At 41.2% G+C, this 53,371-nt stretch overlaps 2 protein-coding genes across 7 annotated transcripts; one reads left to right on the top strand and one right to left on the bottom strand.

Annotated features, from left to right (window-relative positions):
- Nucleotides 1–5,057: 5,057 nt before the first annotated feature.
- Nucleotides 5,058–31,414, bottom strand: CEP63 (centrosomal protein 63). Of its 6 annotated transcripts, none has more exons than XM_083616280.1 (15): nucleotides 31,271–31,414; nucleotides 28,811–28,867; nucleotides 26,666–26,835; nucleotides 24,877–24,972; nucleotides 21,458–21,583; nucleotides 18,168–18,281; nucleotides 15,754–15,987; nucleotides 15,352–15,497; nucleotides 13,355–13,474; nucleotides 12,776–12,890; nucleotides 11,720–11,917; nucleotides 10,082–10,147; nucleotides 7,903–8,108; nucleotides 7,362–7,644; nucleotides 5,058–5,556 (listed from the first exon to the last, which is right to left on the bottom strand). In XM_083616280.1, exons 3-15 carry the CDS (start codon nucleotides 26,714–26,716, stop codon nucleotides 5,398–5,400), a joined length of 1,914 nt encoding a protein of 637 aa, XP_083472406.1. In that variant the 5' UTR covers nucleotides 26,717–26,835; nucleotides 28,811–28,867; nucleotides 31,271–31,414; the 3' UTR covers nucleotides 5,058–5,397. The 6 variants fall into 6 exon arrangements, with proteins under 6 accessions (XP_083472406.1, XP_083472402.1, XP_083472404.1 ...); XM_083616276.1 differs by having other exon boundaries at nucleotides 26,658–26,835; nucleotides 31,271–31,408; XM_083616278.1 differs by having other exon boundaries at nucleotides 26,658–26,832; nucleotides 31,271–31,408.
- A 394-nt stretch (nucleotides 31,415–31,808) lies between these two features.
- ANAPC13 (anaphase promoting complex subunit 13) lies at nucleotides 31,809–34,526 on the top strand. The gene is made up of 2 exons (XM_083616326.1): nucleotides 31,809–31,943; nucleotides 33,779–34,526. The coding sequence occupies exons 1-2, from the start codon at nucleotides 31,845–31,847 to the stop codon at nucleotides 33,902–33,904; spliced, it is 225 nt and encodes a 74-aa protein (XP_083472452.1). The 5' UTR covers nucleotides 31,809–31,844; the 3' UTR covers nucleotides 33,905–34,526.
- The last annotated feature ends 18,845 nt before the right edge of the window (nucleotides 34,527–53,371 follow it).

Here is a 53,371-nt window from a genome sequence, read left to right as displayed (position 1 = left end):
CAAACATGGATAGTTTAGTATAACAGCAAAGATCTGTGGTTTAAGTCAGAAAATGAATTTATTTTAACACAAGTTATAATCTGTCTAATCTTCTATAAGATCAATAGACTGCAATTTGCTTTTTAAAAAATCCTTGTCTCTAATCAAAATTCAGGGAGCTGACTGGATAGCCCTGGAGGTTTTTCAGTGCTGTGACATTAATTTTTTATTACAAATTTCATATATTCATTGAACCATGTGGATTCCTTGCCTAGACCAAAAAATATCAGCAATTCGTTTTTTCCATGTGCCTTTAAAAGTTTTGTTTTACCAGTTTTTGTAGGAATATATATACTTGAAGCAAGCCCCTGTGTCAAATGAGTTATTCTTCCTGCTGTGACTTGGTTCGCACCAATAGACAACAGTTTAAGGACTAATATAGATGGTCAAGTGGCATGTGTCCCAATTGCATCTTCCCCACAGCAGCTTGAATGAAGGTGCTAATATTACCCAATCCGTTATTCAGCTTTGGGGAAGCAGAAGGGAAGATAGCTATGCTCCTGTTCAAACAATTACCAACCCACCACACTTTAAATTGTAGTACCCACTAGAAGAAGCCAGGGAAAGAATGTGGATGCAATAGTTAATGACACTCTGAAGAATGATGAAGCACAAGGTGGTGCAAGCGTGACAGACCACATACATAATTAAAAGAACATCGCAAGATGAGCTTTGTAGGGTCTCTAAAGGAGGGGAGCACTCATTTAGCAAAAAAATAATAATCATAAAGTAAAAGGGAAAGTTAAAAAACATTAGAGGAACATTTTGGCACTCTCATGACTCATAACTTTCCAATAGGCTCCTGTGTCATTTTTGTAATATTGTACAATCACATTACATGCAGCCATTGTGTTAGCAATATTATTTTAGAGGATCCAAAGAATTAAAGTTCCTTTAGAGGTGAGTTGGAGCGTGATTGTGCCAGCCATACAGATAACATCTGCCAACTGATGAGTGACAATTGCTGCTACCCCTGTCTGTTGCTACCCCAAAATTATAATATGGCCTGGGTAAGCAAGTTCAAGAAGGGTTCCTTTTGTCAGTCTTGAACCTACTGCCGTATTCAGCTTCATCCAGAGATCCTAAAAACGGAGGAAGAAAAGTCTCTTAACCCAGATGTCTGGAAGGCACCATGTTGGCTACCCCCAAAATGCATATAGTAACTGGGATTCTGTGCTGTAAATCAGGAAGCAGTTGATCGAAATCTTGCATCTGCCATAGTCTGATTAGGTGACTTTAACAAACCCTTCTCTTTTTCTATATTTGGAAACAATACCAGCCTACCCAACATAGCTAGGAGGATTACAAAGACTTTGAACACTCTTATCATTGTTTTATTCTACACTTTCACATCACTAATGGATCATTAGAAATTTCTCGGAAAAGAGAAAGCCCTGCATTGCTTTCTGAAGGCTTACGCTGCAGGGCTCAGTTAAGCCTCCTAGGGAAAACAATTTCACAGGACTCCGATACTAAAAGGCCCTGCTCTGGGCTATAAACTAGATCTTACAGAGCACAAAAAATGGTATTTGGTGCAGGGCTGCCTCTAAGGAAGTTAAAGGACAAGCAAGCTCAGCTGCTGGATGCAATCTTCTATATCTGATGTGAAGGCAGATAATACTGAACACCAGCCAAAGCATAATCCTTAAACTTTCTCTGAACTCTTTTACTGAGGATTACCAATTAAACCTACTAATATAATACACATTGATTCTCAGGTTTTTTTTAAAAAAATATGTAAAGTAGAAGGCGAACATCTGGCTCAGCCTTGCAAGCAAAAAGGAAACTCTTTGGTGTTATTAAAAGGCTCAGTTCAAAGAAAAAACTCCCCTCCAGCTTCATTAATTATAAAACTGTTAAGGCCAACTGATTATTCCAAAGGGATGTTCAACATTCTCAAGGCATAGATGAATGCATGGAAACCCTGCAGCCACAGATAAAAGTGCCTCAGAAGTCTGCACTAGCTTTGTCATCACCCTCCAGGATAAACAACCTTCCTCCACCTCCAAAACATGCATATTTACAGTCTCAACACATATTAAGCCCACTCAAGAGTTTTTGATGATGTAGCCCACAAACTACACATAACTCCTAATATAATTTTTTCTTTGCCCTTAACTCATCAGTCCTTTGTAGCATTTTCTGTACTCTATATGCACGGGGAAGCAACAAGCAGGAATACCAACCTCCTTGTGCAATTTGCTCGTCTCAGATTGCTGTCCATTTTGGGACTAACAGTTTGCCCTGCCAAAGTACAGCACTGTCTCAGGTTCTTGGCACCTCTGTTATTACAACTCTCTTTCCAAGAATGAACCAGTGTTTCCCCTGAATTAAAAAAACACAGTAACCAACTCTGTTACATGAAGCAACACGAGTGAAGTGGCACAGAACATTTTTGTACCTCTTTCGGATCAGATAGGCCTCCAGAAAAATTTTTTTGATACACCCAAATTAGTTTTTGATTTAAAGCAATTTGTGTTGAATCAGAATGGAGGTGGGAAGGGTGAGCCACCAAAGATATTCCTCACCAAATACACTACTTTTGCTCTATACAACATAGAGATGCCCCCCAGTTTTTTAGAAGGGACTGAGCAATGTTAAGATGTTAGATATATTTACAAGAGAATGTTAAGGTGCTCTCGTCTTTGCCCAATTATGAATGTCACAAAGGGAATTATACTGAACTCGATGGTGGCATGCACAACATCCTTGAAGATTTAGCAAGGTAGGAAAAAATATGGCTGCAACAAGGCATATTTTATATCCCAAGGTACACTATGCATTTCAAATTTTTAAGAAGCATCTTCTTTTCTTTCCACTGATAATGTTCTCTAAGGAATGTTTGCCTCCACAGCACTGCACAATCTGGAGCACCTATTACTACACTTTATTTTCTACCCTCTGCATTACTGGAGGTCAACTTAAAGATCATCATACAGTAGGAAATGAATAGCCTTTGGGGAAACATCAACACTGGTTTGACGCCAACTCTGTCAAACATGATACAATAGCCTTATGCACTGCAGAACCTGCAAGCCAGAGTCAGAGTTCTCCCTAGTTCAGAGAGCAAAGTGTCAAACAGGAGACATAGAAAGCCACAGTTGCTGAACTCACCTGACCAACACTCACAGTGGGAAAATTTTGATCTTCAAGTCACAGAGTTTGAAGAATTTTTGTTATTCAGTAGCAGTCCATTTTAAAAGCTGTCATATTTTTTACTAAGTGATTATTTTTGTACTCTTAAGTTTCACAAAAACAAATCACAACATCTCTGAAAATGCATCTGGAATGGATTCATAACTATTCACGTTTTCAGGGATCCAAAACTTAAGTTTGCTGGCCACTCCCACAGAAGTCACCTCTATGTGCAGGGAAAGTCAATCCCAATGCACATGTCAGGTTCCTCGTGTATGGCAGAAGTTCCTTGCTCAATATGAAGGGCAAAATTACAAGGTCTCCCTGTCTGACTTCTGTCTTCCAAGGAGTAAATCTGTAGCATGTGCTTCTTGCCTCGAGCAGCTATTTCCTGTACTTTCAGTCCCTCTACTCAAAATGTTAACACCAGGGCTCTTACACAAGAAATGATAGAGTATACTCACTTTGCGGGGGCAGCCACCCAACCACTTTTTAACAAAAAAAAAATGCTGTGTGTGCTTTGACAAGAACTGTTAACCATTCCTACAAAACAACATAAATTTTAAAAAAATGTCTGTCTTCATGCCACATTTGATTTCATATTGTCTATCAGTGTCAAGCTGCTGTGAGAGGTGTTGACGAAGAATGACATGAAGCCATAAAAATCAAACACAGCAAGCAAAACACAGGAGTTAGCACACTGGAAAGAGGTTGGTGATGCACAGAGACTATTACATTTAAGATGGAGGCAAACATCAAAAAGATGCTCTTGCAGAGCAGGAATTCTCCTGAATCAAGATCTAGAAGGTTGTTAATTATGGCCAGCCTTCTAGCAGCAGTAACATCCTTAGCTTGGCAACAAACCTTTCTACATCTAGAAATACAGATGTCCTCCACTTTCTCAAGATAACATATTCTCAAGATCATCCATTCAGCAAAGGATAATTAGCATTAATACCATCATGTATATGGGAGCAAATTCAAGTTAAAACCTCTAAAAATATATGTTATTGAAAAGGGGAGGTATTGGTCATATAAAGGGGCTTCTCTGACATATAGAAGAAACAATAAATGAAAGGTATAGACTACCTTGAACAGATGAACAGAAGCCTTTGAAAAGGAAAAGTAAGAGATTTAGAATTTAAATGAACACATGGATTATTCTCTAAGGATTCAGGGGTCAAGGCTGAATATCTCCACCATTTTCATATTTCACTGAAAATATTTTAAATCTAGTAATTCATTTTTGTAATTCAGATTGGATTACCAAGGGCCAATAAAGCAGAAAGGATTAACTGGGGTGGGAATGGAAGCCTAATGCTTGGGATCTTGGTTTCTGCTCAAGGACACATTTTTAAAGATACACATTTCTTGTTTAAGCTAAAACAACTTTTTAATAGCTGTCTGGCAGATTGACCAGCCTTCTAAATTTGCTCTTATGGCTGTGAGCAGCTGCTTAGTACTTCATAAGGCAGCTGTTGTTTAAGTAAAATGGATTTCTTGTATAGGTGTTTATTACTTACATTGAACTTCACCTTCTGTACCAACTTATCTTCCACCAAAACACCCTCTCTTTTCATGGAGTATCTATTTCACTGCATTTCATCTTCAACTATGAAAGAAAAATAGTAATAAAACAGACCCCCAATGGAACCACTACCACATCATTATGTAGTGTTTGGAATGCAAGTGATAGCAACACAAAGTACAGGAAACTCCAACTCTACAGGAAAACTAAAAAGGAAGCAAAATCGCAACTCCTTTTCTTGGTTTCTCAAACTGTTTGAATAATATATTTCATGGAATAAACATCAAGCAAAATTGGAAGCAAAAAGTAACCTAATTCCCAAAATGTTCAGCAACATGGGTTGTAACGATATAAAAAGAAGATGGGTTAGCTGTCATTTTATTTATTCACATGGATATATACATATAAAATAGATTTATTTTCTTTTACAAAAAAAAGCAGTACATCATTCCCTCCTGAAAGTCACTGCACACTCTTGCACAGCAGGACTAAATAAGCCATCTAGAAAGTAGTGCAATTACTGCCCCCAGACAAAATGCTTTTCTCCAGACAAACTTCATTTCCTTGGTTTTACCACCACTAAAACCAGGAAAAAGAAGAGAAGCCCCTTTCTAACTGCTGAAGGCTCCCTTGGTCCCCTTCTTGATGCATATTATATTAAGCCAGCTTTCCAATCCTTGGTTCTTGAAGCAATGTCACTTTTGGTGTTTGAACTGCTGTATTGTCATTTCACTCTCCTTTTTCAACTCCTCAATATGTGCATCTAAGCGTTCTAAGATATGTTGAGATCTTTCTTCTTCCTCCTCCAAGAACTTGACAGCAATCGCACCAATGTTTGTTGTAGGCAACGGGCTCTAAAAATAAAACATATATGTTGAACAAGACTCAACCAGAAGATTATTTCTGGCCTATTGCTACATTTTACTATTTAACTGCATCAATGGATAGAAATCCCCTAAGCAAAGCATCATCTCAGCACTGTTGGTATATAATTAACCTTGAAAAATGCAAAAATGTTGGATTATATAGTATTTGGCTTACACCATCATCCAAACATGTTAACTTGGAGATTAAATCTCAATTATTTCAATATAGTTTGCTTTTAAGCACACACACACACACCCCTAAGCTTTCATCTATTGAGCTTAGATTGGGTGTGATGAAGTTGTGCATTAGAAATCATGACTGAAAACTCTAGTATTATTTCCCTTTAAAACACTGAAGTTAATTGAAATATTTTTAGGATTTCAAGTCACGGAAATGGGGCTGACTTCTGATTAAAAAAGGTTAGGATTGAACTGTAAGCCTTTCATGCTCCCCTCAAGATTCTCAATATACCTCAGCAAGTTATGGTCAAGGAGTCACATCTTTCAAAAATAAAATTATAGGGTGGAATTCAATGTCACACACTTCCAATCGTTCTGTCTGCACAAGTATTTCAGCTTGTCAGACAGAATGAACCCCACCTCTCCTCCCTCCGCATGTTCTGGGGTTTCTCCCATGTGCCCTCAAGGCAATTTTGGGGTCATTGCGGGTGGGGAAGCCTTGTTACACAAACAGAAGTCCTTAGTTGAGTTAAACACTAGATGCACAACCAATAGAAACTGTATAAGTGTAAGAGGACATATGCTGCCTTTTCTGGAGCTACTGTACTAAAGACCTACATTGAACATGAGTGTATCAATAGCTCATATTATAGGAACAACTTAATATCAATGTTTCAGTTTTCTTAATACTAGACGTTGCAGGCACCAAATCCTATTCCACCCACTTCAGTGTGTCCACTTCCACATGGTTCTCCATTGCAAGAGCTACCATTATAATGTCTAAGGCCACAATCACACCACACATTCAAGACATTATAAACAGACATGACGTCCCCCATAATTCTGGGAGATGTAGTTTGTTAAGGGTAGTGAGAGTTGTTAGGAAACCTCTAGTCCCTTCACGGACCTACAATTTCCACAGTTCCCTGTGAAAGGGGGTTGATTGTTAAACCACTCTGAAAACCTGTAAAGGAACCATAGCTCCCAGAATTCTTTAGGGGAAGCTGTGACTGTGGATTTGCAGTACTTTGAATGTATTGGTGTGAATGTTGTTTACAGCTTTCCTAGGAGAGAGGTAGGCATGATAAAGATCTGCTTATCCATAGAAGGGATTGCAGCATGCCAGCAACGAACTCACTGCTAGCGCAGCGTTGGCCAATCTCACCATGCCATGTGTGTGCATGCAAACCACTAGTAAAGAAAGCACAGGGAATTGGGAAGAAATGATAGAGAAGTAGGACCTACGAACAAGCCCTCCCTGTTCACCCATGTTTTCATCCAATCTTAAGCCCAGGCTTTGATGAGCAGCAAGTCAACTGAAGAGGGGCAGTGGAATCCACTTTGGTCTGCATGGAGACAAGGAACAATTCAGTTGAACTTGGGACACCCCTTTCTATGCCTCTTGTCAACAAGCTGCTGCCACCTGGTGTCCTACTACAGAATCCTTGCAATCTTCATTTGAACAGAGGTTTTATGGCATTTGGAAGACTTTTTCAAATAAGATTTGTCTAGTCTGAGTAACGCACACATCAAACATTTGTGGTAGTGGTTTTACATTAGGCATCTAATGGATTCTGCATATAACTTGGTGTGACACTTTGTTTCATGCTTACCAAAGATAGAAGTTCTTTCTCATTCTTGCCTAACATATAAGTAAATTCACTGTTTCCATGTGGCAAGGAATCTGATTTCAGAAGGGGATCACAGGACAAGGATTCAACAGAGTTGCTCCTGCTAATCTGGGGTGACAGTCCATCAGCTGTACTAAAAACTCTTCTGGTTGACAAATGCTGCACCTTTTGAATTTCTTCTTCATAGTGCTGAACAGTCTTGTCATATTTATCCTGAAGTATTCTCATTTCTTCTTCATGCTTACACTGCAGCTCTTGCAGTCTCCTGAACATGGATTATTAAAAAAAAAAAATTCACTCAATACAGACCAGCTCTTCTCAGCTGCAAATATTATGCAAGAACGTTTAGGAACAAACTGTTTTCAGTTCCAGGGGGGAAACACATGCAGTGCACAGAGACTTCAAGGTGTAACAGCAGAATGACTCTTCAGAACTCCATAGTCGTCAAGCTATACTAGGATTTCAGCCATTGTAAACAATTCATCAGAACAAGAGAAAAACCTGTTGAACACATAGATCTTACCTGCTTTCCACATTCTTTATCTCACTCATCTGCTGCTGCATCTGCTGCATGATATTCTCATATCTGCCCTGAGACCTGCGGGACGAGGATTCCAGGCTGGCTTTAGTTTCTGCTAGTTCTTTCAATAATCGTTGGTTTTCAGACTCCACCTTATTTAGGGCTTTGGTATAACTTTCCTGGAATTCTGCCAGGGGGGCACTTTTTCCCTTAAGGTGACAGAAATGCTTTAGTCAGCGCTGCTGTGTTTGTTCACCAGCCCAGCTTTCCCTAGAAAGTTTGATTTTGTATTGCAAATTTAAGAAGTAAATTTTCCAAGTCTTCTACTAGGAAAAAATCCCTTCAGAGCATAAATCAATCACCAGCTGTCTGAATGAGTCTACATCTAGAAAGACCGAACTAATCAAACCTACATAGGTACAAGCTTCCCTCATTCATCTCAATTGGGTGTGAACTTCAAGACCAATTTGTGATCACTTAAACGTCAGTCACATTAAATGTGTTCCAGCTGCATAGCTCGCCACTAACACCAAAGCCAATGGGACTGCCTGCTTGTACCTGGATATACAAAAAAATCTCCTGACACTCCATTCATTTGAAACCGCTGTGTGATTAGTGTATTTGCCAACTGCAGAGAAAAGCTTAAATAACCAGCTGGGACTGACCCCTCTAGAGTCACGAGTCCAAGATCCATTACCAAGAAATTCAACCACGCATGCACACACAGATCAGAGCGTAACTGATGTCAGCTGAGAAACACTGAGCAAACACATCCATTTTAAAAATATCAAGTTTTTAGCTCAGTAATTTCCCTTAGTAAGATTATTTAACTCAGTCAACCTCTACCCAGTCTCCTTCACTTCCCTATTCTAATCAGCTTGCAAGAGCTGCAACATATCTGCAAATGCTGAGATGTCCTTCAAGATTTTCAAGTGAAATTTCCTTCTGTATTTTCAAGTGGAGACGCAGAACATTATCAAACCTGTACCATTTGTTTCTCGTCACATCAAAACATTGAAACACATTTTATAACGTGATCTAGATTAATTTAATTTCAAAATATGAATACATTTGTAAACTGAAGAACAAAATCAAACTCAGAACCCCCCCCCCCATGGAGGTTGTAGGGACATAACTCCCACCCCTCTATGTGGAGGGCTATTGGACTCATAAGCTGCTGCCCTGTTCACCCTATCTGTTCTAAAAATGAACACATGAACAAGGAGATTTTCCAGTCTAGGGAGATCCCATGTTCAAACTAACACAGGATCAATTTGGTTCACTTCTCCCCATAATGACAAAAGTGGGAAAAGAGATGGAAGGAAGCCCAAGGCTCACACGTTGCCTCACAAGGTACAGAAGAGACTGTGTGTGTGTGTGTGTGTGTGTGTGTGTGCGCGCGTGCAATGTCTGAACAGCCAAATTATCTCACTTGATTATAAACACAAACCAAATTGTATTCTTCTTAATACCTACTAAAATTAAATGCCCTAGACAAATCTTCACTAGTATTCAATTTTCAATGTTTTGTTCTCAAATGCTTGTTTTCTCCAGAGAGCTTAAATTATGGGCTGGGGTGGGGAGGGGCACAAGAAGACACCACCCTCTGATATACCCACTTTAATTACCAATATGAGACAATTCTGTCTGCTGCAGCCATGTGCAGAAAACAAGCTCCACCAGTTCAGCAACATTCATCAGGGGAAATCATGTGCAACAGTGTTCTTATTACTGAGAAGAGACAGCACAATTTTTCTGTGACAATGTGGATGGGCTTCAAATTACTATAACTATGTGTAGGGGTTCAATCAAAACATTGTGTGAGCAGGCTTTGAATGCCAACTTTTATTGCAATGTTTCATTTTATACTCTCCTTCACTAACATTGCACTGACACCTAGTGGGCCCAGAAAATAAAATATACATAGTTCAATCTGTCCATCTTTCTATCCTAACACTTAGGATGTTTAGTCAGAAGTAAGTCTCACCAATTTCACTTAAACCCCACTGTGACTTAACCTGCAAGCTTCAGTATAAAAATATCAAATCACCTTTCGAAGCTTTGTATAAATATATGAAAGATGCACTTGCCTGCGCAACACACACAAAAGCCAAGTGTTTTCTAGAGAGACTACAAGTGCACAACACTTCAAATAGCACATCCCATCACACCAGACACTTACCTTCTGAAGAATTTCTGAGAGCTGGTGATTGTCTTGCTTAAGAGATTCCAACTGCGACAAAACAGCCTGAAGTGACAGGGTGGGGGATGGGGAGAAATTACCGTTTTTTCCTGTTAATATATTTCACATGGAGGAACCATATAGCCCATAAACTTGTGCAAATCTGAGAATTGCAACCTTAATCTTAGCAAGTTTCTAGCCCTCATAGCTAACTCTGAAAATGTGGTGCCAATACAGCTAAAGGGTCTGGAACATACATGCAACCAAAAAAGTGTCATCCCACAACAGATGGTTTCCTCTAATGCAGGGCTCACCAACCAGGCACCCATGAGTGGCATCAATCCTACAAAAGCCTTCTTCATCAGTAATCCACAGGCAGGGCCCCAAGACTCTGATATTTCGTTTTTTAAAAATAAGTTTCTAGCCATCCTAGGAAGTTATAAAGCAAAATGTACAGGCAGCTTATTATGCAATTTCTATGAAATTTGCCAGCCTGGCTACTCCCAGCTGGTAGTGGTTTTTGCCAATGAATACATGAGAGCTGCAGTTCATAAATGAGTTGTTTGGACACCAGGCAACAGATATCCCTGGGGTCCCAAAGAGCAGCTGTTTCCTCCTCTCCTTTAGTGGCCTCTCTGCTTCTGTGATATTTCTGAGACCTCACACTTTCCATAGTTCGCCTTTTCTTTTTCCCTAGTAACCAAGTGTGGCGTTTGCCCATTCTTTGGGGATACATTTGTATTGGGGGAGAGAAAAGGTTAATAGGTTTACCAGTAAGAAAGCCTGGGAGCGGAGCCTACCTGATTTTGAGGCTCAGCCCAGAGGTTTTGAGTTAGTTCGGTTGGTTCTTTTTGGGGGGGAGATAGAGGAGTCAGAGTGAGTTAGAGACAGGGACATGATTGTGAGGGAATAGACTGACAGCTTTTCAAAAATATTTTAAAACTTGTTTGTGTTTGAAATAAACTTTAATCTTCATTGTTAACTCTACCTGACTGAGACTCAATACTTCACCGGGCAACCCTGGTTTTTTCCCACAAAATTGGTGGCAGCAGAAGAATAAAGTAGTGGTTTACAGGTCAATAGTCCGTGAAACGACCGGGGGCTCTGTACGAACGCCACACCAAGCTACATCTTTCCTGCAGTGGGTTCATCTGGGATTAAGTATGCCCTAGAAATTATTTTTTCTAATATTAAATAATCTCTACTCCTCTGCCAAATGCAAATGTGAAAACTGTATGAAAGAGGCTTAGGCATGCCTCCTACCTGCAGAGAAGCTAAAAACCAGTGACTCGTTAAGAATTCACTGTATAGTCAACTTATTGTACAATGGTATACAATGGGGCACTTTAGGCTATGGGTTGGGGTTGGCATTGGGGAAAACCAGAATATTTGTGCCTTTAACAACTGTGCGGAAAAGGCTTAGCCTTTTCCAGTATGGAAATACAATTATAGAAAAAGCTTCACCGTGACTGCACAAATTTTGTGTTATGCCACCTCTCCCATGGCAGGCATGTTGTGACTGGTGCCCACAGCACTCTTTCAAAATGCAAGATGTGCCCACTGCTCCATAAAGGTTGGCAACCCGCATGCGCTAATTGCTATACATCAAAACATTTTGAGGGATAACAGCCTATTTACCCTGTGCTCCACTGCCTTCCTTTCTGCTTTTTCGATCTCCATTTTCAGTTGCTGCTCCAAGTTTAAAGTACAACTATTTGATGAGGCAATTGTGATGTCGCGCTGGTGAAGCTCCCGTGTTAGCTGAGCAACCTCCTGCTTCATTCCTTCTAACTCACTGTTGTGACTATGTTCTTTGTGCAATAGCTGCTCCTTCAGCTAGACAGAAACATATATGAAATTTGCAGTTAACATTTCACTGATTATCAGAAATCTCAGCATACGAAGCTCTCTGGAAGCACAATGTCCTCCACTTGCTCAATACTTAATCTTAGTGAGCAGCACTGTTTCATAATTCATTCAGTACTAATGCACAGTGTAATAGTTCTGCCTGTATACAGTGATCTTCTGCATTCTTAGGGCAGTTGTATTTCATTGAATCGGGGGATTGATGATAAACTAGCAAATTACCCACAAGTGGACTGGCAAACTGAATTATTCACATTATAACAATGCCCCCTGACTGTTCCTGAGCTTCTACTGCACACAAAAGTGCAAATAAGACAAATATTTTTAAAAATATTACCAAAATGCAGAGGTCAGAAGAGTAAAGGACCCACTTTTTGTCATAAAAAAGGTGATAGGTGCCAATAGTCAAATTGTAAGCACCCTTTCAAAAACTAATGCTGAACACAACTGAACACTAAAAAAAATTTGCTTTCCATTCTATATGAAATACTCACTGACCTAGCCATTGAACCAGGCTGAGCTATTAAACAAAATTGAGGTGAGGACTGAAGATACAGAAACTGAAGAAGCTGATTGTTGCATAGTTTGTTCCAATCTATGGCCTAAAAAATCCCTAAAATGAACATCAAGCCACATCAGAGAAAATTCTTAACTTAATACACAGATGACATCTAATACATAAACAAAACTCAGAAGCAACCATTAAAAACAAGGGTGCTTACTAGGTATAATGGGGTTTTCAGTAACAACATCGATTCCTACAGTGCCCAAACCTATTTTAAAATGATATATCACTGCCTATCTTTTATTTGCACAAAAGGCCCTCACCTTTTTTATCTCAGCCTTGGCCTGGCAGAGGTGCTCTTCTGTCAGCTGAAGCTCCTGGCATTTCTCAGTTAGCAATTCACTCGGCAGGGCATGGTTTGCTTTTGCAGAACCCAGGCTACATTCCAAAATGGTACAAGCACAACAAAACACAAAAGACTTTGTAAACTATTGTAGCAAGTCGCTACAGAGAGGAAAGTAGCAGCCATTTTGCAATTATCTGAGCCCCCGCAAAAAAATCTGATGCACAAATCCCATTGAGCAACATCCAAGTTACAGAAACTTTTCCTTGGTAGCTTGTTGCTCACTCAACAATCCAACAGTTGATGAGAAGTTGTAATTTTAGTCACCTAGCAAGCATATATGATTCTTAGAACTTGTATGAGATAAAAATGTCTTAAATTATAGTCAGGCATCTCCAAGTAAGGATGTCCTATTCGTATAACCCTAAATAAATTACTAAAAAGTTTAGACATTTCTAAGCCACCATTAGAGCCCTCTGCTACAGTAAAGACACAGAACTTATCTTCTAAATTCAAACTCATTTGTAAAGGTGGAGAAATTTCTGCAATGATCATCTACCTGCCCTCAAGATGAATAATTTCAGGATGATCTAGCTGCAAGTGTATGTTGTCCAACTCTGTTCTGCTACAATAGATTCCATTGGTTCCTTCACTGCTCTGCAGGCACTCCTCCAGTGACCTGTACCAGAAGACATGTGAGTTCCTGAAGACCGTAGCCTTCTGACATCCAAATTAAATCAGACACACCAGTTCTATTAGATGTGCAAACAGACCCACAACACAGTTGAATATTGCGATGCTTGTTTCTGAAGTGCTAAATGTATGATTAAAATAGAAAGTAGTACCTCAACTCTGCATTAACAGCACTTAACAGTCAATGAAATATTCGTGGAAGAAATAATCATGTTCGCCATCAGCGTTGCAAATGAAAAAGGGAACAGCACAGCCCTTGCATGTTACTCACCTTAAGCTCTGGCCAGGCAGAGCTATGGCCCAGTTCACATGTAATGCTAAGCCAAACCAAACTAGAAGGGAGATTGTGGCAATATTGCTTCCCCACTGGCACTGCTACTGCTGTGATATAGGCCATGGTTTGGCTTAGTGTGTCATCCGAATCAAGGTTCATGGTTTGTCTCCTCAAAACAAACCACAAGCTTGTAATTCAAGAACAAACCTTGGTTAAAGCTTGTGGTTTGTCTGAAGGAGGCAAACCAAGAACCTGGGTTGGACAATACACTAATCCAAATCATGGTTCACCTTGCATGAGGACTCAAGAACAAATGAAGCAGCCACACTCTTTTCCGGGAGACCACACATTTGTTTGCAGCAATGGTTTGGCTTAGTGTTACAAGAAAAGCAGGTCAATTAGTTACTACTGCCTTTTTAAAGCTTGGAGCAGTAATTTAGGGACTCTCAGTAGGTCGTAACTATCAGTCACAAGGATCTTACAGTTTAAAATGGTGTTCCAGGTGTTAATCGGTAAGAAAGGATGATGAGAAGTATGACTCTATTCTAGTATTATCATCCACCTTACAATTTCTGCCCAAGAAAAGTGCTCAACTTATGAAAGCCAACATCCAACAAGAGGGTTTTTTTGGGGGGAGGGGGGAATTGAAACACTATAAAGTCATACAATAAAGCAAAGGTCCATATATCTGCTTGCCAGAGATGATCTGGTGACTGACTCCATCCTAGTGATTAGGATACGCAACAGGGATAAGCTTTTGCCTCCTTCCATACCATCTGAGAAGGGGAAAAGGCTAATTCTCACATTTGTGCTAGGTTTTGAATGTTCTCCAATTACCTCAAGTTCAGTATGTTGCCAAGAGACAAGACCCCATCCCCCACGTGAGATGGGGTCTATGTCAAACACAAGTGTCCTTGCTTATCAAGGCCAGTCAAAATTTGTGGATCCTTGAAATATAAAAGGAACAAATAATAAGACATTCAATAAATGCATTTGGTCTGGCTGAAATTTCACATATTTCACTGGACGGTAGTACAAAATCCTAAAAGGAGCCAATGTGTACCCTCACAAAATGTAATTCAAAATGCATGAATTTACTACGGTGGCAATTTTTAATTCAGAGAAGTAGGATTGGTGGTGAAGAGAATAAATAACCAGAGGCATTATTCTACTATTACAAGAACAAACAATTAAATTTAGCAAGTGTATTTGTTAACCTACTGAAGCAGTTCTCAAAAGGGAGAGGTAGGTTATGGTAACTTCCACTGGATGTTGTGACGCCTCACTGAAAGCCTCTCAAGCTGGCAACAGTTAATTGACAGTCAGTTAAAAATATAAAATCTATTTTCTCTTTCTCTCTCCAAGAAACATTTAGAAAATCCACCTTAAATCATGTTGTGGACTGATATAATCCTGTCTTTTTCCTTTTTTTAAATAACGTTTTTAGCAAATGCTGAATACTAATCACTACCTATCTTCAGTTGGGTTGAAAAAACAAATGTGCTACAGACTTTTCCTAGATATCTAGGAATATCTAGGTTTCAGGCAAAGGACATAATTTGGGTATGTTTTGATGCCAAGAACCATACCTGACAAAAGCTTCTTTGTTTTGCAAGGTTTCCATTAGTTTGGACACTTCCTTCTGTAATTGTTCTTTATGCATCTGTAAGTTGTTAATGAAGTCCTCCTGAGATAGCAGAGTGGCCCTAAGTTCCATCTTTTCTTCATGTAGAACCTTCAGAGGAGAAGATGGAAATTAGTGATGCAAAGATACAACAAATGGGATTAAGATTTTAGAATAAGCAAGCTATTGTGTTTGTGCATATACCCAAAGAGGAGGACAACTTGGAAAAATCCCTTCCCTATCAGACATTGCTTCTCAATTAGGCTCAGGATAAAGCTGGGAGGAAGCCTATTTAATTAGTGACTTGCCAGCCCACTACCATTACAAGCTGTATATTAACCTGCTTCCAAGCAATTCACTCACAGACCTCCAGTGAGTTCCGGGAAACTTTCAGCTCATCTAGTACTCTTTGATGTTCCTCCAAAATTTTCTGATTGCTAGAAGTTAAATCATCCACTTTCATATTCAGCCTTTCCACTTCCAGTTCATTGGCACAGATAGTGTCATTGGCCCTTTCCAACTTGCTAGTTAAGTGATGGATTTCAGATTGGCTCGCCAGCTCCACAGACTCAAACATTTGCTTCCGGCTGGACAGTTGAGCCTGTAACACAGAGAGCACTGTTCTGTTAAGCTCCCCATTCCTGGCATAAATGAAATGGGTTAGGTTCTATTTTTGTCCACTTGTAGCAGTGATCACGACACCACTTCTGGAAGAAAAGAGCAGCAAGAGGTTTACATGTCCAACTTCTCCAACTGCAACAAAAGTTTCCCAAGAAATATCACTTTTCCACTTATTAGATGGTCACTATAACTGATAAAGGGAATAAAGACAAACATATGTTTGGAATCTGCAGACATAATGTGTCCTGTAACACATACACACAAGTTAAGGGATATACATACACGAAACCATTTGTGCAGGATGGCTTCCCCACTGCATAGGAAAGCTTTCAAACTGAGAGTTTTAAAGCAACCTAGGCATGCACTGTTTTTAACTGAAGGTATCCAACCAACTTATGTAGGGTGTGAAAGTTTCCAGTATTGTATTTTTCTGCTTTTAGAAATGCATTGTTTCACAATACAAATCAAACTGGTCAACTGGAATGGATATAAAGCTACTGAAATTTAAGATGGAATTTGTAATTATTTTTTAGGCAACAAACCCTTAAAAATATTTATGCACACAGCTTTTCAAGCATGCTAAAACTAACAAAACGCTTTTGAGTGCCTTCATTTTTCCACTTTATAATCTAAATAATGTAAGGGAAGTGTATGTAATTGAGTTTCACTTCTTAAAATATTTACAAGCATTCTTATCAAAATAATTTCCAAGTAAAGCTCTGAATCTCTATGAATGTAATAAACCACTCTAAGTGAACTTTAATTACTTTCTCTCATCAAGTATTTCAGTTCTCAACTATTCTTGGCTTTCAGAAAAACTTTTCTGATATTCATATAACATGTACAATTAACATGTTATTGAGGTCCTTGGAAGATAAAGGTGGCCTATGAATGAATGAAATATTTTTTTCCTGGAAAACCCATATCATCAGCATCCAAGGAGGCAATCCTATTCACCCTCAAGTGTATGCCACATGGATTTTAATACAACTTATTCCCAAATCAATGTCAACAGGACTATTGCATACCTGCAGTTAAGAATTATTTGGGTTATATTAAATATAGACTAGGGTTCTGTCAGTGCAAGGATTTCCCCTATACCAATGGAATGTTCTCCCCTCTCCTCCCTCCTGCATCCCCTAGATCTGTTCTAGAAGTTCCCTCAACCCTCAAGAACAGATGTGGGAATGGCGCAGGTGGCAAGAGAGAGTGGGAAGTCCTGTTGCACTGGTGGTAATCCTTGCGTGCATCTGCAACTATTTCACCGAATACTGCCCTTTGACTGCTTTGAGAATCAAAATCCTACTACCTGGGTTTTGTTTTGTTTTTTTGCTGCCCTGTCACTGATATGACCTTCTAGCTAAGGCTCCAAACAAATCTGCTTTCAATAGACTAAGCCATCAAAAACACAGGCACAGCTACAGCAAGGTATTTGTCTTCAAAAGGCTTACACTTTGTCCAAGCACATCTGTGAGCATCTTTCACAAAGCCACTATCAGTGTCAGCCTTAATCCTGTCACTGCCAACTTCTGCCATGCAGAACTTCCACTCAGTGGCAACTGTGGAGTCCATTAAGTGCAAAGCTCCCAGCAAGAGCTTCTTATCAGCAACTCCAGTGTTTTGTGTCAGACCAAGTTTATTCACAGCTGGTACCTGGTCAGTTAAACTAAGCCACAGCGGCACTAACTCAATGAACAGATTAATTTTTCAGAAACAGCAGAGGCTCTGCACGCTTGCTTCAAGAGACACAAACAGCACAGCTATGCATTAACACTACCTTGGTTACCCTGCCACATAGGAAATGCACCATTTTTAAAAATCATTATTTAAACAGGTTGCATACACCTGGTGGCATGTTGTCTGGCATCTATACAGTTTTGAACAACATCGTATTTTAATTCTTTCACACTGTGCAATTACCCAACCAGAATCATTTTATGGCCTTTCTCCAGCTGGCACTTGACAGCAAAGATAGGCAATTGCCTTCCAGCCACTGTACAGTTTTCAGATTATTTCCTGGCTTTGTCTACATGTTGAACAGGACAAGGTTATTCCATCAGGAGTTTCATTGTCATTTCACTGGTAACCTAAATTGTGCTAAGGCTCTGAAGTCTGCCAGCAAGTCCTTTCCAAGGCAAACTCCTCATCCGTTAACTCTACCTGAATGAGATCAGACTGCTCAGAAAATGCCTTCCGCTGTGCTTCCAGTGATGCCACGTGCTGCTGGTAGTGCAAGCGCTGTTTCTCCCAATCTAGAGATTTCTGGCGGAACTCCTGTAAAGACAATTGGTAATCGCTATCGATCTGGTTGAAAAATACCCACTATCCAAAATCCAGTCTCTTTTATCTTGCCCCTATCCTTATCCAAGTCAAGAACCTCATTAAGTACTGTAAGCCTGCAACGTACATGCATTTAACTTACACACATTCAGCTTATGTGCTTGGCAATAAACAAACAAATAAAAAGGGGGTGGGCAATGTGTGGGGGGGGGAGACTTTGGCAAATCCCACCCACCACTGAACCCAATGTGTTTTGAGCGCAGTGGTACCTCTGGTTACGAACTCCGCTAATTTGGAAGTAGCAGCTCCTGGTTGTGAACTTTGCCCCAGGATGCAAACTGAAATCACGCGCCAAAGGCACACACACAGCGGGACACCCCATTAGCGAAAGTGCGCCTCAGGATAAGAACAGTTTCAGCTTAAGAATGGACCTCCGGAACAAATTAAGTTTGTAAACAGAGGTACCACTGTATATACAATTTTGACTTTAGGTGCGATCCCCAGAATGTAATCCTGTGTATATTGGGGTCTTACTGTAATCTAATACAACCATTCATAAGAACAATATTTTATTTTGGTTTCCAGTCCATTATATTTTTATGCCAGTTATTGCTTGTATAGATGTTGGACAAATGCCTTTATAAATCTGAGAGTTCTTTAGAGTTTTGTTTTTCAAAGTGTCTGCCACAGAGACCATATAGGTTGTGAGCATGGAGTATACTGTGGCAATATTGATAGGTCCAGAAAAAGATACAGCATCTCAAAAACAATACTGAATTTATCGTGACAGAAAGATTAAGGTGGTCTTGGAAGACCCTACAAAATGCTTCCAGCCAACAGCAGGAAGAAGGCATCCCCAGGTCTTTGAATGATCTGTCATTACACATTCAGCTAAGTTTATCAGAACACATCATTATCTCTCAAGGGGTTTCTAAATAATGAACATTAAAAAAAAATACTAATTCTATCATATCCTGTGTCACACACAGTCCTCCGAGTTATTATGCTACTGCAAATATATAACATTTTCGAAATGTTCCAGGTAAAATATATTTTATCTAGAAAAATGCTACACATCCCCTGAATGATTTATTTGTTCTTGTGTAAGCACTCTGTGGGATGTGGCTGTGCAGCATGAGTACATTAAATACTGCTTTTGACATAATTAGTAGGGATGGACAAACTTGCTCCACAAGAAATTGCAATTCTCTCATTAAGCAATAAATCCCATGGTACAAGCTCAGATGAAATCTCAATTTTTCTGTGATTTCATAAGTATATTTAATTTCTGCACATTCAAAACCACAACAGGAAAAGCACTTTCCTTGTCCATTACCAGAGATTACCTAATTGCCCTCAGGGTTCATCCTCACACACTCTTTTCATACAGAACATCAGAGATTTCATATGTATAAAGGCAATGGTATACATCTGTAACTGTGCCAATATTTTTAAATTAAAATAATTAACTCCCTAAGCAGCATTTATGTTCTCAAGGCTGTATCTAGTGGCGGACATAGGAAGCATTCCGACTCCATCACTGCTCAACTCACAGTAGCATGGGTTTAGTTCTGGAATCTGGCTATCTGAAAAAAGCACGTGCCCATTAGAGGGGGGGGGGTAGACACACAGAGATTGAATGCACAAGCATTATGTACCAGTATGTGTCATGAATGCAACTTACAAAGACCCCCTGCAAAATTTCTTGAACCCCAACAATAGAACTATATTGATACATTCCTGTACATACTGGAAATATGCATAGTTCGGTTCCAAGACAAAGGATAAAATGCAACATAAGGTCCCTGTTTCTCTCATATACTCACACAAACACACCTCTGCTAAATATTACAGTAATAAGGTACCAAATACAAAAATGTTTCTAAATATTTTTGCAACTTATTACATATTCATTGATCAAAGAACCTGCTGGCTTAAGATCAGAATTAAGACTCTCTCACATTGGCTCAAGATCCACAAAACTGAGAAATCTGAAGCCGCCTTAACAGCAGACATTGCCCCATGCATTGCCCTGTGATCAGCAATGATGCTGTGCAATGTTACAAATTGTGCTTCCTTACACCTTGCCCTCCATGCACTCACACTTTTCCTTGGCCTTTCAGGTCCAAATCTAGAAAGGGAGGTTAGAGTGCCTGAGGCCAGCCAAGATGCTCCACACTGTCCTGGTCTGCATAGCTAATCAGGGGGCGTACAACATACACTACCCAAAGTGTGACTGCTAACTGACTGAACAATTAGGCCATATTTCTTTTCAAACAATTAAATATACCTTAAATCAGTGGTTCGCAATTGGGGGTTCACAGACCCACCCAGGGGGTCCATGGCACCATTCACATAACAAAAACTACCACAGAGATATCGAAATTTTCAAAAGTAGGGGGCCCGTGATTTGGCTTTTGAAAAACAGGTCTGCAGTACTTAGCTAATTGGGACCCACTTCCTCAAATAATTAAGTATCTAATTTAATACCTTAAATATTTAATTTGCAATTAAATATACCTGTGTATAATCAAATGCATTTGGTTATGTAGTCCAGATGCATATTTTTTTTTACTTCTATAGGGGCAAGAGAATCATTGAAAAATTAATCAACATACTTTTGAAGCTCCCTGTACATATACAAAGACGCTAAGCAAATAGCTTGCTTCAAGTCTAAAGCTAGAATCCAAAGAATCATAGAACAAATTCCTTGAATCCAAGGGTCTTCAGCTTTGTTTCAAATCAGATTTTTACTTTAAAATAAATCCAATTTCAATGTTTAAATTATCAGTTTAAAAATAATATGTTCAAAGGAAATCACTGATTTTTATCAAACCTGTCATGGTTCAGGCTGGTTTCTTGCTTCTGTATAATGTACAGTTGTGCTCTTTAACCACAAATGGGGAAAGCATACTGAACAAAAATAAAGCACTTATTCTTCCACACATTCTCAGAAATCTGATGAATATTGTGCTCGCCAGTGCTTGTACATCAGATTCCAAAGAGACCATGCAAATGTATATAAAAAACAGCTGAAAACATATTTGCTCAGAAAGCACTAGAGAAAAGAAACTAAAGGCCAATTCATATCTACTCAGAAGTAAGCCCCACTGAGTTCCATAGTTCTGAATTTATGAAACCCGGACCAGGACTGCATTTTATCCACTTACCTCTAACTTCTTAGTCAGGATGCTTACTTCAGATTGGTCCTCCTCTTGGCTCCTGGAGGGTAATTTCCTTGCTTCTTTCAGTTGTTTCTTCAGCAGTTTCTCATAGCTTCTCTTCAGCCTAGCTAGCTGTATGAAAAGCAAGGCAATTCACAGCATTGTGATTGGTGCTGTAGAAGAACACAGGTTTTCTGAAGCAATATTGCAGCTTTGTAGGATACATTTTTATTATGGATTTTCTATTTTTTATTTGGACACTTCATTATTACAAAAAATGGAGGAAGGATAAAAATAATACAACCCACAAAAGTAAATATTCCCAATAAATCCCTATTCTAACTCCCTCCAAACCGACAACTCGCAAAATAATAAAAGACCGCAAAGCAGAAAATAAAGAAGGGGGGAAAGAGAGAACAGAAAGTGGACTGAAGTTATGATAGATCAGAAATTATGATGAAGCAAGTGTAAAGAAGCGGGGAGGGAACTGGCAGGGAACTATGAGCTATCAGTGTTTTAACTGTTATAGCATCCATGGCATGCATACTTATTCAGAAAAAGTATACATTTCAAATTAGGAATCTTGATTTAAGGCAATCTAGAACAACTCTGGAAATGCTGTAAAGAGAACAGACAGTTTGCAGTAAAGATTAAACTACTACTACTACTATTATTATTATTATTATTATTATTATTATTATTTTCATTTCCATACTTATATTTTTTAGAAAAAAAATCTCAAAGCAGTTTACAACCAACATTAAAACACCAAATCAGACAATCCAGAATAAAACATTACTGAAGAAAGTCAGATATAATGTATAAACTCAAAGCAACATAAGTAACAGGAAACTAAAATATTGTCTTAAAGATGTCAAAATAAAGCATTACGAAGGAGGTAAACTACAGAATGTACATTTAACGCCGCAAGGTTAACAACATTATCTTAAACATTAAAAGAAGACATTACTAAAGGAAGTCAAATACAAGGTGCACGTTTAAAACAGCATAATTAGCAAGTTAATAAATTATTATTATTATAAGCACAGTGCATATCTGCTGCTGGTGCTGTCAATAATGCCAGCAGTGGTTCATGGCAGGCGGCAGATGTGGATGCTCAGGTTTGATGACTTGGATCTGCACTAAGAGTCAGTCAAGTTGGTCTCTTAGTAATGCTGCATGTATTGAGAGGGGTATTTTTTGTTGAGGACCAAGTGCTTAAAATTACAGTAATTTTATAATTCAAATGTGGATATTCCAGATATCAGTACCACTACTCTTATAAGGGGGCACCACTTAAGAGTAAAAATTGTGACACTACACACTCTAGTGCTAGTATACACATAGACTGCCTTCTGCTATACTTACTGAATTGCTAACACTCTTCAGCCTTCCTGACTACCCCCCCCCCATACTGCTGCCAGTCCAGCTTCCAACCTTTGCAAATATCTGCCACTGCACCTCAATCTTGCTTGGCAGAATCCTTACTATCCCCATGGGGGAATCTCCTAAACAAGCACCATTACTCATGCTGGAATGAAAAGACTTCTAAAAATGTAGACAGATGTCTTCAGATTGCTAAAGCAACAGCACAAAATTAATTTTATTTATGGCCTACAGTAGGCCGCACTTGAACCAACTCTCCAGAGAGAAAGGTTAATGCATTACAAGTCTCATATGGCATTTAACTTCAAGCAGCTGACAAGAAAGAAGAAAGGAGGACAAAAGCGAAGGCCAAACATGAAAAGCTGTCACAGCACCCAACTCCTTATAGTGAAATAGCTGCAGTACAGCAAGCCCTTTGTTCCTTATTTTCTTACAGAATATTTTTTTAAAATCAGATTTTGGCTGCAACCATATACACACTTACTTGAAGTAAACTTCACTGAAAACAGCAAGGAAACATATAGGACAAGGCCCCAGGAAGAAAACTGACACAAATTCCCCATGAGAATAATACACAGAGAAGCTGCTGTAATATAAGCAGTCCACCCCACACAACTGTGGTTTGAAGGAACCATTAGCACCTGGAAAGCAAGATTTGAACTTAATACTCTGAGCTGAGCTGCCCCCAACCCACCCAAACAAATTGAAGCTACCAACTGACTTTGCAAAGGCAGCTCAACAGCCATTAGAATGATATACAGTCATACCTCGAGGGTTACAGACGCTTCAGGTTGCGTGTTTTTGAGTTGCGTACCGCGCCAAACCCGGAAGTACCGGAATGGGTTACTTCTGGGTTTCAGCACTCACACATGCGCTAAATCACGCTTTGCGCATGTGCAGAAATGCCGAATCGCAACCTGCACGTGTGCAGACTCAGAGCTGTGGGTTGCAAACGTGCCTCCCGCATGGATCACGTTCGCAACCCGAGCGCCCACTGTACTACCATCAGCAAAAAGAAGTGGAGCTTAGAAGGCAAAAAGTTTTTATCTATTAGCAAGAAAAGATGCCAAAATGAGCCTAGGCTTTAGAGTTAATTAACATAGCTTATTAAACTCAGCTCTTAAAGATATTTAATAAGAAAGATATTTCTTAAGGGTCAGCTAACCAAAGGGCTAACACAGATTATGAAAAGGAATGGAAGGGTATGAGATTTTTTATATATGTAAGTGAAAAGTCTACATGATATAAATGAACTAGATATTTGAAAATGCTGGGCTTAATGAGTGTTCTATAGATAGTAGAGAAGTAAAGCTATTTGAGATCTCCCAATGGAGTAAAACAAGGAACAAATCAAGGTACACATATGATGTGGATAGGAAAACATAGGCCCTACAGATGTTATTCCAATTCCCATCAGCATTGCCAATGGTCAAGGATGATGGGATTTGGACTCCAGCAACAGCTAGAGAGCTCCAGGTTCCCCCACTCTTGATGTACGCCATCGACATTTTCCCAATAATGAGTGGACATACTCAGCTGTATGTGAACTGTTCTCTTATTAATACCGCTTGACTTCGTTGAACTAAAAACAATCAAGTACTTACTTTAAATTAAACTTTCTCTAAATTCCTGGAAATAAAAGTACGCCATAGAGGGAAAGACTGCAAACATTTAGTGAAGCAAAATCTTTTTATGTTTACATCCATGTTAAAACCCACAGTGATTATGTAGAAAATAAACTGCACTTTTTATGTCCATTGCAATAACATAACTGCTGAATGTTTGCATCCATTAAATAGGCAAAACAGCAATCACTGCAAATTCCACAAGTTAAAAAGGGGGTGTTAAAAGGTGTTAGGAAGAATTGACATATGCATGATTCAGGTTCTTGTTTTTGCACTTTCATGTGAACTGCATCATATATATATATATATATATATATATATATATATATATATATATATGACAAGATTATAGACATGGCAATATCATATAGTAACCTAAAATATAAAATAAAAGCTGGACTTGAGAAGGCTCACCTCTTCCTGGACTTTTCGTAACTGCTGTTCATATTCCATAGTCATATCACGATTCAGTTGTTCCATCCCTTCTAGTCGCTGACACAGCCTTTCAATCTGAAAGACACCAAATGTCATTTGACCAACAGCAGAAACCCTCTCCTTTTATTTTCCAACTTTTATGGGACAATGGAAAAAGTCACTAAAGTGAAGAAACTGTGAAAATCATCCTGTAGAGCTCAATTAAGGAAGGGTTCTCTACACGTTATTTTCCTCAAACTTTGCTACAATGATCTCTCCACCACAAATCAGTGGTTGAGTCTACCCAAGTGTAACAAAGAAAACAGAAGACCACTGATTTGGCTGATCAGTGAAATGGGATAGAGCAAGTGTCTCTTTTGCCCCTGGCACGTTCTAAATTCCCAAGGTGGAGAGAGGAGCAAGAACACCTGCAAAGCAGGAAAAAAACGACTCCATTTCCCTCCCAAAGCAGCAACAATCTACAAAACTGAGGAGGTAGCACATCTGCCCACATTAACATTGATTGGAAAATGGAACACAGGTTATACTTTCTCTCTTGAGCCAAGATAGACACAGTGTGAGGTTTGGAAATAGTGTCAGAACAAGCTTGTGCTGCTCCTAGAAATTGTTTGTGCTCCCAAAGGGAGGCTTTCATTACATTTTAATAAGCCTGTAATTAGCCTATTCAGAAGTGAGATTAATAGCCTGCCACAATAAGGAACTGGAAAAAGAATGCACACTGTCCGTGCCAGCTATACAAAGCAACAATGAAGCAACTGCAGAATAAACCCAAGATGCCGTGTCACATTCTAAAGAGGAAAGTAAAATTTAAACCAATATCTGGAATATAATATATTATGTTAAACAAAATAAGAAGGCTTGGTTCCTATTCTGGGAGAAGGACAAGGCAAACCTTCCAACTCTCCTGGAATATTCAGCAGCTTTAGATACATCAAGCGTGGTATCCTTCAGGTTCAGGTATCCCAAGCAGGAATTTGGGTTACTGTTCTTCAGTAGTTTCATTCAAGAAAGTGATGCAGTAAAATATTGCTCTGCCCCACAACTGTGTTATTACACTATGCTACGGGGCTTCATGTGCATATAATGCATATAATGTGGCTATAGTTATTCACACTCTGGTAGCCTCTTTTATACTTGTGTAATGAGTTGTACTTAAGATTTGCCGTTGAAGGCTGAAGAAATGTTAGTTCATACAAAATTATGTAGAAAAGATATTGACTGAGGCTAATCATTAGTTCTGGAAAAACACTGGCTATCAGTCTGTTTCTGAGCACAATATAAAGTTTTTAAAGCCCAAAACACCTTGGGACCAGAATGCCTGAAGGATCATCTTCTTCAGCATGAATCTGCCTCAGCATTAAGCTCAAAGATCTTGCTGTGAGGTCTCCCCACACCTGCCCCAGCCCACAAGTGAGATAGGTAGTGGCCATGGATACAGCCTTTCCTGGGCTGATGATGCCATTATGGAATTCTCTCCCTCAATGAGGCTTTACTGATGCCAAGCCCAACGTCACCTTTGGAGCCAGGTGAATACATTTTATTTACTCTAGATTTTTTTAGAATTGGAATATTTTACTCCTTTTTTATGCTGAAGTTGTAATGCTAGTCTTTCAGGATTTTTGATTCAGCATTCATAAACTGATAAAAGGATATAGGAAAGATGAGAGGGGGTACAACTTTATGCAGTGAAACAGCCTACAGTGAAATTTCAGAAAGGAAAGCATAGACAAGTACACATCGCACCAAAGCTATAAAAGTACCTCTTTACATTTCTCATCCAATGCATTCCTGAGAGAGGACAGTTCCTGCTCTCGCACATCCAAGCAGGATTCGAGTGCCCGGGTTTGAGTTTCCCATTCAGCTTTCTTATGAGCCACCATTATGTCTATCTGCTTCATCAGCTCCTGTAGTTCTGCTTCACATGAAGTCTGGAAACTTCTATTAAAAATAAATAAATTATCCTCATCCCTTATTTGTAAGCTGTTTTTCCATGGTAAACCATGCACGGTTGCTTTAATCATGGAGCAAATACCGGAGAGATATACCAGGTAAGCAAAGCTTTCCTTGCTTCTCTCACTCCCTCATACACACCATAATAATCAGGCAATGGTCATACTTCCAAAGACATCTCTTCTCCTGGATCCTTTTATTGCCATGCTAAGGGATGGGTTCCTCCAGCCAAAAGCACTAACAGAGAGCATGTAACGGGGCAATGCAATGTAACTTGAGCACACAATGATTGCCCACAATACACTCACAAGGATAAAAGCTGGGAAGCTGCATAACACCAGGGGTCATATTATTTTTTAAAAATGAAAGTGACCAGAAGGGCTTCAGCTAATTTGAATTTATCAGGCTTGGACTTTGTGGTCCACTCCAAATCCTAAGCACAACAAGGAAGTATTAAGTGGAGTTTGAAATGCCTCATTTTCCCAAGAATGTCCAAATATTTTTGCAACTTGGCAGCTTTTCTATAGAGGCAAAAATTCTAAAGACACTAACTTTGTGGTTTTAAAACTTCACTTTGTTGTGCCAGGAGACCAGAGAATAAGCCACAGTGATACTCAGAATTGGGGATTTTACCTTAGGGTGTAAGAAGTTGCTTTTTCCTTAATGAGGCCAATAACAGCTTGGCCAAGAAAGGAAGCTCCACGGTGCTGTAGCATTGGACACACACACACAAATATGCAAGCCCCTCCTAGCCATCCCCCAAACCCCAAAATATCAATTTTTTAAAAAAGGAGCAGCACCAACATTTAGAACTTGGCAACTGTTTTTCACACTGTTGATACATTATGAAAGTGCTGAGTATTTTAAATCATGTTTCACTGTAGGTCTGCTTTTTTTGTTTCAAATATGTCTATGTTTACATCTTTCATTTTACAGACTGCATCCTAACTACGAGTAGATTTCCCAGTATATGCTAATTAATGTCAAGGTTTATGTTAAAGGTCTGTAAACTACTCTACAGTAAAAATATTAAATGCATTTGTTATGTAATGCAAATCATGGAGATCTGCACATCCATTTGCACAATTTCATCTGTTTTTAAGAATTGGGCTATCAAAGACTTGGGTTATTTTAGTGACAACTGAGGTGGCTGTGGGTAAATGGGAATGATAATTAAGCAAGGACCGATGCTTTGTGAGGAATTGTTGGACAACAGCCTGATCTCCTGAAAACATGGGTTTTGCAGTTTCTGACCCTTCCAAAGACATGACTGACACATAAGGAAAATATGCTTGTTCAATAATAAAAAGCCAAGATTCTTAGGGTGTCAAGTTCTGTGTAAGAAAGCTGAAGAAACACAGATACACTGTCCCTTTAATGAAAACAACAAGATCAAAGAGGAAAATATGTCCTAGAGCAGGGATGTCCAACTCCCAGAAGATGCAATCTACTCCCAGGGGGGGAAACTGGAAGTTATCTACCAGTTTGGGGGGGAGGGGCAGACCAAAGTTGTTACTAAACACGTGGCAGCAAAAGACCATGGGGGGAGGGGGCGGAGACATGATTCTAAACAACGCGAGCGGTAAAGATCCTGCGATCAACCACGATCACCCGGGGGTCGACCTGTCGATCACGGTTAACTGGTTGGGCACCCCTGTTCTAGAGGATTTCAGGAAGAGCAGCTTCATAAGCACATTCTGGAAGCTGTAGCTGCTATTTTTCTGTCAAAATGGTAATACCCACCAGAGATAGTGCACATCTGAGGAACAGCATAATTCTTTCACATAATGCTAGCAAAACAGGAGCTGTGAACGCAATTACTGTGGAAGTAACTATCATATCTGGGACTGAGAAGAAACTGACATGTGAAGCACGTGTGCAAACCCATATTCCAGGTTCAGTGTAATCTATGTATCTGTGTAACGTATGCATCTGAATAAAGCAATTAATAACTAGTACATACCTGCCCTGTATTCTTTCTAGCAATGCCTCCATCCTGAAATCACATCCTTTAGGGCAGCTAAAAAAGTAAGCAAAATAAAGGTTATGCTACAGTAATTCATCACCATGTCCAATCCGTCTCTAGGTGACTGCAAAATGTGAGATGTGTCTGACAATTGAGAAAAGGAAAGGTGAAGATTTACAGAGTTTACTTTAAGTATGCAGGGAATAGTTGTCACTTCAATAAATTTGTAGGCCACATATCAAGCACCTTAAGCACCTTATAAATGAAAGATAAATTGCAAGATAACGAATCAGAGTTATGACTCGCTTGCTATCTGGATTTTGCAAGTGCTTTAGTAAAGTATGTGGATTGTTTCTGATAACAAAGGGATTACATTGTTGCAGATTACATTGATATAAAGCCAAAAGTACCAATTATATGGGCCTTTCTACATAAAAAGCTTGTTTGCAATTTTTTTGCTATATTTGTGCCCTGCTCTCTTTTAGAGGATCAAACATAGAGCTACGAAATATTAGCCATCCAGGCACTAATGGGTTTATCTTCTGGTGCAACTATTGCAAGTGATGAAAGCCATTTTAGAGAAAAAAAGATCTAGGGTGAAAGATTCTGATATGTGTATCCTCTGTATGCCTGCCTCAATGGGCTGATTTAATAATGTGGGCTAAAACCCAATTAAAAATATACCAAAAAGCATACTTACATTATTTTTTAAAATAAAACTCACTCATTTAATATTTCCCCCCAGAAAGCTTAAGTTGGAAAGGTCAACTTGTGAGCACACATGAGGGAAATGCAAAGATCTCAGATAAGAAAGTCCAGCCACTTCTAAAGGCTAGTAAACACTGGCGAAGGTTCAACACCTGTACTGGAGAGGCAAGGCATACTTCCCCACATCACATTGTTTGAATTTAATGTGTGGAGAAGGGTGGGAAACAGGATCAGGCTGACAGGCAATGATTATGCCAGGTGACTGACAGATGGGCAGTCCCCCCACCCATCTGGGCCACCAAACAGATTTTATTCTCCACCCCTGCTGTAAACATAAACGGTTTTGTAAAGTTTCTCACAAAGATGTGTATTGTTCCAAGGTTTCCTGAGTGATAGCTACATGTTTAAAAGCAAATTTATAAATGTAAGCAACATATTACTGCTTGGGAAACTCAGCATCTTTTTAAAACAAATGCAAGATAGCTATTGAGCTACATACGGTAGATTTGTGCTACTCAACTTGAGTATCTTGCTGTTCCTTACAAAGTCACCCCCCTCCCTATTCTTTTTTATTCAGTCTGACTTTGTTCATTTGGGCATAATTCTAGGTATGTACACATATGGCAGTTGCTGAAGTCTATATTTTTGAAGCTCTTAAGTAGTACTTTATATTGCAATAATAATTAAGCCCGATTGTAACACAAAAAAGGAAAAATGTTGCCTCAGATGTTATGTTATCCAGGTTTGTTTCAATGAGATGGTTAACACACCCGTGCAATATATAAATACTGAAGAATGGGCTGTTGAGTATCCTTTTCCCATGTAGGCCATGTTTGCTATATGGCTAATATGCATGCATTAAATAAAAGTACTGTACTTTTCAGCAAACCTAGCTTTCCTGCTGCTTTTAACTGCTGGTTTCATGGTCATGGTTGTATTGCAAGACTATCCCAAAAACTTCTGCGAAAGGTGGCCTTAGACCAGTGTTTCCCCAAACTTGGGTTTGCCAGCTGTTTTTGGACTATAACCCCCATCATCCCTGACCACTGGTCCCGATAACTAAGGATCACGGGAGTTGTAACGCAACACCAGCTGGAGACCCAAGTTTGGGATACACTGCCTTCGACAAGTAACTGGTGTGGGTGCAATACGATAAAAACTTTTAAACTGCAAGGTTTACAGCTGCAAGCAGTTAAAAGGCCTCAGGTGAAAGGGGCGGGTGCTAACAAAAGAGTGTTAATTCAAAAACACATCCAGAGTTAAGCACAACAAAGAAATGCTTTGCTAAAGCAAGTATCTGTAAAACCAGAAGCACAAGCTGCTTGGGAGTGAACTGAACGGTGGGGCTTTGCTTCCAAACAAGTATGTGCAACACAGAGCTGGGCTGCAAAAGCTATAAAACACGGGCTGAACTGCTGCAAGCAAAAAGTCGCCAACGTTTCCCCCTGCTAAAAAAGGGTAGCTTGCAGGAAATGGCCTCTGGCCACCACTGAACTGGAATTTGCCGCCTCCGACTGACAGTGGCTCCTGTCCCTCGAGGAAGAGGAGGAGAGGGAGCTTTTCAGAGCTTGGAAGTAAAGGGCGCTGTTTCGCCCTGGCAAGGCTCTGCTTTCTAAGGGCCAACCTTGGAGACGAATCTCCACGCCCAAGTCGCCACCGAGGGCCAGAGCTCCGCGCTCCCAGCCGGCGGAGGGCAGAAGCCAGGAGGCAGTTTCGCGCGTGGGTCGCGTGCACACGTTACGAAGTTACCTCACAGGCGCGCGCCGCGAGGGAGAGGCGGTTCTGCTGCCCGCGAAGCGCCAAAGGCCAACGAGGCGGCGCGCGCCCGGGTGAGGAGAGGAGAAAGAAGGGACGCCTCGCCAATCTCCCGTCGCCCGGCGAAAGAGAAACGAGCCCGCCCGATCAACGCCGCGCCAGGGGTAATGGCCGGCGAAACAGAGTGTCGAGCTTCTCTTCTCCCGCGTGAGCCACTCAGCCACGCCCCCAGTTACCTCAGAACTTGGTTCGTGACTCCCGCCCGCGTTGTTTGGATAAGACTAGCGACGCTCTCTTCTTTTTCTTCCCCTCCATTTCTATGGGTTTCCGGCTTCTGGAGCCGCTTCCTGTGATGTCACTTCCTCTGCTGGTTCGGAAAACAGTGGCGCGTCTTAGGTGAGAAGGTGGCGGGTGACAGGAGCGGGGCGGCGGCGGTTGTCCCAAGCTGCCTGCCTTTTTCCGAATGAAAGCAAAGCGCAGGTACGCTTAGGATCAGGGTCCGAAGCCCGTGTGTGCCGTGGACGCCTCCTTTATAACGCAGCCCTGGTTCTCCCCGGGCTGCACGAAGATGGACAGCGAAGTGCAGAGAGACGGGCGGATCCTCGATTTGATCGACGACGCGTGGAGGGAAGATAAGTTGCCCTACGAAGATGTGGCAATACCGCTGGTGAGTTGAGTGGGCGCTCAAGAGCCTGGCCCTGAATTGGTTTCCCTGGGTCGGACCTCTAACCACATGGGCAGGGGCAGTATCTGCCTTATGGTGCTAGTCTGGTTCGGGAAAGGGGCAGATCTCTGTGCCCCTTTCTCCTCATCAGGTGGGTGACGCCCAAATGCACACAATCCTACTTTAAATAATAATAATAATAATAATAATAATTAATAAATGAATTAACCTTTTGCAACCAGGGGCAAAACTGCACGGTATGAGGCAAGCACGGTTCCCAAGTCAATATTTGACTCATATTGCTAATGTGGGTAACTTCCCACTTCAAGCATATTTAAATGTACTTTGTAGCTGGGTTTGCACGCTTCGTGGAGGAGCCTGGCTTCCTTCACATCTTTTGTAGCAATAATGAAACAGGTCAGAATTGCCTCATTAAAAGTACTTGGTTGTTTATTTATTTTAAAGTCCCATAGTGGGCTTCAGCATTAAAATGCAATGTATTAAAAACAGTTAAAAACTGTACTTTCCAGAGCCACATTTTGTGCCATCTGTATCTATGCACATTTGTTGGATTAGGATACCACACAGTACAAGAAACTGGCTCTAGTGAGCATGTTTAGCTGAAGTGGAAAATCATACTACAGTGTATATATATTTCACCTATCTAGTAAATTTCAACTCTTGATGCTCTCAAATGTCTGTTGTAAAGAGTTGAATCGTCACTTGCCAACACAAAAGCATGAGGGACCAAGACAGGGAAGGGAGTTTCATGATGTGCTGGGAGCCATCACGTAGAAAACTATCTCAGGACACTGCACAAGTATATCTATTGAGTATACTTATTGAGTTCTAAGCAGTTAAGGTATTTTAATGTCAATAGCTATATTTTTAGTCTGGTAGCAGATAGTCAGCCAATGCAGTTGCTGCAGAATTGATGTAATGCGAGATCTCTTCATCACACCCCTCACCACTCTTGCAGCTGTATTCTGGACTTGATGCAGCTTCCAGACCACCTTCAAGATTAGCCTTACACAGAGCATGATACAATAGTTAAACCAGGAGTTTAACAATCCATGAATAACTTGGCCAGCCTCTTTTGGAGCATTAAGAATCAAAGCTGGCATATCAACTGGAGCCAGAAATAGCTACTGAAGCCATTTGGGATTCTTTCAACAGATATAATTCCAAATGTACCCACAAGCTACATACCTGCTCCTTCAGGGAGAGTACAGTCCTTTGCAGATCACTTTATTGATCCTGATACAGTCGATAACTCCCTGTGGACAATGGTTCAGTGCTTGCACAGCTTCACTTGATTCAGATGGTAAGGTGAGATAGGGTTGGTTGTCATCAGCTTTCTGGTGACACCATTCCCCAAATCCCTGAGTGGCCTCTGCAAGTAGCTTCATATAGATGCTAAACAGTATAAAGGATAGTATGGAACAAAAGCCATAGAAGTCCCCCAATGCCACTCTCTGGTAGTGGACGTGCAAGTAGGGGAAGACTCACCATAACGGTGCCTCAAATAACCTGTCCCACAAAACTACTCTGGGAGGATGTCATGGTTTATGGTAGCGAAAGCTTCTGAGAGATCAAGGAGAGTCAACAGGAATGGGGATACACACACATCAGGCAGAAAACACACACATAAAATGTTCTCCCAAAATATAGACATAGCTGGAATTGCATTTTTTTCTGACATACTTCATAAACAGATATGTGAGATACATTTTTATTTCAGTCACATTTATTGGTCCCTAATCCATCAGTGTCAAATATTTCTAGATGCTATTGCTTTTTAAAACATTTTAAATAATTTATTATGTTTCTGTTCTCAGAATGAGCTTCCTGAACCAGAACAAGACAACGGTGGCACAACAGAATCTGTAAAAGAACAAGAAATGAAATGGACTGACTTGGCTTTGCAGTACCTTCATGAAAATATTCCTCCAACAGGAAACTAGTGTGCCTGTGATACTTCTTGCAGTAATTAAAGTGTTTCCAGCACTTCATCCACATCTACCTGTTTTAATTTGGAAAGAAAACATTTGTAAAACTTCCAATCCTGAGTCACTGATTATTAGGTCTTTGTAGATGTATCAGAGCCTTAGAAGCTGCACACAATAAGTGTGTGTAAATTAATAATTCCTTAAAACATGTCAGGGTTGTTGTTTTTACATCATGTTTCATTGTTGGGGGTCTGTGATATGAGCCAAGGAACAGTTCCCAGTGGGCAGTAAACATTAACCAAACTGTGTATGGATAATGTTAGTCTCTGTTTGATACTTGGTTGCAAGCTGATGGTATGACCTCACCAGACCAGTCACACTATATTATATTGGATGTTTAGATCAAGCAGAAGAGACAAACAATCTGAACTTTCTTTTACGGTCTTTATGAGTCTGAGTCTGTCCTAAACACTGCTTCTGAGTAACAGGCATTAAAAGAATTTTACACAAACATTTCTGAAGAGGGTAAAAGAAGGTTTGCAGTTTGTATATTTTTATTACAGATCTCCTTCCCAATGTCATAGAAATCCTCTTAACATTTATTCCATGTATTTATATTAAAGAAATGTGTTAGTAACTGTGTGGTTATTCTTTGAATGAACTTGGTGAAATATGCAGTGGGTCTCTCATGAGTTCTGCCGCAGCTGGTCAGAGGGTAAAACTGTCTTGTAAATTTCACTCTTAGCTTTTAAAGGAAAGATGTGTAGATTTCACTTCAGCAGAGTCAGTATGAGTCAGTTGCAACAAGAACAAGGCAGAGGGAGAGGGATGGATAAAACAACTACAGAGAGAAACTGCTACAGAAAGTCCAGTTAAGACTATAAAACTACAGATTTGTTTTAGCTTTCTTCTTTCCTTTGAGTGGCACACATACCATGAGTTCTTTTAATTGCCATGATTAAGACCTAATTTTTCAGGTAATATGGACCAATGTGGTTTTTGCCATAATCCCCCATGGCAGGATTCAAACTTCATATTTTTGTTCCTTCTGGTCTGTATGTAAGGGTATGTGGGGAGGTAAAGATAAGGTAGTTTGAGGCCATAGTCCTAGGAATCCTGATCTGGTAAGCAGCATGTTGTCTCTAATACATACTCATGGTCTCAACTCCTCCAATCTGCAGCCAAATATTTACTGTAATAGGCTAGCTTTCAGGGATAATTCAACAAGCAAGTTTTCCTGAAGACAGACAGAAACTTCTATTGAAAGCAAATGAGTGAAACAGTATCGCAGCAACAAATTTGCATCTATTTTACCAATTGCTACATACATATTTTAAGTGGCATGAAAATTTGAGACAGTAAATAAAAAACACAATATGTACTAATCTTAGAAGCTGGATTTATGGCTGCGGTACTTCAAGCTGAACAGGAAAAGAACTGGTGAATCCAAGGGCAGGTCCATGCCCTCTGCAGCTAAAGTTATTAATTGTTAAGCAACTTTGGGTTTAGGTGGCAGCGACAGATTTAGGGAAGTGTGACACACTGGATGTGGAGCCTCAGGGGCACCGCAACTATGATATAGAATGGAAGGTCGGGTGCCGAATTTTGCCATCGTACAGGGCATTGCTGAAATTTGAGGCTCCAAGGTATGCCACTGCAGGTGGACCTATTATCTGGTTCAGATCACAGGTTCCAAATATATATATTTTTCAGGTTGACAAAGCAGACTCCAAAAATGAGTCCATTTTTAAGTGCTGATCAACCAGAGCAGTATTTTAAAATTCAGTAGGGAGGTGCTATACACCTGTAAAATGCAATGCTGCTTATGGTGTTTAAGTGCTAAACTCTTCCTTCTGCTATCCAGCAGAGGTCGCGAAAGAGCCTTTGGTCAGCTTATTTGATCACATTGCACGAACGCTTTATGTGCTTGAAGTGGTAGTTTTCTCTTACAGTGAATTACTATTCATTCTGAACTGGGTTTCATGAAGAATTGGGGCTTCCTAGATCAATACTCTTTAAGTTCATCTTCCATAATGCTCTTTTAAAAGACAGATTGGGGGTGCTACATAATCAACATGCATAATAATAACATTCTGATGGTTGCTGCTTTGAGAGTAAGAGGTTTTGCAACTAAAAAAGCAAGGAGAATTGGCACGGATTTTGTACTGCATCTCACCCCAAATGTTTCCTCAGAACCTCCAGGTACATGTTTATAAGGTAAATATTCATCTGGACCCCCTTTGGCGAGAACACACAAGGGGTGGGGAGTTGCAAGGGGGAAATGGGAGGATCAAGAAATCTTTCTCCTTATTAGTGAAAGTCCACTTGTTTATTAGAAGCTGTCATCAGAGTTTTATGGTGCATCTTTGTACGTGATGTGTAGTTCTGCACTTGGATAACTAGTTTCTACCTACCCTATGGAGACATTAGTAGTTATGTGATGAGCTCCTGTAGAGTCGGGTGATGTGAAAAGATCCAGCAGCACACAATGTGCTCCAGCAATACTGAGCTTTTCTAATCAGCCACAAAAATGTGTTTCACTGAAAAGTGTGGAATATGTGGACCCTGGTTTCACAGAGAGCAATGTGCAAAGCCCTGGCCCATAAGACCACAATCCATAAAACTGCAATCTAATTCAGTACCATCTGCAAAACGTTTATATTTTCTTCCCAACAACAGCCTCTCAGCTTAGTTTACAGGCTGTTTTTTCTAGGGCTGAAGAACTTTAAAAATAGTTTGCAATGTTGCCACTGGGGAGGAGCTGTTAAGGAAAATAGTTGAAAGTCCTGCTGGGCACATACAAGCTTTCCACATGCCTAAAGGAGCTCACGGGATTTGTGGCTTCTGGGTTTCCAAGTATGCAGCATACTTTGCCCTTTACATAATACTGGAAATTTTTAATGTGCATTGGTTGGATTAAAGTTGGACTAAATGTGTCAATGCAGGAGGTGGAGCAAGGAAGCAGGTTTCTCTTGAAGCCTTTTCTGTTAAGGACAACAGTTTGAAGCCTTTAAGAAAAATAGGCCAGATGTAGGTTTTCCACAGACTTCACCGAAATGAGTTGAGGGGATTTGGGAGGGAGGGTCTTCCTTGAGAGATCAGACCAATGGGACGTGAATGTCACTGAGGTGTATTCTCAATTGTAAAAAATTATCTGGCATTTCCCATTGGTCTCTGAAAACTTAGGTTTTAGCTATCAACTTTCACTGAATTCCTGACATTTACTGTGAAACTATATTTCTTCAGTGATGACAACCCAGCAATCCAAACCACCATCTACCTAACACCTATATGTTGCAAGAATTGCAAAATAAAATTCAGCTGCACTAATTAATCAGGTGTTTAATTACAATTAAGAACATTGCTAACGGCAAACAAGCTCTTTCTACACCAGAGAATGAAAATGTTGGGAGCTTGTTGGAATGCAAGACATTGCTTGTAAATTGGCATCTATTAAACTAAAGGACCAATTAGTTATGTCATGCAATTAACATTCTGGATATACAACATTGTTCATATACAAGGATTGCAATCTCAGTGACTTGACACTGAAATTAAAAACCACTGCATTATAAAACTTACCAACTTTTTGGCATGTTGCACCTCAGAATTGCACACTACAGTAATGTTATTAAGGATTTATTTTTCTTATGCAAGAAGTCATACTTTAAAGAATAAAGGTAGAAATATAACAAATTATGAACTGGGAAGCAAGAGCCCATTTATGGCTAAAGCCATCTGATTATATAAACATGAGAATTTTGTGCATAACTAGCAAAGGTCTCTATATAATATGGGGCCTGGTGCAATAAATTAATAAATGAAGGTCTGCTTCTGACATAATATATTTCTCAACTCACCTTTTGATACCATGCTATCCTGGTTTAATGAGACTAGCTTTGGTTCCCCTCAAACCTTCTCAATGTATTTGTATATAATGACTGGAGAGAATATTCCTGCTTTCTCTCTCCATCTTCTTTTTCAAGTACAGTAGGGTCAGGCAATAACTTACAGCTGCAACTGGGCTTGGGGCCAAGGTTGAGAAGGGAAGTATTTCTTTGTGAATTCTCTCCATCTTCTTGTTGATCATCTCCCAACAGCTGAGACAGAACCATTTTACATGTTAATAGATACACAAAATGTTTTACAAGCAGTAAACAAAAGAATGTGTAAAATGTGTGAGGGGCAGATGTCGCATGTGTGAGTCATACCTGTACATGTACCAAAGAGCAGGAGTTGCCTGGTACATGCACTTTTGATGACATACACAGTTGCTGCCATTTTGTTTGTGCAGTAGCCCTAAGATAGATTCTGTCCTTCATTTTCTGGCTCTGGGTCCATAGATTATGACATACCATGAGTGAGAGGGAGAGAAAGAGAAGTTGAAAGGAAGCGACTCCAGCTCACTGAGGCTATCAAACTTTGGTGTATCAACAGAGAGCTCCTTTAACCTGTTTATAAAACTTGTTATAGTGATATTCTTCAACAAAGGCATGCAAAAATGGTGCGCTGGAGAACAGAACTTCACACAGGGCACTCCTGGTGGGAGTTGGTAGCCTATTTTTACCAGTTTCTCATTCCCTATGTGGCCTGTTTCTTCTCCATATGTCTATACTCTCTTGCAAATGTGCAGAGGTCTGGGTATCTTTCTGGAATAGTGTAGGAGATGTTGCAGGAAGCAGTTGGAGGGAATTGGCAAAAAGAATCTTCCTCCAACAGGAACCTCCTGTGAATTGCATCCCCTTCTGCAAACAGAAGGGCAACTCTGGTTGTGTCTTGGTGTTAACAGCCTCAGAAACGTAATAATACTAGACACTTATGTGATTGTGCACATGAGGCCTTAATAAGAATGTAAATACTTTTGGAGTCGCGATGGCCTTTTTCACACAAACTGCTAAATGTGTCTATATAAAAACACTGGATGCATTCAGACATAACGCCAAACAATGATTTGGCACTATATTAACTGTGTTTCCATGTTCTTTTTCACTTTGCTCTTACAGTAGTTTGTCAAAAATCTGGAGAAGGGGAAGGATAAATCTTCAAGGTGGCAACGACTAGAGGTCATATTGTGACCCTAATTTCTTTGTTCAGGTCAAAGGGGAACATTTATTTATACTATTTATATACCCTTCATCAAAATTGATTCCAGGGCAATTGTGAATTCCAGTTGGGCTAATATTCCTCTTGTTCACCTCCTGCAAATACAATGGTTGAAAAAAGTTTAGTCGTTTAGTATAATTTCCACAAAAATCGATGGCACTTGGGCATTTTAATTCCTGCCCATTATACAGACAGGGAAAACTCCCATTTCAAGCAACAAAGAGGGAAAGGTTCAGCCTCTTTTTTTCCTCCCTTTCCTCATTTGCCGCTGATTTCTATCAACCCCATGCATGCGTGTGCACATGCTCACTCTCTCTCACACACACACCAAACATTGCTAAATGCTTAGATATGGTTTTCATTTTGGGAAATAATTTAAGGAGCAAGCTGTTGTCGGCAAATGAGACAGTACTGGAATTTTAATGTGGACCATCTGGAGTATTTGCTAATGTTGAAATATTAGCGCGATGTGGTAATTTTGGAGCGTATGCCAGGGAATGGAGGAGTGAGATGTTGGTACTTGTTGCCCTAAAACATAATAACAATCAACATACTCTCTCACTCCCAGCACACAAACTGAAAAAGATGACACAGTGTGTATGCATGCTAGAAGGGAAGGCGAGGATATGTGTTTATTCTCTTCCCTCTTTCCTGTGCTTTCTTTGGAAAGCGGGGGGGGGGGGGTTCTTTTCCAAGGAGACCTTGAGGTATGGGGTTTTGCTAGGCTCTCCGCCAGCTTGCATGGAATCTGGGTCACCATGGAAACTGGCCACGAGGAGAGCAACAAACAGAGGCAAAGGAATTTCAGCATTGCCAGCCAGGCCTCACTGGAACTAGAAAAGTTCTCTTTTTAAAATGAAGGCAAATAAAAGCAACAGACACATAGGGGGCAGGCACACTATTAAGAAAATCAGTTAATGCTGCGGACCCTAAAGCCACAGAAAAAGGATGGATGGTTCTCACTCTTGCTGTTCCACAAACCCCCAGCTCAGATACTGCTGTACCCTGTGAGGATTTTTCTTCTTCTTGTGATCTCAGAACCAGCCTAAAGGGTGGATTAAAGTGAGAATCCTGTTTAGAATCAAAATCTTGCCTCTCCTCATGCTCCAAGGAAATCTTTTATCTCATTTTAACTTGAAAATGTGCTTTAAAGACAAGCAAGCCTGTGGTATAAGCTGAGACAAAAGGAAAATAGTTCATAGAAAATTAGGACTTACACTGATGGTATGAGGTGTTTACATCAAAGGGTTATATAACCACCCATGATTGCTTAGCAAAGGTAGAGAGCGGTCTTTGCTCTCTATCTTTCCTAACCTGCTGGGCGGATAGCAACATTATTATAGTTTAGTCATGAAGTGGTATTGGACTTGAATTGTCTCTGGAGGTGGAATTGGGAATTTCACTTTACTATTCTGTGCTTGTTTAGAAGAGACAATAAAGTTTTTGTCTAGCTTCCTGTAAGACATCTGCAGCCCCCATCTCAACATTTGTTTCCTTCTGCATACAAGATGTATGATGTCTGTACCAACCAACTTTTTGTCCCTCATCTCCATGTCACTTAGGCACTTCTACACAACTTGGGCTAACATCACAACTATATTTCCATTTGTGCCATCGCTCATACAAAAACTGCAGTGGTAAAAGTGTGTTACAGTGGTACCTCAGGTTACACACTTCGCTAACCCAGAAACAGTGCTTCAGGTTAAGAACTTTGCTTCAGGATGAGAACAGAAATTGTGCTCTGGTGGCACGGCAGCAGCAGGAGGCCCCATTAGCTAAAGTGGTGCTTCAGGTTAAGAACAGTTTCAGGTTAAGAACGGACCTCCAGAACAAATTAAGTACTTAACCCGAGATACCACTGTAGACACATACTCAAGCCACCAGGAATCCCAGAGAAAAGGGAAATACTACACATGAATCCATGAGAGGTTGGAGACTTGTAAAAGAAGAAGATGCTGAAGAGCCATCATTGCCCACAGGCCACATCCCCTCCGCCGCCACATTCCACCTCAGTTCAAACTAGTTTTGCATGTTTTGGTAGAACTTTATGCATGATCAGCAGCGGGAGGCCAAATCTAACTGTTACAATAGATGTGTTCATGACTTTCAGAGACACCTATTGCCTAAAACAGTCTTAGGTGGTGAGTCACTCTGTCTATTCCCCTCCCTTGTTAAGACTGTATAACCTGTTTCCCTCCTGATGTTGGTGCATTCCAGCTCCCACCAGACCCAGACAGCATGGCCAATGGTCAGGAACGATGGGAGTTATATTCCAGGAACATCTGGAGAGCCACATATTAGCCACCCCTACTATACCTACTTATCTGGGAGTTGCCATTGAACTCCATTGACTAGACATATAAAAGCTAGTATATTCTACATAGCCACTTATCTGCTTGGGCACACAGATAGTCTTCTAAAAGAGAACAACATTATCCACTTCCCCAGTTACCTACTATTTCAGGAACGTATATATCACTTAGGGGAGTAAATGTGTTTTTGTTAGGGAATAATAATAATAATATCAGCAATAATAATATAATTTACTTTCTTTTCATCCATTTTCTCTATTATAATTTAATTCCACTTTTCCTCAAGAGAGCTCTGGACAGTGTACAAGTTGTGTCCCCTCATTTTATTCTCACAACAATCCCGAGGGATAGGTTAGTCTAATAGTGAGTTTCCCCAATCCCAGCTGAACACTCAGGTGGTTCTCAATTGCAAGCAGGGTACATTTCTCCAAGAAAAGAACTACTCTAGGAGCATTCTGCTTATATCACAAATGCTGCCCATGTTGTCTCACATCGAATGTAACTGATCTGTAGAAAAGACTCTATGGCCTGAAAATAGAGACAATGCACGTACTTTTGTAACCCAAGAAAATCTTTAATAAAAACATTTTTTTTTAAATGCTTCTGATAGATTTGATGGCATCAATCATTTGGCGGACATGGAAATATAGTTGGGTGGAGAGCAAGCTTCAGCTGCTAAATGTTTATATTTTAGGTAATAATAATAATAATAATAATAATAATAATAATTTTTTATTTATACCCCGCCCTCCCCAGCCAAGGCCGGGCTCAGAGCGGCTTACAAGCAATAATAAAACAAGATTAATGATTACAACTTAAAAACAAAAATAAAATACAACATTAAAATAATGGAACATTAAAATATTAAAATGTAGCCTCATCGCAGGAGGAGAAAGAAAAGAAAAAAGAAAGAGAGCAAGGGAGGGAATCAAATTGGCTCCAAGCCAAAGGCCAGGCGGAACAACTCTGTCTTGCAGGCCCTGCGGAAAGAAATCAGATCCTGCAGGGCCCTGGTCTCATGAGGCAGAGCGTTCCACCAGGCCGGAGCCAGAGTTGAAAAGGCCCTGGCTCTGGTTGAGGCCAATCTAACTTCCTTAGGGCCTGTGACCACTAGGGTGTTGTTATTTATGGACCTTGAGGCTCTCCGTGGGGCATACCAGGAGAGGCGGTCCCATAGGTACGAGGGTCCTAGGCCGTGAAGGGCTTTAAAGGTCAAAAGCAGCACCTTAAATCTGACCCTGTACTCCACCGGGAGCCAGTGCAGCTTGAAAAGCACTGGGTGAATATGCTCCCATGGCAGGGACCCCGTGAGGAGCCTCGCTGCAGCATTCTGTACCCGCTGGAGTTTCTGGGACAGCTTCAAGGGCAGCCCCGCATAGAGCGTATTACAGTAGTCAAGCCTGGAGATGACCGTCGCATGGATCACTGTGGCCAGGTCGGGGCGGGAAAGGTAAGGGACCAACTGCTTGATGCGGCGAAGGTGGAAAAATGTCGCCTTGGCTGTTGCTGTAACTTGCGCCTCCATGGAAAAGGGAGGCATCAAGGATTACACCCAAACTCTTAACGGAAGGCAATGGCACTAATTGGGCCCCCGCAAGAGAAGGGAGTTGGTCCCTCATCCCCATGCCATCCCGACCTAGCCATAGGACCTCTGTCTTTGAAGGATTTAGTTTCAATCGGCTCCCACGAAACCATCCAGCCACAGCTTCCAAGCATCTGGTCAGTGTGTTCGGGGCCGAGTCGGTGTGGCCATCCATCAGCAGATAGAGCTGAGTGTCATCAGCATATTGGTGACAGCCCAGCCCAAAGCTCCGGATAATCTGGGCAAGGGGGCGCATAAAGATGTTAAAAAGCATCGGGGAGAGAATTGCGCCCTGCGGCACTCCACACACCAAGGAGTGGCGCGACAACATTTCCCTCCCTAGTGCCACCCTCTGTCCCCGACCAGAGATAAAAGAGCACAGCCAGTTACGGGCTATGCCCTGTATCCCCACGTCTGTGAGGCGGTGGTCCAGAAGATCATGATCGACCATGTCAAAGGCTGCTGACAAATCTAAAAGGATCAGCAGTCCTGACCCGCCTCGATCCAGTTGTCTACGGAGATCATCTGTTAGGGCAACCAGAGCCGTCTCCATCCCAAAACCAGGACGGAAACCGGACTGAAATGGATCTAATGCCAATGTTTCCTCCAGAAACCTACCAAGCTGTTCAGCAACCGCTCTCTCAGTTACCTTACCCAGGTATGGAAGATTTGAAACTGGGCGGTAATTGGATAGGTCTAAGGGATCTAATGAAGTTTTCTTTCAGAGTGGACACAACACTGCTTCCTTCAGTTCCCCTGGGAATGTCCCCGTGTCAAGGGACAAATTGATAATTTCAACCAGGGGGGTCCGCGCAACATCTGGACACTCCCTAATCAGCCAAGACGGGCACGGATCAAGGAGGCAGGTGGTGGGTCTACCAACTTGGAGGAATCTATCCACATCAGTAGGGAGTATCCGATCGAAATGGTCCAACACTGGACCTGAAGTCAGTCGAGGGGCCTCCAGTTCAGTCACTGTATCTAAATTGGCAGGGACGTCACGGCGGAGCAACAGGACTTTCTCCGCAAAAAAGCTCGCGAATGCCTCACAGCTGTGGGTCGAATTTGTGCTTAAATTAGGTAGCTGTTAAAGGCACAGGAGTTGTGCAAGAAAAATAGCTGACGATCCTAATGACTAATAAGAAGGTATTAAATGCAAATGATAACCCATATTGTTGGTCTACATTTGCACAGGTCTTGTGAAGAATTATTTGTGCTAGTGCCTCACCCCAGCCAGGATTTCACTCCAGAGGGTGACAGCGAATGCAGCAAGTCGCAAGTGCTCAGCCATCTGTGCAAAGTTGGAATGACCTCCTAATGCAAAAAACATTTATGTTTTCACTGACATCAATAAGCTTTACAAGAGCCTTAGACTTACACAACAGTGACCACCCATTGAGTCATTAAGGAACTGAGGCAATACAAATTCCCATCAAATTAGCCAGAAAAATGCAGAGACTTAATATGACACTATCAGCGGTTCCTTGGACATCAAAGAGATCAGGTCATTTCCATCCCCCCTCAGGTAACTTTTCACATGCGGCTCATGAATAAGACAGTTAAATTCTTGATTCTTTCCCTCACCCCATAGTGCTTCCATATGCTGGAAATATTTTACTCTGGGCTGTTTGGAGAATGATAATCCCACAGATCCTTTGGTATGTTTGGAATGTTTGCATTTCCTACTGTGTGTAAAAAGCCTGTAAAAACAAGAGCTTCCTAATCACCTAGTAAAAAAAAAATATTAATGGGCCAAGCCCCCCTTCATAATCAGTAGTAAGGGACTAAGGGAAGAAGTGACAAAACTGTCATTCACATGTCAAGTCCATTAATATTCAAAGTTGGTTTGCATATATATATTACTTTAACAGTAAACGGAGTGTGTGGGAAAGGGTACTAAATTGTCCCCTTCTCCTTTTCTTTCTTTCTGGCTCCAGTACCACAGCTAAGTCAGGAAAGAAGAAAAGTGTCTAGAGTAGCAGATTGGAGGGAAATAATGCACAAAACAGGATGCAGCACCTAAACTCTCATGTGATTCTTTTCATTTTAAGGCAAGACCTACCCATCAGCCATTTTATACAAGAACAGGACAGACACATTAAAAGGAACCCATGCCTATCATCGTCATATCTAGCCAGGCTCTAAAACTAACATCAGAATCAGGGAATATGGCACCCTGAGTGAGGACAAAATTGCCACCCCACCCCCCAATCTCATTTTCACAATAATCTCATTTTCACAATAATTGCTTTTGGTATACAGTGGTACCTCGGGTTACATACACTTCAGGTTACATACACTTCAGATTACAGACTCCACTAACCCAGAAATAGTACCTCGAGTTAAGAACTTTGCTTCAAGATGAGAACAGAAATCGTGCTCCAGCGGCGCGTGGCAGCAGGAGGCCCCATTAGCTAAAGTGGTGCTTCAGGTTAAGAACAGTTTCAGGTTAAGAACGGACCTCCGGAACAAATTAAGTACTTAACCCGAGGTACCACTGTAGTTGCTTTTCTATGTATCTTCTGTGGTTGTTATTTTGCGCCTGCACCACCCTAAATATGTTGTTGTTGGAATGGAACCAACCTGAGGATTATACAGTACCTACAACATCTTGAGGAGTGGACCAGAATAGAAAAGGGAAAACATGGGAACAGTCTGAGACAATGCCAATAGCCCAGCAACCAAGACTAAGCAAGCAATACTTTCTACTCATGCCAGGAAGAGTGATTGGGAAAGCTTCATCTGCTTAATTTCTGTTTGCTAGGCTGGAACTTGCTACTTCAGAAAACCACTATCCTAATTTTATCATAGCTGATTTGCTTATGTTTGTCAGTGTGGCTCCAAATTCATCTGTGTTGTTTCTTGAATCCTTAGATTATGACCTACACTTCTCTAATCAAAGAATCATAGAATTGCAGAGTTGGAAGCGACCTTGAGGGTCATCTAGTCCAACGCCCTGTGGTGCAGAAATCTCAACTAAAGCATCCATGACAGATTGTCATCCAACCTCTGCTTTTGAAACGATCAATGCCATTGAAACCGTCCCCAAATTATATTTGGGATTTTCACCATTCCCTGTAACTTTTCTCCACTTGCAAATCCCCTGATGTGATGTAGGGTGCAGTTGTATACTTGAGATCCTCTATCTACAGGGCTTACAGGGTTTGGCAGAAGCTCTGCTATGCCAGCCCTAAAGTTTAGAGTAACTTGTTTTTCTGGGGGAAATGGATTTTGCTAAGCTAAGCAGCTGCCCCCTTCAGAACTTGCCTGCCAGCCTTAAGTTGCTTCTGGCTCTTCTGATCTTCAGGTTCTGTTTTCAGAAAGTGACCATTTTCCCTGGGGCAACTGTGCTAACAGCTGGTTCTTCCTGGGCCCTGAAAAACTGACTGCATGGAGCCTGGTATTTCATGGAGCCTGACAAGTTCAATCATTTTTTCCCCCAGCCTTGGCTCAAAGACCATCCCTGCACAGCACTGAAACCGAAGATGAGCCAGGGGTGAGTGTTCAGCTAGAGAGACTTTGGGGAACCACATGGAAGTATGGACTGGGTACCATTTATTTCACCCTTTTCCTCCTGAAAAACATCATACCCAATCCTCGCCTGCTGCTTTAGAGATTATTGGGGCAGATGGCCATGGACTTAAACAAATGGGTCTGCTGCCATCCCACATAGCTGGAGACTAAGTGGAAATAGGGGGTGTATTCCCCACCCCCCACAGGATTTGTTGGCTGTTTGAGGGCACTCCTGAAAGAAGCAGTGAGGTGTAAGTGATTGATCATTGTGAAATAAAGGTAGGGATGTTGGGAGCAGGAAGCAGAAAAGGGAATATCAGAGGGAGGCTCTTTAACTAGCTGGAAGGCTACAATTTGAGAGGGTGTTAAGAGATCAAAGGAAGAACAGAGTGAGAAAGGGGAAATGAGATAGGAACTGAAATGTGGAGGGGCGGAACTGGTCTGTACAGTGTTGCTGTAGAGCAGTCTTTCAAAAAAAATTCTTGAGCTTGGGGCCCCTGTTCTGAACTTCTTCTGCCTTCTGGGACCCTCAAGCCCATCTCCAGCCATCTGCTTCATAGCAGAGCATGCACAGATCCTTGCACGTGGCCATGCATGTGCGACCTGCTGTTGTGTGCAGTGAGATTTTTGCTTAGGGTAGTCATCAAACACTTGTGTTAGAAGGAGTAGCAGAACAAGGTGTCGCTTACTACTCCTGAAAATACCAACAGGGAAAATATAATTAGAATATAACAGTAGTTCTTCCCAAATCCAGCTGGGATGTTGAGGTAGGTGGGAGAGTTGCTGGCCTTCCGCATAGAATCATAGAAGGGATTTTGAGGGTCATCTGGTCCAACTCTCTGCAATGCATCCATGACAGATGGCCATCCAACCTCTCTGCTTAAAACCCACCAAAGAAGGATATGAATCAATGACCATCCTCTCCAGGGGGTGTAAAACTGATCTTGGTTGTAAGGGCAGGAAGGCTTCACCTGGTTCAGGATCCTTTGTTCCCTACTTCCAGGTGCTTTTAGGGGCATTCTGCACCACAGTTTGAAAACCATTGCTGTAGGAAGAGAGCCAGTATGTCTCCCTTGAAAATTATGAGCCTTGCTCATGATCCTTCTTTCCTAAGGTAAAGGGAACCCTGATCATTAGGTCCAGTCGTGACCGACTCTGGGGTTGTGGCGCTCATCTCACTTTACTGGCCAAGGGAGCCAGCGTACAGCTTCCGGGTCATGTGGCCAGCATGACTAAGCCGCTTCTGGTGAACCAGAGCAGCGCACAGAAACGCCGTTTACCTTCCCGCCGGAGCGGTACCTATTTATCTGCTTTGACATGCTTTCGAACTGCTAGGTTGGCAGGAGCAGGGACTGAGCAACGGGAGCTCACCCTGTCACGGGGATTCGAACCACTGACCTTCTGATCAGCAAGTCATAGGCTCTGTGGTTTAACCCACAGCACCACCTGCGTCCCTCCATCTTTCCTATTGCCCATCTATTGTTCTTTCTGATAGGCAATGTGAAAAAAGCTGAGAAGATGCAAAACTGCCCATGATAAAAAGGGATGGGCACAGGAAAATCTCACGGCCGAAATGACACCCCTGATCTAACCAGGTGATCCAAGTTTTTGAGGTGGTAGCTTCTCCCTCATCCAAGCACAGTCTCAATGCAACATCCCCATGGGCTGAACTAGGAAAGATTGCCTGCTTCAGATACGTCTCTCTCCTTCCATTTCTGCCTCATCAGTGATGGTTTTGCTCTTCAGAACTGGGTAGCACAGCTATGCTGTCTGTGGATCTAGAATCTGGGAGGTAGGAACGTGAAGGTTTGAATTATTTCTAATAGACATAATTGTGAATCTGGATCAGGAGCCCAGGTCCCCCAAGATTGAAAGCAGCAGTGGTTCACATACATGCCATATCCTTGCTACCTTCCACTTTTGATTTGACCTAAGAAAGTACAACGAGCAATTTTTGTTCTATTGCGTTTCTTAGTAAATTGTGACAGAGAGGCAGCTACTGGCCACTACACAAGTCCCAAATGTACTCACTGCCCCCCTTCTTCTGTTCTTCAGCCTTATTTTGAGAAAAAACACTTTAAGAGAAACAAAACTCTGCTCTGGTGCCTTAAATTCTCTGCCCCAGCTTGAACCTCCCTCAATGGCTTTGTGTTGGCACATTCCATGTTCTTCCAAGAAGTGCTCATATCTGCCTCTGACCATCACAAAAGGAAGAATGTAAAGACAGGATGGATTAGTACGGGCCATAAACTTAATGGGAGTTTTGAGAAATTCTCTCATCATCTAGAAAAACATAAAAGTGTGATTTTTAACTAGGGATTATGAATGATTCCAACAATGCTGTTCCGTCACGCCAAGTGGGGGAAGAGGGACCCATCTTTATAGGTTGTTGTATAGTCTGGTAGTTTATGAACAATACAGCTGCTTCCAGGCAGTAGTTTGTAGAGGTAATAAATCATTTCTCTTCCACTGTGAGCTACAAGCTGAATTGCAATTGACTTTCCACACTGTTGGGGATAATCTGTCTTTTCTGTATGTACATCCTACTAAGTTATGTCCATGCCAGTGGGTGTGACGTAGCTGTTTTAAGTGGAAGGAAAGTCTAGCTCACTGAGTGACCATCTGGGAAATCAACAGGGATATTAAATGGTGCTCACTGGGACAGTTATAGAGAATGTGTGCTGTTTGCTGCTACCTGTATCAAAAACACACCTCTTTTTAAAAGATAGCAAAATAGCAGTAAGGCATCTAAACCTGGGGAGATTTTGTACTTCTCCATTCTTCTTAAAAGCTGGAAGTCCTGTGGTAATGGGGAAAACTAGAAGACACACTGGGAAAACATGGGAGAAGAGTAACTGGATATTGACAAACGTGAGTGAACAAAGCATAGTGATGGCACACTTCATGCTTTGGGTGATATCCAAAGTTAGTGCATTGATTTCAGTGGAGTTTCTCTAAGAATGACTTAGTGAGATACCACCCCTAGCCCAGTGTGGTAGCTATGCGGGGGGCTAGCTGGGTGAAACCTCATGAGGGGCACCACTGAGGCTCTCAGCCTGTATGTGTGTGTGTATGTGCACAAATGTGCATGGGAGGGTGCCAAACTGGGTCTTTGACCCAGGTGAAATAAAGCCAAGTTTTGCCCCTGCCTAGCCAGAGCTGGTCCGCTCAGATCCAGCCCCCAAGGATACATCACCCACTGCGGCAATACATCATGTGGAGCCCAAACCTGCCAACTCATTGCCCAGAATATGTGGGTGGGAATCACTCTGCCAGTGTAGTGAATATTTTATTACCCCTGTTTGAATATCCTTCTCCAAAGCATTACTGAAACAGAGGTGAAAGGAGACTATCTACTGAAAAGGGCTCAGCCCTAATGCCACCCACTCAGTCTGTATACCTGTAAATTACAAAGGTGCTACAGGTTTCCCGTGCTCTTCAAAAAATTGCATTGAAACTTGTTATCTTTGGAAAGGCAACCCGTTATCGTCAGAGAAAGCAAGTTCCACCAATTTCTCAAAAAGGCATAACGCTGGTAGTATACAGTATAGGCTCTCGTGTGAAAGGCAAATGATTAAGCAAGCAAAATTATTTAACTAGTTGCTCCTAGCAGGCATACAAAAATGCTGGATGCTTGCCACACAAAGTTGCCCTTTCCCACAATAAAAAGATGAGTATCTGATTAAAATGGCACACAGAGAGGAGTGGAGTGTTCTGTTTTGTTCAGTGTAGTATTCTGGTGTCTTCACAGCTCATTTCTTGTGTGTCAATATTTTCTAAACATGGACTGGCCATGTCCAGAGGGAGTAAACAGCCTCTTTGGGTACATTCCCTGCATCTTTAGCATTCAGGTTACTGCTCCGGAATGTTATGCATACAAAGCAGATCTTATTCTTACCCACAACCAGAGAGAAGAAGCCCTTGTGTTACTGCTTTCGCTCCGTGCTTTTTTGTGTGTGAACCTCAAGCTGCATAGCACGCTAAGCTGAGATCACTCCAAATGTAGGATGGGCTTTCCAAACCAGCATAAACACAAGTTTAATGGTCACAGAATATGATGAAGCAAAAATCCTATCTGCAGCAGAGAGCTAGATGAAGTGAAGTGTGAGTGCTGCCCTGGGACAAAAAGGGCTTATAATTATACAGTGGTACCCCTGGTTACGTACTTAATTCGTTCCGGAGGTCCGTTCTTAACCTGAAACTGTTCTTAACCTGAAGCACCACTTTAGCTAATGGGACCTCCTGGTGCTGCCACACCGCCACCACACGATTTCTGTTCTCATGCTGAAGCAAAGTTCTTAACCCGAGGTCCTATTTCTGGGTTAGCGGAGTCTGTAACCTGAAGCGTATGTAACCTGAGGTGTATGTAACCCGAGGTACCACTGTACCACTCAACCAACCTATAGAGAAAGCTCATTAAAGTCAGTGAGCTTCTGGCTTCATTATGCTTTAGATATCACTCATATGAATTACGGTAGGCTGGTCATGTGTCCTACTTTACAAAGGATAATACTTCGTTTGAATGTATCCTCTCTCTGAAGGCTGTACTTGGGAGAGTAGGAGCCTTGATGTTGCCCATCAATAGTTAGCACCTGAGCAGGCAAGCACACAGGTCACTTGGCCACAGTTTGCCCACTGTGAAACGGTTTATTATATTTCTATTCATATTACAATCATTATTTCTAATCTTGTGGTACAGGAGGAGGGAATTGATGCGACACAAAAGATTGGCTTTTGTGAGCTGGTATAGTGCTCCATTATTACTTCAGTTGCAAAAATATTTGAAACCCATGTGAAATTGTGTCATATAAAACAAGCTGTTGGGGGGGGGGGGGAATTAAACCAGCAACATGCTATAAATACAAACATTAATGATAACAGCCAAAACAAGAGAGGAGATCAGTCAGGGCCAATAAGAAGCCCTCTGGGAGAAGCCTTGCCTTTTAAGTGCCCCATGCATTGTCCTGTTAAATGTGCTGATCAGTGGCCAAGTATAATACTGTATATGATGCAGCTCTTGGGCTGAAGTCTTACAAAGAGTTGTGCACTTACCATTCTGTAAGTTGTACAAGAGTATTTGTTTCCTCCTGTTGTGTGGCACGCAGAGTCTGCCTTGTAAAAAGCAGGATATGAAACAAATAGATTGGAATGGCAGGTCGTGGAAGGGAGCAGGAAATACCTCCAAGGTAGCATATTTCTTGAGAGGGCATGTCTTCCTGGACTGTGAGGCACCCTCTGGTCCAATTCATTGTTCCTGCCTCACTTTTAAGAGGACAGAGTTTGAGAGGGGGTGAGGTGGTAAGAACAGCAGCCAAATATCATAACATGCCTGTTTCTCAAACTCCGTCTTTACTACCAGGAACAAATGGGCAGACACTCTAAGAAGGACAGAGGCCTGTGCGTTATTAGCTATATTTAGGGCCTGCTCTTTATCCCATTTCTCATCCTAATGTGTAACGGGGTGTGGATTAAAAGTTAAAACTGAGCCAAGCACAGGGCAAGAAAACGCCCTAAGGTCAGCTAAGGTGGGGAAGTGGGGGAGCAGCCAAGAGATATGTCAGTTTGAGCAAGGGGCTAATACAACTACAGCTACATCTAATTAGCTTTGATTTGCAAATTAGGATTCATTACACTCAGGGTGAATCAGGGGAAGCAGAAGTGTGTGTAACTTGGTTTTCTCCTTCTCCTATTTCTTTCTGACTTTCCTGGGGCTCAAGGTCTTTGCTGCGGGTGAGATACACAATTCCTACTTTCCTTGTTACTGCAGAAATAGGACAGTTGTATGTGGTGTGGGCTACTTACTTTCCTCTCTGTCTCTTGCCTACAAAGACCTCCACTTCCTGCTATATAAAAAAGGCAACAAAATCATCAGAGGGTTGGAGCATCTTCCACATGTGAAAATGTAGCCTTTTCTTGCAAAACTTTAAATCTGAGCCATCTAGCTGCTCAGCCTACACCCCTGTACAGTGGTACCTCTGGTTACGTACTTAATTCGTTCCGGAGGTCTGTTCTTAACCTGAAACTGTTCTTAACCTGAAGCACCACTTTAGCTAATGGGGCCTTCTGCTGCCGCTGCACCGCCGGAGCCCAATTTCTGTTCTCATCCTGAAGCAAAGTTCTTAACCCAAGGTAGTATTTCTGGGTTAGCGGAGTCTGTAACCTGAAGCGTATGTAACCTGAAGTGTATGTAACCCGAGGTACCACTGTATTAAGAATCTTTCCTTGATAGTCTTTGATAAATGACAGCGCTTCAAAAATAATTTGCTTGATACCTGTAATAATACAAAGTAAGGAGCGGGACTTTCCATGCAAAGCATGATTAGAGGGATGTACCCTCCACAAACAGAACAGGGTTTTTGTTTGTTTGCTTGCTTGCTTCTTCTGTGCACCAGCAACGACAACAAGCCGAGTTTCCATGGGATCTGCCCCTTGAAGGCCAGAGTTATTTTTGCAACCCTATGGATTTGGCACAGGAACAATTTGTCTTTCAGTGGAGCAAAAGCATTCCGTGAGAAGTGGTGCCTTGAGAAAGGACTTCACAAACAGATTTGGGGAAGCCATCCACTTCCTCTGAGGTACATTGGAAAAAGCACCATGCCCAGATTCCAAGACAGAACATTCTCATTGGATGCATGTGGGGGGGATAGTACTGTAGAGCTACTGCCTCATATCACCCATCTCTGTACAGATTCCTGAATAAGGGCATTTCCTGTATGTTGAATGTCCTTGTGTTACACTTTCAGAGAAATAGAGACCCATTGTGGGATGAAGGGAAAGAGGAACAGACAATGCTGAAGGCTACATCTTCAATACCCCCCTGAGAAATAATCAAGGACACTATTTCCCTCTAGTTTAATTAGCAAAATCCCTTTATCTCAGAAGCATGAACTGTGAAAGCAGAGATTTTTCACACAGCCCAGTTCCTTGCCTGCAGGTGCCTTTGCTCTTATCAGATGGCTGGTGCTCAGCTGC

The sequence above is a fragment of the Podarcis filfolensis genome, assembly GCF_964270895.1.
Source record: "Podarcis filfolensis genome assembly, chromosome: 5".
Classification (NCBI taxonomy): domain Eukaryota; kingdom Metazoa; phylum Chordata; class Lepidosauria; order Squamata; family Lacertidae; genus Podarcis; species Podarcis filfolensis.
Note: the sequence above shows the minus strand (reverse complement) of the source record. Positions and strands in the feature narration are given on the sequence as shown.

Coding starts and splice junctions, on each gene's coding strand:
- CEP63 (XM_083616276.1), bottom strand. CDS start 28,842: ATGGAGGCATTGCTAGAAAGAATACAGGGCAG. Junction 13,475..15,351: donor AACAAAGAAGCTTTTGTCAG/GTATGGTTCTTG, acceptor CTTCTGGTACAG/GTCACTGGAGGAGTGCCTGC. Junction 7,645..7,902: donor ATAAAGAATGTGGAAAGCAG/GTAAGATCTATG, acceptor ATCCATGTTCAG/GAGACTGCAAGAGCTGCAGT.
- ANAPC13 (XM_083616326.1), top strand. CDS start 31,845: ATGGACAGCGAAGTGCAGAGAGACGGGCGGATCCTCGATTTGATCGAC. Junction 31,944..33,778: donor AAGATGTGGCAATACCGCTG/GTGAGTTGAGTG, acceptor TTCTGTTCTCAG/AATGAGCTTCCTGAACCAGA.